The sequence below is a fragment of the Juglans regia genome, chromosome 2, assembly GCF_001411555.2.
Source record: "Juglans regia cultivar Chandler chromosome 2, Walnut 2.0, whole genome shotgun sequence".
NCBI lineage: Eukaryota > Viridiplantae > Streptophyta > Magnoliopsida > Fagales > Juglandaceae > Juglans > Juglans regia.
The window spans coordinates 37,335,460-37,405,059 of NC_049902.1; the positions used below are offsets into that span (position 1 = coordinate 37,335,460).

The following is a 69,600-nucleotide window of genomic DNA, read 5'->3' on the forward strand; positions in this document are numbered from 1 at the left end:
ACAATAGCCATTCGTCACCGCCTTGTATTTCTCATTCCTTGTTTGGTTTCTTAGAAACTGCGAGAAGGATAAATGAACCGAAACTCCCAACTCTAAAATTCATTCTTCTTTTTATTTTCTTGTACTTTTCCATCGTTCCGAAGCCAAGTGGTTAAACCCAACTCCAAATTGCCGTATAGTCCGACTATTCTACGTTCTTGAGGTGAGTTCATTTTCAATCAATTTGATTCAATTCTACATAAAATCTCTCCTTTCTTTCTAGGTTTTTTTCGTCTACCAAAAGAGTTGTGAGGAAAAAATTCTGTTTTTACAGCTTTGGTTATCGTATTTGAACGTTTTGAGTTCAATAAAAGTTATATTTTTCACATCACAAGAAATTAGGGTAAACCGTCAAGTGGGTACCCCTTAGATCAGAAATCCACAGAGTCATACACATTTTTCTCTAATGAAAATATCTGTTCAGTTCAGGTGGTTGTTCCTCAAAAATCAAGCTGCCAATGTTGACCGCAAATATTGTTGCCACCTCGAATCAATTTCCACTAGGTATATATGATGACTACTTCCTGTAACTTAGCATAAAAATACATTGATTTGATATGTTTTCTTTGGATTCGAAACTGCGAAACACAGTTTTGTTTCACCATAGTTGAAGTGTTCAACAAATTGAGTGGGGAATATAGATATATTTATCTCCAGATAGATTGACGCCAAAAATGTGTTAACTACTTGCATGTATAACACTCCGACGGTGCAATTTGCTTTGGTCAGCTGTGAGTTCATGAGACTTTGGTGCGAAGGATATATATTTTCTTGAAATTGATTATTTTGATCGAGTAGAGGAATTTTTCACACACAAAAATATGGTCATTTTTTATAAGTCTTTCCATTGATCATATGATAGAGATTTTGATACAAAAATATGGTCATTTTTTATAACAAAACTGCTTGTGTTCCAGTTTCTGGACTCATTATTATGTTTTGCCAATGGTTTCTTCAATTTCTCTCTTATATAGGTGATATTATATCTAAGATTGTAAACTGAACTACTTCAATGCAAACCATTTAACATTTTTTTAATTGGGCCAAGTTGTTGTCAAGGGTGCAAATATGACCAGGCAACTTGGTGCTGCACCAATCTTGGTCATCCTTTAGCTTTACTCCACGGATTGAATCAGATGTGTATATTTGAGTGAAACCAACCCAAAGCATTTGCTGGAGCCAAGTCTCAAGTGGACTGAATTAAGCTGCAACAATTTTCAGGAATTTCATGCTTTTGATTTACCCCTTCTTTTTCATGTTAATGGTGAAGATGACATAAAAGAAGAGAGAATATATTGTCCCACCCTTGGTGTATGTTTCATTTATGCCATCATTCCTTTTGCGGTCAGTATTCTAAGATTAACCTCATTTGTTTTCTCAAACCATCTCATCTCATCTAATCTAATCTAATCATTACAACTTTTCCAAACTCCCACACAAATTACAATAAACAATTCAATCTTTTCAAATCCCAAAACAAAAATTATATTAAAAAATTATATTCTAACAATATTTTATTCAACTTTCATCTCATCTCATCTGTGTAAACAAACGAGACCAGATTGACTGTCCTTTTGTTTTTTAGACAGTTCCTCCTCTTCCTACTATTTTCACAAGTTTCCATTCTGTGGAAATATTGCGTATTTTTCAAGAGAACTCTTATGTATGAATTATTTAGAATGCCACTCAACTGTTATTTTTTGTGTAGTGAAAAGAAAGGGTCAATGCAGGGGGCATACTAAGCTTACTAAATCTAATCAAGTGAAGGCTTTTTTCATTCCATTTCAAGAGTTCAGCAGAAAAACGCGACCACTTGAAATTGCAAGAGCAGGACCACTGGGGCTTGGTGCACAAATTTTGCCTATTGATAAAAGAGGGCTTACTATTCATTCAACTCGAACACAGTCTGCTTCCATACTATGCCATTCCTCGTTGGTAGGTTTATTCTTATCTCCCATTTCCTGCCATATATGCCTTTCTTGTATCATACTATGATTGAACTTACTCCTTTGAAACCGTTTACCTATATTTAAAAAAAAAAAAAAAAAACCTTACTCCTTTGATATCAATTATATGTTCAAGCATAAACTCTGCAGATCACACATTTGTTTATTGTGAAAATAGCAAGAAGCAGAAATCATCAATTATTTGTTGTTACCTGTATACCAAGATTCACCACATTCTAACACTTGGTGAGGTTATTTGCATGCTGTTACATTAGGTGATAGCCCTTACAGCTGCTCTTTGGTGCAAAGCCTAAGTTTCAGGGCTTTTGAGGAAATTTTTATGTGTGATTATCTTACTTTATATGCAACTAAGAATTTCCCTGGTATCAGTTACTGCTCAGCTGGTGTAGGAATGCAAGTATGCAAGTATTTCTTGTTGCTTTTATTTTGACAGCAGCTTAGAACAATAGTACAAAATCAAGTTATGGATGAAGCTATCATGAAGCATATAGACCTTTTCTTTTATGTTACTTTATTCATACATGCTTGGAAATGAAAAGGACCAGGATTTTAAAGCTGGGTTTGGATGTTGAACTGAGTTCAGCTGAGTTGAGTTCTTTATGAATAGTAGTGAGTTGAGTAGTAAAGGGAGTTATGTGGGATCCATCTAAACTGAGTTTAAAGTGTGTTTGGATCTTAAGATGAGTTTAGTATTTTTTATGGAAAATTGAAAAAGGTTGTGGGTCTCACCTATAAAGATGTTTTGGGTTGAAAAAAGTTGTGGGTCCCATGTGTAAGAAGGTTTTGAGTTGGGATGAGTTTAGTAATTTGAGAGTTGAGTGTTTGGATGTTAGACTCAGTTTAAAATTAGACTGAACTTAGCTGAGCTCAGCTAAGTTCAATAACCAAACGGAGCCCAAAGCTTGGTGATTTGTTCTTCTGTCTCATTTTTTTTTTTTTTTTTTCTGAGTCCCACAACTGCTGACATAGCAAGATTTGGATTATAAAATAAAGTTTAAACGTAAATTTTCTTGCAAATCAAATCTGGCGATATCATGCAAATCAAATCTTGCAATATCATGCAAATATAATTTTTTTTTCCTTTTTCTTGAATTGTCATCTTGGTTCTTGTCCAGAATGCAAGATGTGGTGCAGAGCAAACTCAAACTGTGACACGGGAGGCGCCAACTATCACTCACATTCCTGGTAATACCCTGAATCATTGGCTGTATTCCTATATTCATTCAGTATCGCTTTTGAAGTTCTCTTTTTTCTGTTTAATATAATGGAACTTTGGTTGTCCTCACGGTTCAATTTCTCAGATCCTTTGAGTAAACTCAAGTGTTACCTTAAGGATCTCATTGCGGGATCTATCATATGGCTTATATTGGTCTGCTTAGTTTAATAAGTACTGGATTTATTTTTATCGAGTTATAAAATTTTTAGCTAAGAACAATATCTTGGAATGAACAATAAGATATGCTGAAAATGGGTGCTTCTATCATCGGGGACACCTAGTTTCCAATTTGGACAGTCCTCGGCAATCATTGTTGTTTTGCATTCTCTCTAGAGTTTGTTGGTAGAGGGCGTTGCTTAAATCAACATGTAAACGCACATTTTTTTAAAGGTTATATGATCTTTTGTTTTCTTGAATTTCTGTGATATGTTGTTTCAAATGGTTTTAAATAGTTAGCTGCAACTTCAGGCAAGGAACAGTCGCCTCAACTTGATGATGGTGGGTCTGGATTCCCACCTCGTGATGATGGTGATGGCGGTGGTGGAGGCGGTGGAGGTGGAGGCAACTGGTCTGGTGGATTTTTCTTTTTTGGCTTTCTTGCCTTTCTAGGTTTTTTAAAGGATAAGGAAGGTGAGGGGCCTTATCGTGATGAGAGAAGATGAGAGAACGATTAGAAATTAATATTAGTTTTGGCTAGTATTTTGGCGCTGCGTTCTTTCTGTATAACTATCATAGATGATTTTTGAGTCTAGACATGCCAACTTTGTCATAATTATAGAAAAATCAGCTCGAGTTTTATTGGCGTATTGGCTGTGTGCAGCTTTAAAATAGAGTGGTTTACTGGTTTGCATGGACATAACTCTCTGTCAACTTGGTGTTTTTTTCTTCATGCCTCTCTTGACGGAGAATTTTCAGGGGTGGTAATTGCTGCAATTTAGCCCTGTTAATTTTATTGAGTTCTCACGACCTACTATGACTGGAATTCTACCCAAGCGAATGTCTCAACCCGGCTAAATTTTGTCAAGCCTAGTGGATTCAGATTCCTATCAGCTTTGGTAGACTTCTGGATGGTCAAAAAATAAAAATAAAAACACCCTAACCAATGAGAAATTACCGGAAGAAACTGGGAACTGAATGAAATTCAGAACTACTACTCCAGTCTCTCGTCATATCCAATAAAAAGGACTCATTTTGTAGATGTGGTCCATGTTTTCTCCGACGTGTCAGAATTTCCATGATGAACCTGCTTCGGGGATTCGTCCCATTAAGCCTGGAAATACGGAAAGTGAAAGACCAAAAGAACAATATTAAAGACTGACTGAACTATAGGTATAGGGGATGGATAATCATACCTACTCTCTTATCATTTTTTTAATAATAAAAAAGTAATTATTAATAAAATTATATATTTTTTAATTTTTTCTTAATCATTAAAAATGTTAAAAAATACTTAAAAAATGATAAAAAATATACTATAAATAGTAAATGGATAGTAAGAGGGTGGTAATCTTATTATTATATGAAAGAAAAACGTTTTTTCTTTGGGTATATTTTTTTCATAATATATACAACAATGGAAAACCAAATATTAGTAACTCATGAAATCCATCCATTTCAACTAGTGCATTTGAATGTTGAATTGAGTTGAGTTGAGTTGAGTTGAATTTAGATGATAAAATATTGTTAGAATATTATTATTTATTATTATTATTATTTTAGAATTTGAAAAAATTGAATTGTTTATTATATTTTATGTTGAGATTTGAAAAAGTTATAATAATGAGTTGAGATGAATTGAGATGAATTTAACTATGCTATTGTGAAGGTCGTAAATGAGGAGTGTGAGGACTACCCTGCTTATGGAAGCATAGTTCAAGATGCGAAAGAGATGCTGCAATAGTATAAAAACTAGAAGGTGCAATTTGTCAATAGAAACTCGAATGAGGTGGCTCACATTTTAGCAAAAATAGCTATTAGTTTAGAGTCTGAGAAAGTTTGGATGGAAGATATACCAAGTTGTATTTCAGAAAGTATAGAAAATGATAAGGAATGTATGAACAATGTTGATTACATATAAATACAAATTGATTTTAATTCAAAAAAAAAGTTCTATAATATTTAATATTTATTATCATTTAATATATGTGAAAAGAACAACAATAAATATACAACGCTACTACAGGTACCCGCCGTGGGGTACCGTTTGCGGAATCGGCTGATGTATCGATATTATTAAAGAAAAAAAAATCGATTTCAGACAAATCAAACAATAAGCTCTCGACGATGTTATCAACATTTTCACTCTCTCCGTCTGCTACGATGGGTATCTCTCAGAGCCGCGACGGCTTCGACTTGGCTGACTCCGACTCGGACCAATACACTGAAGAGAAAGAGGAAGAAGATGAGCAGGAACAATACGACGATGCCGAGGACCAACAAAAGCCCCAAATCTAGCCGCCGACCCAAGCTAATTCCAAATCCCTAGCCGAGGTCAACACCAAGCTCAAATCCTTGAAGCTCAAGTACGGTGCCTCTTTCAGACCTTCCTCATCGCAAAACTTTTATTCGAAGAATTTCGTCGATCTTTACCTCCACATCGGCGGCAACAGCCCCAAAGCCAAGTGGATCGTCTCGGACAAGCACGCGTCTTATTCCTTTGTCAGAACCTCCAAAATCGACGGTGAGGATGATGAAGATGAACCGGACGGCGCTATGGGACAGTCTTGGTGGGTATTGAAAGTGGGGTCCAAGGTTCGCGCTAGGGTTTCGACGGAGATGCAATTGAAGTTGTTCGGCAATCAGCGCCGCGTCGATTTTGTATCCAACGGCTTGTGGGCCTTGAAGTTCCCCACCGACCATCGTCGTCAACTTCACCGTCATCTGGTTTCCGTATTCTGGTCGATGAAAACAAACGTCTCAAGAAAGCGAACGTGGACTTGAATTCTGAGCTTATAAGCATGAAAAAGAAGTGCAAGGAGCTTCTTGATTTGGTGGCAAAGTATACGCATTCGGAGAAGGATCAAGATGATGATCAGCTAGAAGCTGATGAGAGACCCAAGTTGTTTGGAGTGAGACTGGAAGTTCATGGATAGAGGGAGATCACGATGAAGAGAAAGAGGGAAGAGATTAGTGAAAGCGCAAGCATTTTACTTTCTCAACCATGCAAATAAATTTCGTATAGATAGTAGTAATTAAGGAAATTCGTCTCTGAATTCAGGATTATTTGTTTGAGTGGTTCTGGGTTTCGAGTTTCAGGAAGCAGCAATTAAAAGCTACAAAACGAGGATGATGTAATCCACACCGTTTCACTAATTCCACGTGGAATCACGGGTACGCGGAGGGTACCCCTACCGGGTGCATATAGCATTTTTCATAAACATAATAGTCTAATCCATAAGTTTTATCACTCTCCAACGTGAGATTTTCAAATTAGTTTGTTGCGAATAATGTTATACATTATACTCTCATCTTACTTCCATCCTATAATATAAGATGTGTCATATTTATCATTATTAAATTATAAATAATTATATAATAACATATCATTCAATAGTGATAAATGGATTACGTTTTATATAATGTGATGAATGTAAAATAATAGTATAATATATAGAATGTGGTGAGTAGGAGTGTAAATTCAAACCGGAAAACCGGTCCGGACCGGACCAATTTTACCGGTTTTGAACCGGTCCAGGTCCGGAACCGGTTTTTAAAATGTAAAAATCGGTCGGTTCCGGTTCCGGAATTTTTTGGCCCGGACCGGACCGGTTGATTAAAAAAAATAATATTTTTATATATAAGTTTTATACAAAATATTTCATATATATTAAATATTACTATATATAACTTTTATATATAATGTATAATTATAAATTTTTATGTGAAATTTTATATATAATATATATATATATATTCATATATGAAATAATTTCTTATTATAATTTATAAATTATTACACAAAATGTTAATATTAAATCACTAAAAGTTTATAACTAATACTAACATATAACTTATAACTATACCAATAGTCTAATATATTAATAAAAGTATAAAACAGTTTTTTTTAAATAAAAAAAAAAAATTTATAAACAAATTTGTAATGACAAATTGTGAAACTTACATTTTAAAAAAAAGGACCGGACCGAACCGGAAACCGGTAAAACCAGAAGTACCGATTTAGAAGGGTAACCGATGCGTAATCGGTTTTGAAAAATACAAAACCGGTACATACCGATTCGGTCCTAAATTTTATCCAAAACTAGACCAAACCGGACCGGTTACACCTCTAGTGATGAGTAATATTTGGTAATCATGAAAACGGCACCTGTCCAAATATAGATGTATCAAATCAACATTTGACCCTTCGTATATGTAAAATATAAAAATATTATATAATATATTAGTATTAATAAATAGAGTAATTTTACGTACAATTGTGAAGTGTGAAAACATCACGTAATCGGTTTGAAAAAACATGGAGTTCACTATTAAAAAATAAATTTTTTCATGTGGGTTTCATATTTTATTTACTTTTTTCAAAACGATTACGCGTCGATTGCACAAATCATAATTACAAATATATTTTTTTTATAAATAAATAAGACATATCCACCCCTCCATTCTCTCTCCTTCATCACCTTGCCTTCCTTTATAATTCAAGAAAAAATATATTTATAATAATGAATTGTACAACTACTATATAATTATTTTAAAAAAATAAATAAAATATGGACATACATAAAAAAAATTAAATTTTTAATAGTAAATCTCATTTTTTTTTAAATAATTACATAATGGAAAATGCTAGATGCCCCGCTGGGAGTTCTCGTTGGGCTCTAGCATTTTTTTATATGTGTTTTTTTTTTTATATAGATATTTTAAATAATTTTAAATATTTTAAAAAAATAAAATAAAAATTATAATATTATTAAAAAATACTTTCTTAATCACGAAATAGAATAAAAAATAATATTTATTTGACTTCGTGATTAAGGAAGTATTTTTTAATGATTTTTTGTTTTTACTTTTTAATTAAGGAAGTATTTTTTAATGATATTTTTAATTTATTTTATTTTTTAAAAGTGTTAAAAAAATCTATATAAAAAATAAATTAAAAAAATACACAGAAAAATACATACTAAGCCCAATGAGAGCCCCTAGCAGGAGTTGTAGCATGACATTTTAAATATTATTTAAAAAAAATCGTAATATTATTAAAAAATAATTTCTTAATCATGAAATAAAATACTTTTTTATAATTTTTTATTTTACTTCGTGATTAAGAAAGTATTTTTTAATATACTTTTTTTTACTTTCTGACTAAAAAAATATTTTCTTAATAATATTTTAAATTTATTTTATTTTTTAAAAATATTTTAAAAATATAAAAAATTTATATAAAAAATTATTTAAATAAAATACATATAAAATAATAGTACATCTCAGCGATAGCCCCCACGGGAGGCTGTATCATCACTCTTACATAATATTTACGCATTTTACGATTTAACGTAGAATTACTCATAATTTAATTAATTAATATTCGATACAACCACCGCGAGCTGCACGGGCAGTACATAAAACCCATCAACCTCCTTTCGCTTTTCTTTCCCCCTCCTCTCTTCCTTTCGGAACAGAAGGTGACTGCTTTCTGTTTCTGCTCCTCCCTTTGCTTCCGGATAAGCTGTGGGAAGACCCAAGGAATTTAGGTTTATTTCCTTTCTTTCTATTCTTATTGCCTCCTTACCTTCTATACCGATTTTCGAGTTTGTTTCGTATTATCTCGTTCACAGGATTCCTGATTTTCGAAGCTTTTTCTCTATACGCTACAACCAAAGCTTTCATTTAGGTTCAAATTTCTGATTTTTATTTTCTCTGTTGTTGCTTTTGGAATTCGATGGTCGGATCTTGCTATGAATGTCCTTCGTGGTATTTGGATCGGTGCGGATGAATTCTACAAGTTCGACAATAGTGTTTTTTTTAGCCTTTTTTCTGTTTAGATTCAGATCTTTATTTGATGAATGTTTCGCATATGTGCATGCAAATGTTTTTTCTTGGTCCTAGTATGATTCAATCCCGGGTTTTTCTGCAGAAATGAAAAAAATGGGGTTTGAGATAGAAATTAGAGAGGGCAGTTTTGCTCAACATTGTAGCATGGGAGCGGGTTTTCAGTTTAGAAAAGATTGCCGTGAAATGATTTTTTTATTTATTTTTAATCTTGTTAGTTGTCTATGACAATGCTACCATTTGGATTTGGAGGCATGGACAATGGTTCAAACTATCTAGGTTAGAGAGGAAGACCTGGTAATCATTCGAGGTCTGTGAAAGGATAAAGCATTTCTTTAGAGGGATTGTGTAATTTTAAGGCCGCTTGTAGTACAAGGATCTTTTAGATTGTAAAAGAGCAAAACCTGTCTCTGTGATAAAAATCCTAGAGCATCCTGTCTTTTGCAGTGTTTGTTTCCAAAGCACTTGAGTAGCTGTGGAGGATCAATACCCATCTTTAACTCAATTCTAAGGATAGACTTGTATCTCTTTCTAACTTCTAGAATGCTCTGACTCTGCTTAATTCACGAGAAATGTAATTACAACAAAATATAATTTTCATTCAGAGGATGTCCTTGTTAGGTTTGGATCATGTTATTTGAAGTTCAATGAAATACCTTACATTCTCAGCTACGCATGGTTTGTGTCCTATCATGTTCTGTTTGAAGCTGCTTGATTTGGGTCTAAACTTCACCAGCCTCTGTGAAGCCTTGCTCATGGGTTCAGAACATGGAACAACGTAGTTGCATCTATTTTATTTACTTGCATGAATTTTTACTAATTAGGTGTTTCTCTTGTATACATTATGTGTACTTGGGCTTCGCCTTTTGACTCCTCAATTAAATTTTTGATTACATAATTTAAAAAAAAAAAAAACTGCTTGCATGAATATAATCATTAGCTACCTTCACTACCCATAGGAACTCTATTTTTCCCTTTCAACTTCAATGTTTACGAGATCTCTATTTTCTTTTCCATGATTCTCTGTGGAAAAGTTAGAATGTTTCAGCTGAAAAAGATTGAAACGTAATCTATTCCTCATGAATAACTGGTTAATACTCTCAGTCATCTGAATCTCAAATATGGTTACGTGTAACAACCTTTGCACACTCATAGAGTCAGCATTTACAATGATTCATAACTTTGAATTCTGATCCAGTAGTCTGTTTTTTGTTAGGGCATTGCGTTGTACACTTTGTATCTAACTTGGTTGTGCCTCCTTACTTTTTGGCTTAGAAAATAAAACAGATTTCTAAACTTCTCATCATAAATATGTATCTAAATTGGCTAGTTGAGTTTTGACAATTGATGCTAATATCAGTAGGGTGAAAAATATATATGCCTCCACACACTAGAAAAGAAACAAGAAAAATGGAAAAGAAAGAACAAGTTTCCAATTTATAAACAGACGTTATACATCATAAGATACGTCCATGTCCTGACTGAAACATGAAGCATTTTTTCATGGCATTCTACAGCTATTAAAAAGCTGTCTCTTGTATGCTTGATGATATATTGCTTTATCAGGTCACAATGAACATTTTACTTTCGTTCCTGGAAACAGGTCTCGACTGCTCCAGTTTTTATACAACTTTTGGCAGCAACTGGAAATGGTTAAAAGGTCCATTCTTCTCTTTGACTGTATATGGAGCTTTTTCTTGTAGAGTGACTTGAATAAATTCATTTCCCTTTCCTCTGTTGAAACAGGTATGGAGTGTTTTGATTTGCAGAAAATATCATGTTGCAGTGCATAGAGGGATTTAAGCATTTAGGTGCTTCCCTACTACGGTGTTGTGATCTTGATTTATATAAACAATCAAGAGGCCTCGAAGATCCTGAACTTCTTGCAAGGGAGACAGTGTGTATGCCATCAACCTGCTGTTTGTTTGTCATGCCATTATTTATCTGTAATATGTATTGTAGCTAATGGGTTTAACAATAATAGATGAATACGTTTTTTCTGAGTTAATACCATATAGTTGTGAATGACCATATACCAATGATTTTGTATCTTCGTATAACTTTGTGCTTTCCAGTGTGTAGAACTAAATAAAAACCGATATAGAATTTAATGTGGTTATAATGTTTTTAATTATACAGTTCCTATCTTTTCCATAGAACTATAGAACCATTCACTGAAGATTGCTGATATTTCCCTTGCTTGGATGCAGTCAGTGTAAGTGAGATAGAGGCACTTTATGAGCTCTTTAAGAAGATCAGCAGCGCTGTTATTGATGATGGGCTGATTAACAAGGTTTGTTTGTGATTTGTACGGGCCATTGGACAAATTATGCTCTTGGCATATTTTTTTTTTACACAACTGGAGTCAATGTCTTTGTGGTGTTGCACTGCACATGAAATTGTTGATCCCCCTTTTCCATAATCAGTTCACAGTTTTTCTGATGTTGCATCTCATATTCCTCGTTGCAGGAAGAGTTTCAACTAGCGTTATTCAAGACAAACAAGAAAGAGAGCTTGTTTGCAGATCGGGTAACCTCTGTTCTATTTGTTTCCTTGATAAACCATTTTTGTCAATCCATCTGTTAACTATCTCACCTTCTACATACTAATTGAATGCAGGTGTTTGATTTGTTTGATACAAAGCACAATGGAATACTAGGTTTTGAAGAATTTGCTCGTGCTCTTTCTGTTTTCCATCCAAATGCCCCTATCGAGGATAAGATTGAGTGTATGTCGTTCTGGTGTTGCTAGAGTTTTTATTGTCATGATATTTTCCCATCTTCTGGGCAAAGATTTTGGTCATGTGAACTTATTTCATGATTTTTCAGTTATACAGTTGCCTGTTAATTTCTTTATGTTAACTCCCATAATGTCATCTTCTAGTTTCGTTTCAACTATATGATCTAAAGCAGCAAGGTTTCATCGAGCGACAGGAGGTAAATATTATTCTCACAGGAGTAATCTTTTTAATTCCTAGATTTGGTTTTTTTTTTTTCAGTTATAAAAAAAAAATCCTAGATTTGGTTTTTCAAATGTTCTGTCTTCCTTCTAGGTGAAGCAAATGGTAGTGGCTACACTTACTGAATCTGGGATGAATCTTTCAGATGATGTTATAGAAAGTATTATTGACAAGGTGCTCACTCAATCTCATGTTTTTTGTCATTGCCATGCTTCATTATTGTTCATGGCAAGAATGTGTACACATTGTTAAAGTGTTACTTTATAAACTATGGAGCTTTTTTTCAGACCTTTGAGGAAGCTGATACAAAACATGATGGAAAGATTGACAAAGAAGAGTGGAGAAGCCTTGTTTTGCGACATCCATCCCTCCTGAAGAATATGACCCTTCAATACCTGAAGTAAGTTTTGAATATGATGTATTTCCTTTGATTTCTCCACCGTTCAGGAAATATGTGAACAATTTGTTAGAAGCAACTTTTCATTTAACACCATGACGCAAGTTACTCATATTTGTTTGCATTTGCTGGTTTACATATGACAAAGATCTGTTTTGTGTCGTTTCTTTGAGCAGGGACATAACCACAACATTCCCAAGCTTTGTGTTCCATTCACAAGTCGATGATACCTGAACTAGAGATTTGCAATGAAATTCAGCTGGCTTTGTTGATCATGGTTTGTTTGATTTTGATTTTGATTTTGATTTTGATTCTAGTTGTTGGTTTGAGGATTCTTGGTGGTGTGTGGATATTCACTTCTTTCACGATACATCCGGGTGCTATTTACAGATGTCATGGTTTAAATTTTATCAAAAATTTCAATTGTTCTGTTAATTGTGGGTTCTCTCAGAAGTGAAGTTCCCGACTCTGGCGTTGACGTCCATCTTCGGCTTGTGTTAAGCAACATGAAAAATTGTTCCCGATGACAGGAACTAAGATATTGAAATTCAATACTTAAAAATTACAAAAGAAAAAAAAAGAAAAGACAGATGGTGGTAGGGGTATAATAACAGCAGTTTCCATCCAAGTCAGAATCTTTCTAATAAGCAGAAGTAATATATATACCAACACAGCAGGTGGAAAACTTGCCAGCCTGTGCCACGCTTTGACTGGCTCGGTAGTTCCATTTTATGAGTGTGAATTCAAATTTGTTTTTTGAGTTCAGAACGAAGTACATTTGGTTCAACTTGTGCCAATCATTTTAAGAATTTGAAGGTGCCAATGGTACACCTTTCAATTTGCACCATCATCTGTCACAACAAAACAAAGATAATACGACCCTTGGCATGGGTTCTGATACGCAATGAGTAAAAAAAAAAAAAGAAATCTAGAGCTTCTACTTTTATAACAAGAACATAACTAACAACAGCATTTTAAACACGCAGGATTTTACCAAGAACGTCAATTAATACCAAATTAACAAAACGCTGCGACTACTAAACAAAAACCCAGCAAAATCATAAAGGATAATTGTACCTCCTACCAAGTTAACAACATCAAAACTCTTAAGACTTCTGATCCTCAAAAGAGAAATATATATAAAATTTTGTTTTTGCAAAAAGGCTAAAATATTAAAATTCAAAATGATTAGTTTAATCAACTTCCTCCATCTTGCTGCCCTCAGCATCGGCTTCAGCTTCCTCCAGTGGGGGCATGTCAGCATCACCATCGCCTGCTTCCTCATCATCAATGCTCAAACCAAGTTTTAACATCCTGTGGATTCTGTTGCCAAAGGTGTTGGGCTCGTCAAGGCTGAAGCCAGAGGTGAGGAGTGCAGTCTCGAAGAGCAAGAGAACAAGGTCCTTCACAGATTTGTCATTCTTGTCCGCATCGGCCCTTTTCCTGAGCTCCTCCATGATGGGGTTCTCGGGGTTGATCTCCATGGTCTTCTTGCTAGACATGTATCCAGCCATACTGCTGTCCCTCAAAGCCTGGGCCTTCATGATTCTCTCCATGTTTGCAGTCCAGCCATACTCACCAGTTACCAGACAGCAGGGAGAGTCAACGACACGGTCAGACACCACCACTTTCTCAACTCTGTCACCTAGCACATCCTTCATCACCTTGCAGAGACCCTCAAACTTCTCCTTCAGCTCTTCCTGCTTCTTCTTCTCATCTTCACTCTCTTCAAGCTTCAACCCTTCCTTCGTAGCCGAGACAAGCTTCTTGCCCTCAAATTCCTTGAGCTGACCAACGGCATACTCATCAATGGCATCTACCATATAGAGAACCTCATAACCCTTCTTCTTCAGCTTCTCCAGGAATGGAGAGTTCTCCACAGCCTTCTTGCTCTCCCCAGTAATGTAATAAATGTCACTCTGGCCTTCCTTCATCCTGGTCACATAATCTTTCAAACTTGTCATCTCATCACCACTCTTGGTAGAGTGGTAGCGGAGCAGCTCGGCAAGCTTTGTTTTGTTTTGAGAATCCTCATGAATGCCGAGCTTAAGGTTCTTAGAGAATGCCTCATAGAACTTGTTATAGTCTTCCTTGTTCTCAGCAATCTCAAAGAACATGTCAACACACTTCTTGACCAAGTTCTTGCGGATAACCTTGAGGATTTTGTTCTGCTGTAGCATTTCTCTTGAAATATTCAAAGGGAGGTCCTCAGAATCCACAATACCCTTGACAAAGCTAAGGTATTCGGGAATCAGCTCCTCGCAGTTGTCCATGATAAAGACACGGCGGACATACAGCTTAATATTATTCGGCTTCTTCCTTGTGTCAAAAAGATCAAAAGGTGCCCTCTTGGGAACAAAGAGGATTGCCTTAAACTCGAGCTGGCCTTCAACTGAGAAGTGCTTCACAGCTAAATGTTCTTCCCAATCATTAGTAAGGCTCTTGTAGAATGCAGCATACTCTTCCTTTGTAATCTCCTCAGTCTTCCTCATCCAGATTGGCTTTTGCTTGTTAACCAAGGACCACTCATGGGACACCTCCTTGATCTTCTTCTTTTTCTTTTCTTCTTTCTCTTTTTCTTCATCAACATCCTCAACCTTACCTTCCTCATCCTTCTTATCTTCCTCATCCTCATCATCAGAAATTTCCTTCTCAGTGGTCTTCTCAATCCAGAGAGAAATTGGGTAGCTAATAAATTCAGAGTGCTTCTTAATTAAGTCCTTCAACCGCCGCTCCTCAAGGTACTCGAGCTGGTCCTCCTTGAGGAAGAGGGTAATTTTAGTGCCCCTACCAAGGTTTTCACCAGAGTTATCTCTAGTGACAGTGAATGACCCACCAGCTTGGGACTCCCAGACATATTGCTCATCGTCATTGTGTTTAGTGGTGACAATGACCTTCTCAGCGACAAGATATGCTGAGTAGAAACCAACACCAAATTGTCCAATCATACTCACATCGGCCCCAGCGGCAAGGGCTTCCATGAACTCCTTGGTTCCAGACCTAGCAATGGTACCCAGGTTGTTCACCAAATCTGTCAATGTACAAATTACCAGATTAAGTTACAACACCCAATGAAAGACTACTAGAGGGGAGCAACAACTAAATTCTTGTACTACTCACCAGCCTTAGTCATGCCAATACCACTGTCAATGATGGTCAGGCTGTTAGTGGTCTTGTCAGGGATTATGTGGATGAAGAGTTCAGGCTGTGCGTCTAGCTTGCTCTTATCAGTCAAGCTCTCAAAACGGATCTTGTCCAGAGCCTAAACGTGATCACATATAGAAGTTCAATAATCAAGCTACAGTGTGAAAGGCATTCAGGATTTACTTCATCTGAATACAGACACTAAAATAAAGTGTACACCAAGTGCAGAGTCAATCGAATTATATGTTTTAAAACTTGCATCAATAATCAAACTACGATTAAAAGTAGCATACTTAAATCAAGGTATGATAACCCCAAACTAAAGCTTGCGATCAAACATGCAACAATAAGCACACTGCAATTTCAAGCACCATCCCTAAATCAATGCGTGATATTATGTTTCCTTAAACCCTCAAGGAAAATCTCAAGTATGCTTACGTGCAAATACACACATGTATAATACGCATTCCCAATTATGTAGAAAGCCGCAAAATACCAAAAAAGAAAAATTTACATGACCAGCAACAAACACGAATATTAACGTGCATGAAACATAAGACACAACACAACCAATATGTTCATTTAAATTTAAAAACGAAAAGTCTATTATGATATGCAGTATCATACAAGGCTTCGTCACGGTAGACAAAATAAAACCCTATTATTTCTCTAATCCATCAGTACAATAAACAATTAGGTTGAGATGACCCAATTCTACACAATAGCATAGCATTTCTCATTGATATTAAAAAACAGAACACCTAGCAAACAAGCATTTCTTCATAGTTTTCTCATAATTCTCCGTATGTTAGCACATCACCTTTTTGTTTATAGGTACGTATATTAGCACATCACCACTGTAGTGATTTTTTCAAATAGGCGTCTCTTTATAGTTTTCTCATATTTCGCTGACAAATACACATAGCTACTGTTCTAGTTTTTCAAACGTAGAGATCAAGACTACTGTTTAGAAAAAAGGTCTGAAAAAAACTCCAAATTATATCCACAATATCACATAACATTGCACACGGCAATAGCACACACCCAATATTAAAAAAACCAAAAACGAAACTCACAGAACAAACAAAATATGAATTTCCGATGAAACGGAGAATTTAAAGCAATAAATCTAACGAAATATTCCCGAGTCAACGTCTAAAACAAGAGTCAACATTTATCGAAAATAACATACGAAAGGTTTCGAACGAGAAATGAAATCAAAGACACTTAGATAAAAAAAAAAAAAATTAAAAAATTAAAAAAAAAAATCTGAATCAAGGCACGAGAGAGAGAGAGAGAGAGAAGACGCACATCGGAGGAATTGCTGATGAGCTCCCGAAGGAAGATCTCCTTGTTGCTGTAGAATGTGTTGATGATCAGACTGAGCAACTGGTTGATCTCAGCCTGAAAGGCAAACGTCTCGGTATCCGCCATCTCTCTCTCTCCTCTGTGACAGGGAAAAACGCCAAAGTCGTCGGAGGTAGGACGGGGAATAAGAAAGAGTATCTGCGAAGCTCTGTGGTCAGTAGAGAAAGAGGCAATGTTCAGGTAATGAGCGGAAGCGACACTTTATAGTGGCTTGGCTAGGGTTTCTAGATCCTTCTATTTTGTAAGGGAAATTAATAATTATTATTTGTTTTTCAAAAAACAAAAGGTCGGACTCGGAGACACTTTGGGAGGTTAGTTTCGGAGTTTGCAAGGGGTTGGTATTTCCGTAACACGCGCGCAGAATGTCGTTGTAACTTGTATGGAACTCTCGTGGGCCAAGGAGGGGTATTCGGCTGTGTTTGGGTGAGTACATTATTCCACTTTTATTAGATTAATTAAAAGTTAAATTTATTGAGTATTTAATTATTAAAAAATAAAATATACTCACAATAGATTAGTTATAGTGACTTTTAAAAATTTTTTAAATTTAAAAGTTACTGTACATATATTAAATATATATTTTATTAATTATTTTTCTCTCTCTTTCTTTCTATCATATATTTTTATTACAATTGATATATTAATTTGAGTTAGTGATATATTAATTTAATAAGAATATGATTATTAATTAATATATAATTGGTAAAATAGTAAAATATGATAAAATAAAATAAATTTATAATTAAAAAAATTAAAAATTTTTGAAATTATTAGTTATTCATTACTATATAATGAATAAATGTATAATCTAATGTGGAGATTTGATGTAAATAATCAAAATCAAATTCATCTTATATTATTTTATTGTTAGATAATGAAAAAATAGCTATTCCAATATGAAGATTTATGTGAGTGAAATAGTCAAAAGTCAAATTTCTCTTACATTCATCAAAAATATCTTTTAACTTTGGCTAATTTAATGAGAGTGTTCTTAGGAGAGGTTTAGACAGTAAATTGAGATGACATGAGATGTAATGAAAGTTAAAAATTAAATAAAATATTTTTGAAATATTATTTTTATTTTAAATTTTTATTATATTTTATGTGAAAATTTAAAAAAATTATAATGATTAGATGAAATAAAATGAGTTAAAATCATCTATAAATCCAAATAAGGCTTTCAGCATAAATAAAGTAATTTAGCAGTGTGCAGGGTGCTCTCTCAATCCAAACTAGGGGTGCTACCCGCCCCCTACAGGGTGGGGCCACCCCTTCCCCACCCCTCGCTGAGCGGGGGTGGGGAAGTTTTTCCCGCACACCACCCCATCCGTGTGGGGCGGGGCACCCCGTCCGTTGCACGGGGTGTGGGGGTGGACTTCCATCCGTCCGCCCCCCGTCACTTGAACTGGGCGTTCAGTTATATGGGCTCAAAATGGTCCAGAAACACAATCAAACATGTTTTAAAGCCATTTTGAATCTACAATTTAACTATAAAAATAAATATATTTAAAAAATAAAAACAAAAAACAAATTATATGGATAGAATTATTAACTATATACTAAGTTTCAACTAATACTATTAAGTATTAATTAATAATCATCAGTAAGACACTAAGCTATTACAATTATACAAATTAAAAGAACTAATAAACTATTACAATATTACAAACTTATCTAAAAATAATAAATATTACAAATTGTACTATTAACTATTGTAACAACATTACAATTAATTGTAAATTAACAAAATCATAACATTTTAAATTTGATCAATTTGGGGTGGCGGTGAGTTCACTTAGTTGTGTCGACTGCTGTGAGACTGAGAATCAAGATTATAAAAATTATAAAACCTGAAATATTAGTAAGTTAACAATAAAACAAATTATAATTATAAAGTTATAAACATGAAACAAAAATTTAAAGTACAAAATATTAAAAATACTAATCAATATGAGATTGGGTCATTGGGATGAAGATGAGCATAGATAATTGATTCTTTAGAATTAGGACTCGACATATATATATTGAAAATATAAAAGTTAAAAAACATACAAGTAAAATAATTAGATACTAAAATATTATATAAAATTATAAATGCAAAAAACAATTAAGGGGCAAATTATTCAAACCATGGCAATGGTAGGTCTAATACACACAAAGTCATATTGCATCGGAGGTAGTTTTAGACGTCGTCTCATATATCATTATAAGAACTAAATTTGAAATTAATACCGATTAAATGAAAATAAATAAATAAAATGAAATTAAAGTCCCACGATTACCAAATCCAGGCTGATCACCACCCTCCTACTCGACGTCAGCCTTCTCATAGTTAAGAACATCCGGAACATGAATTGAAGTTTCCGTGATCCAATTTTGCATGCAAATAAAAGTCTCTACAGTGGTAGGAGTTAATGAACTCTGTAATTAATCCAATACGCGTCCTCCATTGCTAAAAGACCGACTTTGAGGCTATGGTGCTAACATGGATGACTAAAATACTGCGGGCTATCTCTCCAAGAATGGGATACTTCACGGTAGGGGTGAAAACCGACATCGTCGGTGCGGTTTTTGGGCAAAACCGACTCTGACCGACGTCTGGAAAAATGGGTGAGGAGCCGATCGTAACTGGTTGATGGCAAGGAGGACACCGATCGAGGCGGTTCTCTGCCGGTTCTCGGTCGGCGTCGATTATTTGGTGGTTCTACTGAGATAATTATGAGAGAGAATGAGAGAGGGAGAGATGCATGAGAGAGAGAGAGAGAGAGAGAGAGAGAGAGAGAGAGAGAGAGAGTTCAGGAAGAAGACGATCGGCGAAGAAGAATACTCTTAACGAGACGACGCCGTTTCACTTAAGTTTAAGTGGAATGGCGTCGTTTCAGACTTATTATTTTTTTCTTACATCCTTAATAAAACGACGACGTTTGGTTTAATGTCAAACGACGTCGTTTCCAGTATCTATTGTAGTACTTATTAACTAAAACAGCGCCGTTCCACTTAAACTTAAGTGGAACGGCACCGTTTTGAGAAGGGTATATTAAAAAAAAAGGATTTTATTATATCGATCGGTTCAGCTAGGGCTACAAACGGGCCGGTCCGGTCCGGTCCGGCGATGGACCGAAAATTTTCGGTCCATTATTTTTCCGGACCGGACCGGACCGAACACCCAAAGGCACCGGACCGGACCGATAGTTATCGGTCCGGTCCGGTCCAGTCGGTCCGCCCTCTTCTTTTTTTTTTTTTTAAATAATTAATAAAAAAATTTATTTAAAATACTAAATTAAATTAAGTGACTTATTAATGTGGATTATGTAACAAACTCAATAAAAAAATATTTTATATGGTCAATGATAATAAATTAGATAAAAATTATATTATTAATTTATATAATTACTATATAATTAACTAATTGATATTATATATTTATTAATTCATAGAATATTAACAAGTGTTAATAGTATATTTAAAATTTTATATTGTTAATAGTGATAGGTTAAATGAAGATATATATAAAATATTGTTAATTTATAGAATATTAACAAGTATTAATAATATATTTAAAAATTTATATTGTTAATTGTACAATTATTATATATAAAATATATATATAAATATATTTTTTTTTAATTTTTCATTCGGTCCGGTCCGGTCCGAAAAAACTGTGGACCGTGGACCGGACCGAATGATTTCGGTCCTCTAAAATATGGACCGGACCGGACCGGTCTAAGTCTCGGTCCGGAACGTTAATCACCCCTAGGTTCAGCGGTCCGGTCCAACTTCAAACCGAGACCGAACCGTTGAACGTCGGTTTCTTGAAATTTCCACTGCACGCCAACCGGTTCTTGACGCGACCGGTCGGTTCGCGTCGGTGGCGGCCGATGCTGTCGGTTTCTGTACAGCCCTACTTCACGGCATTCATTTTCCACCAACTTAACATATCAAAGTCTCGTGAAAATGGTTGAAGCTTCGTTGTCAAGTATCTGTCTATATCTGACTGAGCCTCTGTAAAACTTTAGACGAAATGAGTCTGCTCCAACCTCTCACCTCAGTCCAATCTATGTCTTTTTTCAACCTCGACTTCTGGAACTGGTGAGGGGTAGGTGTAGATGCCGCAATATTACCACCCCGCAAGACGGTAAACTCATCAAATAATCTACCAGGTTTCCATAACCCTTGCTACAATATGTTCCACCCATACTTGCCCGTACGCAATTCCCAACTCAAATATCATGCCATCCACTTTAAACCGAGGGTCAAAGACAACAGTTACATATAACAAAATATTAGTCATAGTGAAATTTCTCAAATACTTGTCGTACTTTATCCTCATAATCAATGTCATATCCCACATCATAATGCAACCACCCATGACCATGTCATCTAGTTATTCTTTTACCTTACATATTTGTTGACATAATTTATAGGGTGTAGAGTATAAAGTTCTAGACAGCGTCGTAGTGACCTCGTAGAAAAGCCTAAAAAAAATCCACAAAAATATATACAACTTCTCAATCATCATCCATAGGTTTTCCTAATCCCCCGTGACTATCAAAATATTTTACATATTGGATGTTTTTATCACCCAATAATACAAATGCCAACTTATATTCTTGGGCTGCCTCCAACATAAAAAATGTTGAGTTACATCGTGTAGTCATATCAGTACAAAGTCCATTCTTGAATGTTAAGCCCATAGACCTCGCATGAACCTTGAATTTCTCAAATATTGAAGGAGAAGATATCACCCATCTCACAACAGTTCTAACCCGAGCAATCGAGTTATGAAGATTTCTCAAATCATCAGTGACAATAAGATTCATAATATGTGTCGCACATCTCACATGCAGGCACTCACCACCCATAATTATCTTATCTTATTTGCCTCTCTAAGATATGTCTTAAGATGTCCCAATGCGACATCGTTAGACGAGACATTATTAGCTATAACTGTAACAACTCGTGTTAACCCCCACTCCTTTATTGCGACTTCAAAGACCTTCCCAATCGTCTCACCCTTGTAATTGGTGATTTGACAAAATTTTATAATTTTATTGTGCAATGTCCAATCACAATCAACAAAATACACAGTCAAAGACATATAATTAAAATTTTGAACTAATGTCCAAGTATCGATGGTGAAGCAAACAAATTGACACGCCAATTAACCCCTCAACTTCAAAAAGATCAATAATGCTTTTTTACATCATTTGCCACTGTGTGACGATAATGAAGATTAAACATTAGTTCTAAGTAGTGAGAATACGCTTGGAACCATTTTTCATCAACAACTTGAAAATGTAATTCGTTCATGATGACCATACGAACTAGGCGTCTCCTACACTCATCGAGATTATACTTAGTATACCCCTCAACGTTGCACCCCCATCACTCCCATCCACCCATTTTTTAAGTACAATCTCTTGCCTAAATTGGTTATTCTTTTGTAATGATCTTAATATTGAACTTTTTTTGCATTGTTATTCTATGTGTACATTTAATTGTGAGGTACCATGTTTCCTATAGTGGCATCCATAAATTTTTTCACAATGGTTATACTTGACTTGGAGGTTATTGGGGTCACCACTCTCTGATTGGGTGAAATGAAACCAAACTATAGAAGCAAGTTTCTTGCTGGGCTTTGGGGCGGGGCAATGTTCCCTAGACGTAGGGGTAGGTGTTGGGCCATGAGTAAGAGTAAGGGTAGGGTTAGGGGTATCCTGGGTAGGAGAGCTCGTATTAGAATTTGCTGGATTTTCCATGAATTTAAACAAGCAACAAATTTGAAATTATAGCAAACATGACAATATGTCAAACAATAAGCATCCAAGTATTAACATCAAAACATTAACATCCAAACAAAAAACTGATATGATACTCTCTATTTTAATAGAACCTTAAAGTAACCAAAAATTAAGAAACATACATTCTGTTAATTAAAATCAAATTTCAATTGGAAAGAACAAACTTTAAAATTAAAAGAAAAAACCACGTCGTGTGGAGCTTACTTGCCTCTGGACATGACTAATTTTGTATAAAGCAAAAGGTTCACAAAACTGTTCATTATTTGGAAAAGAAAACATAGGGGAAAAGTTAGCTTTTACAAGTCGATAAGCCTTGTAAAAATTGTAAACCTTAGCGTTTGTTAAGCAGTGTTTGATGGAGACAATTTTCATAGCCATTATATTCACAGAAATTTGTATCGCAACCACTACTCCCTTACGATTCTTATTCAAGCATATTGCAAAATGTAACATAATAAGGTCATTAAAATCACACATTCTCTATGCATTGAAATATAAAAACTATCCAGAAACATTGTCCAAGTGTATTAACATTCATTTAATGAATCTCTCTATTACAAAATTACGTAAATCAACACTACAAACTAATACAAACTAAAAATATTGCATAAACTGGACATGTTTATGGAAGTCAAGTGTTACTTCTATTTGGAAGCCATAAGAATATCAAGCTTATCTAAACAACCACCCAAAAAATCAGAACTCTACATTTAAAGGTTGTGTTTATAAAAATAAAAATAAAAAATAGGGTTTCAGATTGGAACCCTAAATTGATTTAGCTATAAGATTTCTATCACTATCACGTATTCAATCATCCAAACGCATCACAAACCCACAAAAATCACTATCACATAATTGATTCACACACATCAGTCATCAATCATCAAAACACATGCACAATCGAGTTTCCATGGCACACAATTCACAAATACAATCACATCCTCCATTTTCGATTAAACCTCATCCTTCATCCAATCTCTATTCCATAACTCAACAAAAAATCAAAACTGTAAAATCGGAGACTGAGAGCAAATTCTTGCCTTCAGATGCAGATGGACGGCAACGACATAGTGGGAATGACGACAATGATGGTTGGAATCTTGGACGATGACGCAGAGAGAGAGAGAGAGAGAGAGAGAGAGAGAGAGAGAGTCGCGGGAGAGGGGATTTCTTAATAGATGACCAAACGACACTAACAAAACGGCGCCATTTAATTATTTGTAATTAAGTAAAAAAAAAAAAAACCAGGCATGTCTTGCTTTTTTTTAAAAAATATATGAATATATATTTATATATATAATAAAAGCGAGGGCGGGGTGAGGGTGCACCCCATCCCTCCCCTGTCCTGCCCCTGCCCCTGCTTTGGGTGCCAGATGCAGGCGAGGCCACCTGCCCCCGCATCTGGCGGACGGGGGGATCCACCCTGCCACACGGGGCGGGGCCCAGTTGACCACCCATAATCTAAACACAATGGAGGAGTTAGAATTGGTGGTGTTTGTGTGCAGGGTACTGCTATCCGAAACTCGGTTTAAGCATAAATACATTTGAGCCATGAATAGAAATCAAAGCCTATGCACAATAAGAAATGCTAGTATACCGCTTGAATTTGCCTCCTCACTTTGACCACTCATGAATTTTATTTTATTTTTTAATTTTTTTACTTAATGATTAAGAAATTAACTTTTATGTATTGGTGTATTTTTTAAAAATATTTAAATATAAACAATATGAAAAGAAAAAGAAGGAAAAAATAAAAATAAAAATTTGTGGTGCAAGAAAAACTCCACCAAAACATGTTGATTATAATTTAAGCTAGATTTGGATGTTGAATTAAGTTGAGTTGAGTTGAGATGAGATGAGATGAAAGTTGAATAAAATATTATTAGAATATTATTTGTTAATATTATTATTATTTTAAGATTTGAAAAAGTTGAATTATTTATTATATTTTATATTAAAATTTAAAAAAATTATAATAATTAAATAATATAAATTGATATGAGTTGAGATGAATTTGAGATAAAAGCTAACCCTTATACTTCGTTACGAAAATTATCATGCTTTTTTTTATGGTTTTGTTTTATAGTCTAATGTGACGTGACAAAATAGTGACCGCCGAATTTAAAATAAAATATATATTATATATTTATCTCCCGAGTTCATGTAGTAGATATCCATTATCGACAAGTTCTGGCATTTCTTTCGAGAATGGTAGCTCTTCCGTTCCAGACCTTAACACAGTTCCCACCACCCGCTGCTTCCATGTCTCCGACTCCCACGTATGAACTCCATCTGCCCTTTTTTTTTTGTAGTTGATCATAAAAAAAACCTTTCAAACCAGCTATATGTAAGCTAGCTGTGGTATCCATACAAACCAGATAGAACGCAGGAATTGAAGTAATTATTTTATTAGAAATTGAGTTAATCAAATTGCTATTCATTGCTTGCTGTTATTAGAATTTTTTCTTTGTTTTTCTATTTAGAATAATTCGATTACGAAGTTGTATATGTATGGGGTTAAATTTGTGGTCTTTGGGCATCTGGCAGCAGGCTTCATATAGGCTCGCTCTGTTGGGTTAAAATGTCAATGCTCGAGCAAAGTGATATGAGTTTTGACGAGTCTTGTCTCTCATAAAAATCAACTTGAGTTCACTGACTCAGATTTTCTGGTAATGTTGGGGAGATGTACTTCTGGTGAGTCTAGAAGTGAGGGATTTACATAACATGTTAGCTCAAAATGTTATATAAATCCCTCGCTTCTAGACATCACCTTAACCCAGAAAAGCTTAAACTAATGTGTGTGGTCCGAAAAATCTTCTATAAACTTATGTTACTCAAATGTGGGATTGAATCATAGATGAAACTCCAGCGTGTAGTTGACACTAGGACAGTGCCCAATATATTCACAGGGTATTATGTTTCTTGTGTTGTAAACAATACAAAGATGATCAATGTATCTAGAACTCAATGATGCCTTAATGTTCAAGTTTAATTTGCGGAGTTATATTTATATTTCCATATGAGTCATTGTAAACAATAAAACATTTCTTCCACATCGCATAAATGTTTTTTTATACTTACCAGCTGTATGGAGAAGCATGCTATGCCTCAAAATTTGCATGGCAGATTTCCCTCACTAAAAGTAAGAAGATTGTCAAGACGGCTGCTTTTGCAGTTTTTGGGGTTCAACCCCATACTACTGTGTGTTTATCCCATTGTTGCTGCGCCGGTACCAGAGATGAAAGACCCTGAAGTTATTAGGTAAGATATTTTGTGTTCATTATTCTTCTCTCTCTCTCTCTCACACACACACACACACACACACACACACACAAACATGCATGCGCTTGCACATACATGCACACAACACTTTCACACACATCTAAATTTGACTTCTGTTCTCAAGGAAGCCAGAAGGTTATCATGAGCTTCACTTCTTTAAAGCTGTATCAGTTGTAATATTTGATTAAAATTTGGGATTTGAAGCATCCAGGACCTTCAAGCTAGCCAGTGGCGTGAGAATTCAAGGTATAAAATTAATATGATTACACATATTTTGGCTTAAGAATGATATTAAATGTTTATAATATGTTTATTTATAACATCTTAGATGATCTTGTGTTTACCATTTAGACACCAAGGATTCAGTTATGGGGGTTGTGCCTAAGAAGTTTAGTGAGATTCAGTTCTGGTTGCTATGCATAAGAAGTTTTGTTGCAGTCAGCTGACAACTCAGTGACAGTTGACTTACATGTGATAGCATCATTCATACTTCTTAGCATCATGCATAAGAGAAGTTTTGTTGCAGTCAGCTGACAACTCGGTGACAGTTGACTTACATGTGACAGCATCATTCATTCTTCTCAAATATGGATGGACCTTTTCAGAGGCGATATTTGTTTGAATTGTCATCAGTCATCTGATATTGATTTAGGAATTGTCACAACATTTGTATATGAAAGTGATTCGTGAACATCCCCATTTGATAGGAAGGTGTCATGCACTCAATGTGAAATGGATCCCAAACATAAGTAATTTATTCATTCCTGGATTCTACAATAAATTATGAGTTCCATTTCTAGATATTGTTGAAGGGGAAGGATCAGAAGCCCATGAAGGAGATCTTGTTGAAGTCAATTATGTATGCAGGCGCTCAAATGGATACTTTGTTCACAGGTAATTTAATACATTAAATGTGTAGTTATTAACGAAGTTACTTTAGAAGCTACTTTTGTTGTTTGTAAAGGTAATGATCACAAGTCAAATTTTTGTAGGACTTGCATGTATATTGCCATCAAATAAATCTCAAGTTTCTAGTTCTTTCTTGCACTCATGATAGTTGATCTGACCATTCTCTATGATATCTTTTTGAACTCGTGCCATGCTGCAGCACTGTCGATCAATTCAGTGGAGAAAGCAAACCAATTACACTTCCATTGGATGATAATCGGGTTAGTCCTTGCTTTAAGATGTAGTGGCTTGCAAATTCTGAGGTTACGGTCCTACCACATACCTTTTGTCTCATTCCCTAACCGCATTCCTTTACAAATGTCACACATGGGCTTATGATTGGATGGCACGTGTCAAGTTTGCCAAATGACACATTTTGCCATTAAAAACTTAACAGAAGATAGACAGAGGGACTAAATAAGAGAGCTTTTTGCAAAATGGTAAAAACTGGACTGATTCTACAATTTATCCAAAAAGGAAGGAAAACAGATTTACTTGGTAATCCTATACCCACCTCTATAGGAATATTGATGTCAAACACGTTAGTTAGAGTCTGAAGAAAGTTCCAAGTTTGTAGCATGCATTCATCTTAGATATTCATCAGAATTACTCCCAACTTCTGTCCTCATTGTTTACTTATCTACTTTTTCGAGCATGTAATTAGGTAATTCATGGTGCCTAAGTTGCTTCTCCTGACAGATCATAAAGGGCTTGAAGGAGGTTCTGATTGGCATGAGGGTTGGAGGTATTGCAATGTCCACTTATCTCTGGGTCTCTAAATGTTTTCTTGACCATGTTACCTCCTGAATCTCTTTGACCCTCCAATGCTGACTTACATCCTTGGCTAGGGCTTCTTTTCTAGTTTCACCAAATGCTCTACTTAAATCTCTTTTTATTTTTACTAAATTGCCTCTCTTACTTGTGGATTAGGCTGGTAGATTTCTTTCAATCACCCTTCTCTATCTCTCTGATCATGGTTCCACTTCCACATTTGCATATTTTTCCTCTGCGTCTTTAACACTGAACAAGAGCTTGAATGGTTTATAGTAAAAAAAAGCATTAATGCATGAATTTCTATTTGTTTCATATGTTAGCAAGTATGTGGTGTCGACTGTCAACCAACCATTTTTAACTGTCATAGATCAAAATCCCTGCCTTTTGCTATAAGTTTGGTAAGAATTGAAGAAATTGCTCACATTTCTATGGGTTTCATTTTCAGGAAAAAGGAGAGCATTGATACCTCCTTCGTTGGGATACATCAACGAAAATTTAAAGCCAATCCCCGAAGAGGTTACACCTTTACTTGTGATCTGTTTATTCTTCCTTTGATAATCCCTGAAACTTTGTTGTTAAATGGACTATTTTGCTTTTTCTATTGCTGGCGTCTCTTTTGAGGAAAGCTCCCTCTCTCTTTTGCATTTTCATTCCTAACATTACCAAGATAAAGAACTTTTTCTATTGCTGGCGTCTCTTTTGAGGAAAGCTCCCTCTCTATTTTGCATTTTCATTCCTAACATTACCAAGATAAAGAAAAAGGGTTCAATACGTTGTCGTCGAATCAATTTTATCTAGGTTAATAGTGTTACATTGTATGGTTGTTGATTGCAGTTTGGGCCTCGACGAAGCCTCTTTTCCCATACAAACGAGCCTTTGGTATTTGAGGTACAGCTCCTGAAAGTAATATGAAAGAGTTCCTGAATGCTGTACTCGATTTGATCTCTCATTTAGTGGGCAATAGTGATGTTTCTTAAAACCAGATTGTTTGATTTGGATGTTCCAGGCCTTGGAACCGATAAATGTGTAGAATGGACAACCATTGGTTGTTTCAAATGGGACTTTAATGGATTATTGTTGAAGATGTTAAGATCAGTATTTAGTGAGCGGCTAAATTGGTCTCCCTTCTCGTGGAAACAACTTTGGAATAAAAAAACTTTTATCTGTGTCTTTTTGCATCCTCAATCAACTGCCCATATCTACCAATTTGGATCATTTAAACCATTAACCACTTGCAAAGAGTCCTTCAAATGGCATTTTATCTAATCCTAGATCATGGCAGAAAAGCATAGCTTCCACTGAACCCAGAGCCTTTGCTGCCACTGGTTCTAAGCAAAATGGTAATGGTTTTTCAAAGGTTGCTTGAACATTCCCCTTGGAGTCACGTGCAATTTCTTCCTCTGTACTTGAATAAATAATTCATATGATTGTTGTGACTGAATGATAACTTCATTGGCATTAGTAAAATCCCCTTTAAAGATCACCACTAGATTGATCTTGAAACCAGTGCTAATAATCCAAACTCTTGTCGAGCTACCTTGTCTAATAGTTGAGTTAAAATTTTAAAAATTCTTCCACTATTATCACTCGACACCCCATAGCTTATGAATATTCTTACATCCTATGAAAAAGTTATAACAGTTAGATATGAGAGTAAATAATAGCTGATACATAGTAAATCCCGGATAATCAAAGAATATGAGCAAGTTAGCAATAACAGATTGTTCTTCCTTCTAAAAGATATTTGAACCTTGTGGGAAGCCCCTCATTACAAGCTTTCCACATTAAGTTTTTAATAGAATTTGATATTTCCATACCTTATGGTCGCTTCCAAGTCGTGTTACACCAAGCACCATTAGAATTATTTTTTTTGCAAGTGATGGGCGCTTTTAACCGTGAACTGAACACTACTACAACATTTTCATATCTGTGTGTCTTCATGCTGTAATAAACTAAGTGGCATTAGATAGATTAGTGTAGCTTCTTCAGTATAAAAAACATCATGTACAAGTGATTAATTCCACCAATGAGATTCCTATCAATTCTAAGCATAAGCGTCGAAAATTTATCCCACAAGAGAACTATGATACTGTAATAGTGACCAACATTGTTTTGTTAACAAAGTGTTCGTAATATTTGGGGAAAAAAAAATTCTATAATCCGCTTCCAGACGGCGTCGTTTGGTTACGCACACCACCCTCGACTAATTCCCTAGGCTTTTGCTTAATTCCTAAGCTCCCTGCAACGATTATTCTGATGGGGAGAACGCGACTCCATTAACATTTGCATTTTGCTTGCGGGGCAATCTGCCAATCACCATTTTCAAAAGTAGAAAAACGTTTTCTTTTCTTTGTTATTATTATTATTATTATTATTATTTATTATGTTTTTAATAAGATTTTCCTGGAAATCAGGAAGTTTGAAGGGTGCTTGGAGCCGAGAAAAATAAAGAAAGAAAAAGGCAATGCAGCAAATGGCGCAAGGATGGTTCTCGGGGAGCATTAACGGCGAGGACCAGCACAAACCGTCCTCGTCTCTGCTAGCCGATTGGAATTCTTATGCGGCCACGCAATCTTCAGAGGATAGCTCCGATTTGGGGTTGGGCTTCGATCTCGAAGCTGCGGTCAGGTCCGCAAACGACACCGTCACTGGCACTTTCAATGTGTAAGCCTCTGTTTTCTTAATTAAGCCATTTTTTAATCTAATTTTGTGGTTACTAAAATTTGTTCTTTATACTTTTAGAGAAATATCTAATCTTGGGTTATAGATATGTCTGCTGGTGGTTTTGATTATGGATGTATTTCTAAGTCTGAGTGAGAGAGAGTGTATGTATTTGGATCTGATTGTGTGTACTTGATATCGTCCACAGTGAGGTAGAGAGTGCTTTCTAAATTATGAGGTTCGGCAAAATAGGCTATTAACTAGTGTGTCACTATTATAATTGATGGATCAACTGAATCCTGTGTTTTGGATAGCGTGGCTGCAAAATTGGTGAAAGAACAATCAGGCATGATCTCGAATTATAGCCTCATACATATTAGGTTGTTTTTAGTGGAAACTTGGGAAACTGTTGAATTCCTTTCTTTTCCCGTCATGTAATCTCTGTTTGATTGTTCAGGGTTTCTAAAGGAGTGAGAGATCTACCTGGGAACCTGCAGTCTGCCACTAGTAGTGTCCCTTCAGGGAAAGCACTTATGTATTTTGGTTTGCTTCTGGCAAGTGGGGTTTTCTTCGTTTTTATCGCATTTACCATGTTCCTTCCAGTCATGGTGCTGATGCCCCAGAAATTTGCTATATGCTTTACCCTTGGGTGTGGCTTTATCATTGGGTCGTTCTTTGCGCTCAGAGGTCCAAAGAATCAGCTTGCCCACATGTCATCAAAGGAGGTATTTCTCTGCTTAATTTAGACTCCTTTTATTGTATGTTTTGCAGCATGGATGTCTGATATTATGAAAAACGTAATATGAGTATACTTGTCTAATGCTTTTACTTATCCAGAGACTTCCTCTTACATTGGGATTCATCGGCAGTATGGTGGCTACCATATATGTTTCCATGGTGCTTCACAGCTACATACTCTCTGTGCTCTTCTCTGTGATACAGGTATCAAATTGCATTCTTCACTTTTACTTGTGTGTGCATGTGTGCAGTTTCATTGACTAATGAAATCAATCTTCTGGGCCTTTGGACCTTGGATGGATGGAGTTCTTTGCATCCCTATAATTTTTGGTTTTCACCATTGCTTTATTGGAGAAGATACGCACAAATGTTATGGGCGTTCTTGATTTATTCTACTTGAGAAGTACTATATGTAAACTCAATTCTCGGAATCAACAATTAGCTTTAAAAGCGAAGTTAACATGTTATCCAACTGAACAATGAAATTGATGTTTCCATGGAACTTGCAGGTTCTTGCACTCCTGTACTATGCCATTTCATACTTCCCTGGTGGATCTGCTGGGATGAAATTTCTCTCATCTGCCCTTACCTCTTCAGTAATGAAATGTTTTGGGAGGTGACCTTGATTTTCTGTTTTTATGGTTCTTGACTTGTATATTTGTTGCGTACTTTAGAGACCCCCGTAAGTGTTGGTGGAAACTTTGGAATTTTAGGCGACGTTAGCTGATTCCATATTGATCCTATCCATATTAAGTTTTGCCTGCAATAGCCATTTTGCCAAGTGTTCAGGATAATTGTTGAAGGCAAAAGAACATTGCTGAACTTTGTTTATGCAAAGCTTCAATCGATAGTAAGCAGAGTGAGATCTGGTGTACTTCGTTTTAGTTAGCCTGAACTAAACAAACTGTCATCTGAGAGGTAGCATGTTTTTATTTATTCATTTGGGCCACACTAAAAAGATAACATCAAGAAATATAACACTGCACTCGTTAGGTATGCTTATTTGTGGATTGTTTAGAAATTATAGGGGAAAGTTTCAATGGCATGCAAAGGCCCAATAAAATTGAAGTTCGAATACCTGCAGTTCCGGATGTCTTCTCAAGTGACTACTAGGCTTTTTAGGTACTCGATGATTGGATGGCAAGAAGGCCTGGACCTTTTAGCTGGTGGTGAAACCAGTCCGTCCCTGCTATTTTGCTATCACTACTCAAACTCAAAGCACTCTGTCCATTGCCTTGGAAGTACCTACAGACATTTTAATTTTCATATCGAACGACTGGGAGGAAATTGGGTCTGGTTGATATATGAGGTAATGATACTTCATGGCTTCACCCAAGAAGATGGATCGTTTAGGTTTAGCATTACTTTTATTAGGTACTATCATATATTTTCAGAAAGGCTGTCCTTAACACTGAACTTGCTTCATGTGACCTGACACGATCCCATTAATCCTCTGCCTACTTTTTTTTTTTTTTTACCTTCCTCACTCTTCCTTGCGTAAGGAAATGAGTGTAGGGTCATGACCGAATAACACTCATGAGTCTACAAAGAAAGATTCGAAATTCTAAATCAAACTGTACCCTTCAATTCGCAGTCACTACGTTAGTGGTGTTGCGTGAGTATTGTGATCGTGATGTTACGATTAAGATTACCCTTTTAAGATTATGGTTGGACTTTTGAATTTCTAGCATGATTGTCGTGTTAATAATAATAGTGTTATGCGGATGTTATATCCATAATTTTGAGATGAGCAATGCGATACTCCATATTCTTATCTTATTTTCATTCTATTATGTAAGATGTGGTATATTTATCATCATTAGATAATAAAGAATTATCCAATAAAAGATAATTTAGTAATGATAAATGAGTCATATCTTATAAGCATAATATGAGGAGAGTGAGAGGGTAATGTGGTGTATAGAATTTTTCTTTTAAAATAGTTTAGTGGTGTTACACAAAGTTGCATGGGATTATAAAAACTTGATATTTAAACCAATTTTCACAACAGATCAAGGGTGGTGGGTTGTTTCCTTTTCTTCTTTTTCTTACGGCTGAAAGAAAAATATCGATAAATTCTCAAAAAAAAAGAAAAAGAAAAAAGGTTCTGAAGTCTCGTACACGAATTTTGACTGAATATAATTATTAAAAGTTTTGTGCTTTAGGTAAAGAAATATTTATTTTCTTAAGCTGGGTCTGAAGAAGACCTTTCTCCCACCGTACATCCATTATCTATCTTTCTTTATATTTTATAGGATTCCAAAGACACCATTTGGGAACAAAAATCCTGAAATTAAGGAAATTAGAGAACTCTTATTTGACCGCTATAATTAGATGAAGCTTTGTCTTCATCGAGCCCTGTTTTTTATAACGAAATTATTGAAAGCGAAAGTTCATCTTCTGCACTAAGAAAAACAATGACTTCTTGAAAATAAAAATATATATATATATATATATATATATATATATATATTCTAAAATCCTGTGTGTAAGACATACTTAATAACATGTTTATATGATATAATTTAACTTGAAAAATAGGTTTTAAAATTTGAATCTTATAAATTAAATTTTACTATTTAAATGATGTGAATAGTATACTTTACAGTTAAAGATTAAGAAAAGAAAATGAATAAAGAATGGTCTACCACCATAACCCTCTCTATTAACCTAGTCTTATCTAAAACGGCCAATTATTATGTGCACAAATCAAATGGTGGATCCAATTATAAGAAAAAAAGAAATGAATGAACATAGAGTGGTCTAGCTAGCATAAGTCTGAAACCAAGTATTCCGCTTACAAAGATTAGGGGATTGATTTGAATGAAGATATAGATGTTTCCTTTAGTCGTGTTGCTTCGACATTTATCCAATAAGAAGCAAGTATTAGAGGGTGGAATCAAATCAAAACAGTGATGTTTGGATGTTCCTTTTAGTCTTATTGCTTCCATTTGACAATCCATCCAATTAGAAGCAAATAATGGTCTATCATAAGTCTATTACCAACTAGTACGCACTTAATTATATATGAGATAGAGACCGTCCATGGTTCTCAATTAAACTTAAAATGACTTAATTAATCTTTTCGTATTTCTTTCGATTATTTTAAATATAAATAACTTCTATTTAAAAACCTTTATACTATATTATTCATGCGACATAATTTAATTTAAAAATAAATTTTAAATTTTAAATTATTCTATGTGAATAGTATGTGGTGTAAAATCTTTGCAATAGCACTACTCGTAACTCATATAATGCAAATTGCCATTCAATTATATATATATGGATTAGTAATTTTGACCATTAAAAGTTGATAGAGAGAGGTTTTGTTCCAGCAGAGTGTACCTTGATTATCAGCAAAGTAGGCTTGTCATCAATGTTACATCGAAGCTAACAATTTTCTACACGAGGCCCCGTTGAAATGGTTCCCAACTTTGCCTGATTTATTTTCTTTTTTGAAAATTTGGGGAGAATTATCGAGAATTGGGCAAATGATTGGATGGGAATTCCTTTCGGAAATGGAAGGTCATGGACCCAAAGGAGTCAATTTGATAGGATTGCACTTTAGGCAATGACATCTTAATTTGGATCCCATCATGGTGCATTATTATGGGATTAAGTAGAAAAAGAAGAAGTCTAAGGAGCATATCCAATTTGCCAACTCCATTGCACGTGTGTCAAGTACCGATTGCAAAAAAAGTTCCTTCGAGTGTCTGTCCTTCAAAAGATGAAAAATATTCTTACCAGTTTTTTTATGTGAAAAATTTTATGCATCAGTCACTATTTATTATCTTACACTCTACACCTTATGAAAAACACTCTTACACTCTATGAAAAAAAAAAAAATTATAGGTGTAGAGTATGAAAATGAATAGTGTCTGATGCATAGAATTCCTCTTTTTATGCACATCTTTCTTACATCTGTACCATTCATTTTCAATTAAAGTTTAGGATTAACGGTGCAGATCAGAGATGTGCACAAAAGTGTGTAAACAATACTACTCACAGTAAACCACATTCATATTCATAGGGTCCACCTCTTTTACAAGTCCAATCTCTCTTCTTTCTCCCCCACTTTGGAACATTTTGGTGTTTCATTTTTCTCTAGGCCGGCGATGATCAACTTTTCCTCTCCATGTGAAACAACTAATTCATTAATAAAATAATAAGCAACTCACCCTTCTATCTCTCCATTACATCTACATGATTCTCTCTCTTTCTTTCATGTGCAACTCTCAATGCCAAATTAAAACGAGAACTGACAAATAAAAAAACCATTAAAAATTGCAGGACAAGGAATGGCTGTAACATGGCGTCTATGTGAAAACATAATGTCAATAAACAAAGCTGAAAACATGATCTTGAATTACTCTTTACACCATGCAATGAACTCGATTCTGGCTGGTGTTTCTCAATTGATTTGTATGAATACATGTCAGGTCATGTCATGTGCTAGCTCCTTCTATTAAACCATTATAAGTGTGATCAGATTCCCATCAATCATGTGACTTGATCTACCACTACCACCATATATATTGTGGTTTACATTCAAATCCCAATTCCTACACAATGTCATAAACCATAATATATATTGGTGCAGTTACCAGATGGTTGGTGAAAGCTTCGCTGTAATCACGCATACACAGAGACAGAAGTCCCCTCAGATATAAACGATGGTTAAAAAAAAAAAAAACGATTTTTTTTTTTTTTCCAAATTACCTATGTCCTTGATCATTGTAAAGTTTTAATGCAAAGGGTTTTCTTGTTTTCTGCATGTGGGAATTTAACCAGCCATTATTGCTGGGTGGCAAATGACATCACCCCAATCGTGTATTGCAAGTTCATATTTTGCTGCAAATTCTTTATTAATTTCTAGGATAGGTGAGCCTTTTTGAGTAGGCTTTCACCAAGAATTTAAACTTAACAATAAAAGATGGGGTTGGAGGAGGGACCATTCCAGATTATGTACTTTTTTTTTTTTCTTTCTCATCTATATTAGCTGGAGCCTTTGTCCTTTCTTTTAATGTTGTTTGTGTCCCTTTACTGCTCCTACTTCGGCTCATAGATCTTCTCTCCTTTTTTTTTTTTCACCATGAATTACTTGGGGGCCACTTTTTTTCTATTAGCAAATTAATTTCAGTTCGTGCATCGTGATATAATTAGTTTGTTGGCAAATGCATCTCAGCTAGTACCAATCAACTTTTGAAGTTGAAATTTTGAGAAATTGAAGCATGGTGGTGGAGAGAGATTGAGAGTCTCCAATCTTCCTACACTACGTAGCTACTGGGTTCCATCAATCAATGATTTTGATCATATATAGAGGATGTGTGCTACCAACAAGATAATCCATTTGAAATCTATGGTCAGATTATGCTTAAGGATCTTTAATCAAATCAAGGGTTCTTATCATTAGGATTCATTGGATCGAGCAGGGAAAACGAAACTTCAAGTTGTCCACCCTTTTGTGGTCTGTATCAGTGAGTTTTTGTGCGGCCATGGTTGGGTTGCTACGTAGCAATTTCTGTTTACCATATATTTTTCTTATCCTCAATCTCTCCCAGTTCAGTGGAAATCTTAATAATCCACTCATAATAATGGAAGTTCTTCCTTTCTATTCCTCTTAAGGCCTTGTTTGGTTGCTATGAAATTTGTTCTGCAGTTCGCTATACCAAAGGAAGTGGAGCACTTCTGTTCCAATTGTAAATCTTTTCACTGTGACATTTGAGAGCCACAATCATAAAGTAAAACTTGTCTTGATCATCTTTTCTTATCATGGAGACAAAGGATGAATATTTCCATTATATTATTACACATGTATAGATGCAAATGATCACTATTTTCTAATGGAGCCTGTTCGCTCATAATGCCAATTGCTGTGGCACGAGGGCTGACCCATGACCTAATATTGTTTTTTTAAGGTAAATGGCCCGATCTATTTTCTTTTTTTGTTCTGTTTTGTGTTTGTCATCTGTTGTTTGATTTGTTCAAATAATAGTATTAAGAACTCTTGTCCCTTCCACTCAAGGCCAAGAAGCCTTTCTTTTGCTTCTTTTAATCCTTTACAGCAAAGACCGCCCGACAGCATGACCTTATATGCAGATTATAGAATTTACACATCTCAACATATTCCTTGCTTCCATGTGCTCCTTCATTGCTCCATCAGATTCCACAAACTGCTTCATTTTATAAAATAAACCCCCAATAGATCTCCCTAAATGCTTTTCATACGCCCATTTCTCCTTCAACAGAAGAGCCACTCCAGCCAGATCCATGAAATTCAAGTAAGTTCATACTGAAGTTACACATGCCTGGTTCTTAACCAAAACCTGATCGTCCTTTCTTAACATGATTTGATAATAGTCCTCAAATTTATATATACGCATGTAAATGTGTCTGTGCTTGGATTTAGATCCTCAAAACATTGTGAATGTACAGAAACACAACTAGTAACTACCACATGGCCGGCTCATCAACAATTGCCACATAAAACTGATGGACCACCTCTGGACCTGACCTTACATATTAAAGAAGACATGACCATCTTGATTAACGAGTCTGACGCTAAAACATTCAATGGGTCACTGTGTATAGTTGGCTTTATCATTTAGCCTATCACTGTCTGCAAGTTAATCTCATAATCGAACAGCTCAGTTGGATAAGAGTTGGGGAAACTATTAATCTTCATTTTATCTGTCCATGCACGACTTAACCATATTAGTATTCTCCTCCAACTATAACTATATGAGGATACAAAGCAAAAATGATCCAAGAAAGAGGAATCAGGATAACATAACCATCAAAGTTGGCAATAAAAAGGGATCACTTTCTTTACATGGCATTCAGCACCAACGCTTTCATTTCTGACAGTTAGTCACAGTAAAAAGTATGCAACCTACAGAAACAGTAACAAACAGAAATCCACTTGGCCTCGTTTATTTTCGAAGATGAGATGAGATAAATTGAAATTAAAATTAAATAAAATATTATTAGAATATATTTTTTTAATATTATTTTTATTTTAGAATTTAAAAAAATTGAATTATTTATTTTATTTTGTGTAGAAATTTGAAAAAGTTGTAATGATTAGATGAGATGAGAGGATATGAGTTGAGATGTGCTGTGAAAACAAACGACGCTGAAACTTTGAGCTAATTAAATGAGTGGCTAAACAAATATTCCATTAAAAAAAACCATTAACATTAATAAATCCAGAAAGCCAACTCCATCACCATCTCTATTGACTAAACAAAATTACCAATTACACTAATAAAATAGAATAAAGAAGGCGCTCTTGGATCCAGATCTTCTGCTTTTCTTCTATAAACAAAACATGGGGTTCCCCCCTCTACAATCCCAAAACAGATCACCTGTTCTCTTCTCGCAGCAATGCCTGCAAGCCTAAGGCATCTCCTGCTTTCCCGCACTATCTTCTCCTTCACCTTACTTCTTTCGATAAACACTCTTTTCTTCTCTTGTTGTTACTCTATTAATGAGCAAGGACTAGCTCTTTTAACATGGAAGAACAATTTAAACAACTCCACAGATGCACTGAACTCTTGGAATCCTGCAGACCCAAGTCCATGCAACTGGTTTGGGGTTCACTGCAACTCAAATGGCGACGTGAACGAGATAAGCTTGAAAACAGCAGATTTGCAAGGTCCAGTGCCTTCAAATTTACAATCTCTCAGGTCCTTGGAGATCATTAACCTATCGTCAACAAATCTAACAGGCACAATTCCGAAAGAGCTAGGAGAATATAAGGAGCTCCGTGTGATTGATATCAGCAGTAATTCTCTCACAGGCGAAATCCCAGTGGAAATTTGCAGGCTCAGCAAGCTGCGGAGTTTATTTCTCAATTCAAATTTCCTTGAAGGTGTTATTCCTTCCAATATTGGAAACCTCTCAAGCCTTGTGCATATGACTCTCTATGACAATCAACTCGGCGGTGAAATTCCAAAGAGTATCGGAGCATTAAGCAAGCTTGAAATCTTCCGAGCAGGCGGGAATAAAGATATCAAGGGTGAGCTGCCTTGGGAGATTGGAAACTGCACTAACTTGGTTATGTTAGGCCTGGCCGAAACCAGCATTTCTGGAAGACTTCCTTCATCAATCGGTATGCTGAAAAGAATTCATACCATTGCCATTTATACGTCTCTACTGTCTGGTTCCATTCCAGAAGAGATTGGGAACAGCAGCGAGTTGCAGAACCTGTACTTGTACCAGAATTCTCTCTCTGGTTCAATCCCAAAGACAATCGGGGAGCTCAGCAAACTCCAGAGTCTATTGTTGTGGCAGAACAGCTTAGTGGGTACAATACCGGTAGAGATAGGAAGCTGCAGAGAGCTCACAGTAATGGACTTATCAGCAAATCTTCTGACTGGCAGCATTCCGAAAAGTTTTGGAGAGCTTTCCAAGCTTCAAGAACTTCATCTAAGTGTTAATCACTTATCGGGTACCATACCTTCTGAGATCTCAAATTGCACGGCTCTGACTCAACTGGAAATCGACAACAACAGTATTGAGGGCGAGATTCCTGTTCTTATTGGCAATCTAAAGAGCTTAACTATATTTTTTGCCTGGGAGAACAGCCTAACAGGAAATATTCCAGAGAGTCTCTCCAAGTGCCAAGATCTTCAGGCTCTTGATTTCTCTTATAACAACTTATTTGGTCCAATACCGAAGCAGATATTTGCTCTGAAGAATCTCACAAAGCTGTTGCTGCTTTCCAATGACCTCTCTGGCTTTATAACTCCTGATATAGGAAACTGCACGAATTTGTACAGGTTACGACTAAATGGCAATAGACTTGCGGGAACTATTCCATCGGAGATTGGAAACTTGAGGAGTTTGAATTTCTTTGACCTGAGCAACAACCGTCTTGTTGGAGGAATTCCTCCATCGATATCTGGATGCAAAAACCTCGAGTTTCTTGATCTTCATTCAAATGGGCTCGCTGGTTTTGTGCCAGATACTCTGCCCAGAAGCCTGCAGTTCATGGACATCTCGGACAATAGGCTTACAGGGCCACTGACTCATAGCATTGGATCATTAACGGAATTAGCCAAACTCAACGTGGGAAAGAATAAACTTTCTGGAAGAATTCCAGCTGAGATCCTGTCCTGCAGTAAGCTACAGCTCTTAGACCTTGGGAGCAATAGTTTCTATGGTGAGATTCCAAAGGAACTCGGTCAAATTCCAGCACTCGCAATCTCTCTCAATCTGAGCTGTAACCAATTCTCTGGTGAGATCCCATCTGAATTCTCGGGTCTTACCAAGCTAGGAGTCCTAGACATCTCCCACAACAAGCTCAGTGGGAATCTGAACAATCTTGCAGATCTTCAAAACCTTGTCTCCCTCAATCTATCCTTCAATGACTTCTCTGGTGAATTGCCCAACACTCCGTTCTTTCAGAAACTCCCTCTGAGTGACTTAGCTGCAAACAAAGGTCTCTACATCTCCAACGGGGTTATTACTCCGGCTGGCGGCATGGGACCGGATGGAAACACCAGATCAGCGATGAGGCTAGTGATGTCCATCCTCATTAGCACTAGTGCGGTACTAGTGCTACTAGCAATTTACATATTAGTACGTGCCCGTATGGCCAGCAGCAAGCTCGCGGAAGATGACTTTTGGGAAATGACTCTGTATCAAAAGCTCGAGTTCTCCACTGCTGACATCGTCCAGAATCTAACATCAGCTAATGTGATTGGCACCGGGAGCTCTGGAGTTGTTTACCGGGTGACAATTCCGAATGGAGAAACTCTAGCAGTAAAGAAGATGTGGTCATCAGAAGAGTCGGGAGCATTCAACTCTGAAATCCAGACGCTGGGTTCAATCCGACACAAGAATATCATCCGGCTTTTGGGTTGGGCATCAAATCGGAATCTAAAGCTTCTGTTCTACGATTACCTCCCAAATGGAAGCTTAAGTTCACTCCTGCATGGTGCCGGGAAGGGAGGAGCAGAGTGGGAGGCTAGATATGATGTTGTTTTGGGCGTGGCGCATGCGCTTGCATACTTGCACCATGACTGTGTGCCTGCTATTTTGCATGGGGATGTGAAAGCTATGAATGTGTTGTTGGGTTCTAACTATGAACCTTACCTCGCTGACTTTGGGTTGGCTAGGATTGTTGATAGCAATGGTGATCACGATGATACCAAACTAAGTCAAAGACCTCTTCTTGCCGGTTCTTATGGATACATGGCTCCTGGTATATTTTTCTAGCTAATTTTTTGTTCTATCTAAATTCAATTCGCATAATATCTTCATTTTTTCTTCACTAATTTCATTTAAGTAAACCGCTATTCATTTCTTTTTCCACTGTGTTTTCAGAGCATGCATCGATGCAGCGTATCACTGAAAAAAGTGATGTTTACAGTTTTGGTGTGGTTCTTCTTGAGGTGTTGACGGGCAGACACCCGTTAGACCCAACTTTGCCAGGTGGTGCGCACTTGGTTCAGTGGGTTCGTGACCACCTAGCGACTAAGCGAGACCCAGGTGACATTCTTGATTCAAAACTCAGGGGGAGGGCTGACCCTACAATGCACGAAATGCTCCAAACACTAGCAGTTTCGTTTCTCTGCATCAGTACCCGCCCGGACGATCGTCCCATGATGAAGGATGTCGTTGCAATGCTCAAAGAAATTCGACATGTGGAGGCCATAAGGCCAGAACTTGACATGTCAAAGGGAGGCTTGCCAGCTATTCGTTCCTCACCTCCTGCTAGGAAATTAGTTCCACAAGGAGGGTCGTCTAGTTGCTCCTTTGCTTTCTCCGATGATTCCGTTTAAGAATTAATTATATATTTCAGGAGGTGCTTGATGTGTTGTGTATAATCTATCAAAGAATTCATTAGAGAAGGCAGTAGATTGCAGGAGGAATTGTAGTTTCTGCTGTATGCGGTTGCTGTAAATTAAAAATAATTGATCTACTAGTATAACTCTCAATTCAAATACTCGGTCAGCGTTAGCATAACATATGTAACATAATTCTGATCCCTCGATAGCTCCGCCACAGGGAGGGGAGGGGGGGGATTATCTTGGGAATAGTGATGGCTTTTCTGTCTCTTGAAGGTGAGATGGGGAATGCAGGGTCCATTAAAGCTAATACAATGATTGGTATTTTTATACAGTTAGAATTTATTGTATGAGACGAGATTCCCCACCTGTGTGTGTGCGTGTCTGTAAGTCCGTCTTTCCAGCAGAAGCTCACATGGTCCCACGATCCACACATCACATGTTCATGTGCAGTCTGAGAGGGACATTCCAGCAAGGAAAAAACTACTCTTCTGTCTTCTGTAAGGGTGTACTAATCTTAGTCTATAACACCCTTCGTCCTAATCAGAGGTACACCTGCCAGCAGGACCACTACCATATATAATTATATACCATAACAAAAGAACAGCTCAGTAACATGGGTGATGGGCTGTGATAACGTGAGCAGAAGGCCTAATGAGATTGTTGAGGTAAATAACTTCATGAGAATGAGAGGATAGGAGTCACATGGGATAGGTGATGAATGGCGTATAATGGTTTGTAAGCACCCCCTAGAATCAAAGTAAGGCTGGAGAGTTCGCTCAGGGGCTTCATCTTCTTTCTCGTTTTAATTTACGCACCCAATATTTATATATGTGTATAAGTGGGTGGGCGTACATACACACAAAGGATAGAGATTGTCGAGGTTAGCTTGATCCAAAAGAATCGTTAATACCTCGTGTATAGGCGTGTACCCAAGCTGCAATTACAAAAGTTAAACTGATCCAATGTGTATCTATTATACACACCCATACATGCATATGAAAAGAATCTACATTCGGATACACTGTAAGCTCTATTGTAGGCAATATTGTTCAACAAACTACAATCAACGAGTAATACACAGAACAAACAACTAGATTTCCGATAGATTGTTAACTGTGTACATGTGAATTTCTACTCTCAGAAATAAAAAAAGTTGATCCCACCAACAGCATCTCTGTACCGTCACTTGGGTAATTCTACCTATAGATTGAATGTCTCTATGGTATGCAGGCTGATACTATGGTTTGGAGTGTAAAGCCCAACGGGACTATATTTCTGCCCAGAGCAGTGTGTTCCAAATGATAGTGTAACCCTGCCCATGTTACACTACATCTGGGGCGATGAATATGGCATAGCATCCCACTTCTTACAAGCCATGAATATAAGCGATCCTACAGGTGGCCTAGGGAGGACACTCTGATTCTAACTTCTTTAAAATGATACTGACAATACCCCAGTTGAAACCACGGTACTGAAGCCACCTAACTATCCTCGATTTCCTTGTCTCTTTCGGCAAATCCCGACCTCGGAGCCATTGCTTTGAGGCCTGAATATATAACTGATCCATGGAAAGCTTTGACAAGCCAAGATTTGACTCTTGATCACTAGATTCACCATCCTCAAACACTAGTTTTACTGCATTCTCCGCATCAACTTCACTTACTCCTTTCTTCAATAGTGCCTATTCCAACAGCAATGCTACGTCATGTTAAAAAATATCAACAATAAAAACATTTCCTAAATAATAACAGAGAAAATTAATGCAATAGTCTTATTATTTCTCTTCTAATACATCTTATTTTATTTTTCCATTTGTATTTTTTTTTTAACATAAAAATCAAATAAGCAAGCCAAAGCCAACACCAACTACAACAAAATGCGCTAGTAAAAGTAATGTATCAAATTATCAATAAGCATATCAACAATCAGTCTCATTTTTTGTCTTCCATGAGCTGAAAAGAGCCAAAAACTGTAGTCATCATAGTCTACTTGTTTATTAACTAATTTATTGGTACAAGAGACAGAGACAAGATCAGATGGATAGTTTCGAGAACAATTTCTTTAACAGTGTGCATTGTGATTCAGATATACCCGGGATATATCACCACAGACAAATGCTCAAACTTATATTAAAAGATCAATGAAATTTAAGATACTGATCACCTGTTCTTTTTTCTTTTAGAATAAGTGATCACATGTTCCTTTCAAAGATGTAATATATGTTTCTGGTATTTATTGGAAACAATAAAGAAAGAAGAGAAGAAGAAAGACTTCCTAAATTGACTAGACCATTTGTTCTCAAAGTCATCTGCAGTAACTGGCTCTTCTACCTTTTTCACTTATCTATCCCCGACGCACACAGAGGAAAAGGGGCTACATGCCATGTTTGGATAATGAGCTCATCTCATCTCATTTCATTATTACAACTTTCTCAAACTTTTAAACAAAATATAATAAACAATTCAACTTTTCCAAATCCCAAAACAAAAATAATATTAAAAAACTATATTCTGATAAAATTTTATGAAAAAATCTATTCATCATCTCTTTTTTCATCATCCTCTCATTATCTTATGATGTCACATTAGATGATAGGTTCACAAATGAAATATAATAAATAATCTCCAATCATTTAATGCCACACCATAAGATGATGAGAATTGGGATTATGAGTAGCATTACTCATATTTAATTCAACTTTCATCTTATCTCATCTCATCTCAACTCAACTCACTATCCAAACCTCCCCTAAGGCTATCACCAAATCTGAGAGGTTGCCAAACAGACTACGTAATTTTTTTTTATAAGCAATAACACACTACGTAATCTTCAAACAATCTTTTCTTGGAGGTTATTTTTTCTAGATACCATGCCAAATATCACATAATTACAGAACATTTTTTTTATCGGTAATTACAGAACCTAATAATAACAAGGCCAATGGATATAAAGACAACACAGCTCTCAGAGATGCATATTAATAGGATGTAGCAATATCATTTGGCAGGACACCGAAGGGCTAAAACAGAACAGCTTACCAGCTTGATGCGCCTTGGTCCCCAACTTGACATAGACCATCTAGACCGAGAAAATGTTTCCGCGTACAAGCTATCATTGATAAACCCTCTACAATAAACTAAAAGGGTCAAACTTGCACAAGCCATAAAATGAAATCTCTTTGGAACAAGTGTACATATTAGGATTGCTAAAAGTTGTAATATGCACTTGGAAAAATGAGAAACAGATAGATTAGCCATGAAAACACTGCAATTGCTAGAAGTGTAACATGCAGTTGAAAATGAAATTTGCATTTTGCACCTGCTCTGAAAACTGTTTATTACTGCCTCCACAGTATCGGCTGAAAACCTCTTACCCTGCAATTTCTTTCTCAATTCAACAGCTGTGAATGATCTGAAAGGGAAGAAAACATGCTCAAAAAACAGTCTGCTTGCAGACACAGATACACATGAATGATACCGCCTAAAGCCATGAAGTAACTGATAATAATATTCTAACCTCGTTGCAAGTAATTCAATTGCCAACTTTTCTGCTTCTTGCTTAGTTTTAGCATCACATGATGCATCCTGTTTGCAATCCTTCCCTTGATGAAAAATGAACTCTTCAACAACCTCCTTAGGCTCTTCTATGAATTCATAGTCTACACATGCTACAACGTGAAGAATTTAATCTTTCCATCCACATGCATGATACAAAATTTGTGCACATATACAGCCCAGTTAATTACATGAAAGCAATATGCAAACCACTAGATTGCATGGCATCTATAAAATAATCTATTTGCATATAGAGTGAAATAAATTTGTATCAAAGCAAGGTTATAAGGCATTCCTACTTTTATGTCCACCAAATCTATAAAACTACTACCTTAAGAGGCAAATAAGCAATGCCTTCTACTCTTCATGCTTGTACAATTATTGTTCTATGGCTATTGTATTTAAAACCTGAATCGTATCATATAAAGTCTCCTCACAACAGGAATAAGATAATTTGAGAGCTTCTACCTCATGCTTAAAGCCCATGAATTATGTGAACATGAACATTCAAGATCGCCCTAGATGCACCAAAACGTTACTCGTAATTTACAATAATCCAAACTATAAACTAATTTCAGTTCTAAGTACTTGAACAAATAAAAAGATACTAAATACCTTGTTCAAAATCACCAAAAGACTCGTTGTTCACCAACAGTTGATTCTGGTTCTGAGACTTCTCGTCGTCAAAAACAAAACTTTTCTGTATTCCATCCGAACAGTTACGGAATTCATTTTTCTTGGAACCCTTTATAGGCAGAGGTCTTTCGGATTTTTTAATCTTAGAGGATGTCTTAGGAATGTACCTAACCGGAACTGATGAACCACAGTCCCTTCTCTGCAAACATGTGATGGCAGTGGCATTGTTCTTCATCACCCTAAAAACGAAAAGAATGTTATTACTTTCCTTCATTTTCCTAGGGGGCAAACAGAAGCTAGACGGTTATGATACTAATCCAGAGAAATCTCTCACCAGGGAATGAAGAAGACTCGAAATTGAAGATGAGATGAGATTCTTGATATGATATTTCCCGGAAAAATCGCCATTTTGAATTCGATTTTGAGTTTTCAGAGACGAAGCGTGAACCCTAATGTCCTGTGGGACACTGGGGTTAGGGTTTAGTTCCAGCGGCAAGGGCGGTTCTGTTCAGCAATTGCGGACTGGGATAAGTTGAGGTGGGCCACGAAGGTATGGAAGCCCAAGAATTGTGTGCCTAAAGGCCCAAAGTGATCACTTTGTAAACCCAATGATCGAAGTTTTTATGCAAGTGTTTGTTATATTCGGGAAGTTACGTTCATGAATAGCAACTCTTAGGCCTCGTACTGAAATGAATATTAGATGGTTTTAGATAAAAATTAAAAGTTTAATAAAATATTATTATTATTTTAAAAGTTAAAAATTTTGAATTATTTATTATATTTTGTGTAAAAATTTGAAAAAATTATAATAATGAGATAAGCTGAGATGAAACTATTTATATATCCAAACGAGACTTAGAAAACGTTGGTTTGGATTGACTGTTTAGTTTTTTTATTTTATTTTATATTTTTTTCGGCAGATATTTAGTTTTGACTTGTTCAAATATGGAGAACATAATCTCCACTCTACCACCCAAATTTAAATTTTTTTGGCCTAATTATGGAAAGAGAAGTAATTTACAGTTTAATTCTCTTTTTAGGCATATAGATGTAATTCTCATGTGAATCAATCTCCATATTGGATTCGCATCAAATGTTAAAATCTTGAAAATATAAACCAAATGGAAAATTGAAAAAAAATAATAAATGAACCGATATTAAGATACAAATATTATTTGCTTTTACGTAAAGAACACTGAATTGATATATTAATCATGTAACATGTAAGATTGGAATGCAGCTAGTCTTTGTCTGTCCCTCTTACTCACTTCTCCAAGCATATAAGAAATGGCAAAACTCTTTGGTGGATTGGTTTTCTTGAACAAAGGAGGACTCATATTGGCAACCATCCTCATTCCTTTGATGGCTGCAATTTTTAACATCAGCAACACTATCTAATACACATTTCAGTGCGCCTGGCTTGAAGATGAACAAACCAGGACCTGATCCAGAGTTACTATGCAACCAATCGTGCACATCCCATAAAATTTGTACAGGCAAATTGTTCACCATCACAGTCTCATTCCCCCTGAATCTCCAATTCAAGTTTGTAACACGACTCACCATTGCATTCCCAATGCTAATCCACATTTCAGGATCACCAGGCCCAGATAGAGATGTCTCAATGACAATGTCATGTTCTTTTGCACCCTCAGCCAACATGGCTCTAGTATAAAACAATCTTTTTCCATGCACATTCTCTTTCTTGCACAACAAGGTGGCATCATCTAAAGATGGCCTTGATCTGGTTCTTTTGTATGCATCTTTCTTCATGTCTCCTAGCAATAAAACCACCTCTTCCTCACAAACCATGGCAACATAATAATCAGAGCAGGGATCCGGAGGGCTGGAGAATTTTGCCTGTCTAAAATCCCAGAAAATCCCTACTTGTTTTCCTTCGAGTTCAAAGGATTTGAGACCTTTTCTACCCCAAAACTGCCAGGTCCGTATATCTACCTTGCAAGTGAGATGCTTTTCAATACAAGGGTTTTCCACCTTGATGGTAAGGGAATGGTTACTGAGGTTCTTGCACCATGTCGCTGTTACATTGCAACGCAATCCAGCTACTTTGGCTTGATAGATAAAAACGACTGAGGTCTGAGGGACTGCTTTATTTGTTGCCTGATCCTGATCAGATACTTTCTCCCCGGATGGTGGTTTTGCATTGGAAATAGGTACAGCTCCCTGTAAATAATTAGACATTATTAAAAGCCTTTTACCAGAACGAGTTTGGATTGAGCCCGAAAATAGGATGCTGAGATAGGACTGTCATTTCAAGCTCTTTGATCACCACAAGCTGGTTTTCACGGCTAATCATTAGCAAAATCCTTGTAAACTTTGATGCTACCTAGAACAGAAGAACCGCCTGCTCCAATAGGTCTTATTGTTAACATTTACTTCATTGGAATCAAACCGGCAACATAAGATCTCATCTTTCCCGGTGGAGTTATTGGGCCACAGACATGAGATGAACAGAAACTTTCATGTTACCTGGGAATTGAAGAACTGTTCCCATATGAATTAAATTGCCAAGCAAATTCTTGAAGAAGACTGAATCCGAGAAGTATGTTCATAGAAGGGACGTCTGTAGGAAACCACCCAACCAAATTGGCGGGCATCAAACCGATTCGGATAGAAAGCCAAATTTATAACCGACTGAAAACTGCAGAAATGAATTGTCGGGAAACGTTCAAACAGAGGGAGGTATTGTAAAAACTGACAAGAAAAAAGTTGGTTTGAGGAACAACATCTACGCTGAGCCTGTGAATGAGGGGTCCAGAGGAAAAATATTCCATCTTTTCCTAATATTTCCCCCTATAAATAGAATAATGCCTCCCAGCTTTAAACTTAAAGCCATGCACGTTGGGTGGCTAACGTTGGTGCTCCCGGAATCAGTTTGTGCATTTTCTTAGAGCTAATTTTAGTAAGTGCAACACTTTTTCAAAATCCAGGTAAAAAGAACTGTTCGATAAAATCTATCAAAAGTGAATTCTTTTTGGTTAATAGGGTTTTCCCTTTTTTTTTTTTTTTTTTTATAACTTTTTCTTGCATTCTAGACCTGCTGTGAAATCATGATTTTCAGGCTAGAATATCTAGCACAATATATATATATATATGAAGTAGATGAGAGATCTAATCCATTCCCTATGTTTCCATGAAAGAAACTGAATAAAGGAACCTATATAAAAAGTTTTGTTTGCACTGTAAAATTCTTGACATCAATAGGATGACCAATACGGAAGTAATAATGACTGCACATTAGCAAAAAACTGCTTCAGGTATGGACACTCAACACACAAGTATCATAAGTACCAGAAATTAACACAAAGATAATTTATATTTGAATCACAGATAAATATGTCCAAAACGTCTCAGTAAAAACGAAGGGTTCCACCATAATGCTCTCCAAAACATCATCGTAATCCTCGTAGAAGAAGTATGCAGTTTGGAAGTCCACGATACTAATAGTAGTCACTGTACAGAAAATTCATAGGGGGAAAAAAAATAAAAATAAAAATTAGTGGCCATAAAATTCAGTGCTTTATATATTGAGATCCTCAAGGCAAAATCATAAATTTCCCGCGCGGTGTAGAGCGACTCCTTCTAAATTCAGGCATTGACGTGTTGGTGCCTTCCTTTGGAAGGCGAATCATACCATTTGGAACCTTGCTGTCAAGTTTCTCAGCCAATAAAGGTTCCACTGGTCCCCTGCATGTAGTAGAAAATGTCATGTTTATTAACACTGACCTTGTGAAGTTACCAATCTCCATATAATTAGAGAAAGGGAAAAACAAACGAGGCCTTAATCACTCAATACTGAAGTCCCTCAGAGAAGTTATAAACCTTGGTTCAAGATTTTGGGAGATCCGCGAGAAGTTCTGCCGCAGCTTTTTCACCTTGAGAGCAGCATGCGTTGGTGAATGGCCATGCTCATTTTCTGGCTCAGAGAAGTCACTCTTTCTAGGTGCTTCCTCCGTCTTCTCACCAGCAAAGTCCACGTCAGAGAGCAACAGTGTTCCCACCTCAGACTTCTGAATCCTTGCTGGAAGTTGATTATGCTTTGCCTTGGCTTTACTTTCAATCTTGTTTTTCCTAATGCCACCTTGCCTTACATAAAGAGCTTGCTTAAACTGCTCTTCTTCGTGTTCTGGGTAAACTTTCTTCGCGCTGGCTTTCGGGAGGCTGTAAATTGCATCAGAAATGTAATCATGCTTTGGTGGTTCTTGTGAACCAATATGTACCCTCGAATTGCTATCTGTTGAAGGGATCATTGGCATGGCAGCAATAGATCTATTTACAGGAACTCTGGCTGGAAATGGTACTTTTGCAATTAGTTGGTTTTCAGTTGCGTCGACTCTGACCCTGCTCTTTATGACAGACCCTCTATCAGTGGAGATCGATCTCCTGACAGGAGGAGATGGTGACCTTGGTTTTCCAGAGTTCACCGATCTTTCTTCACTCACGAAAGGTATCTTTGGTGTGATCTCCTTGTCTGCGAAGGCAGAGGGAAATCTTGACCTCCTCTGTTTACCGGAGGAACAACTTCTGGCCTGAAAATCAAATTTCATCACAACAGATATTATCCAGTTCTTTTCATTCTTAAGAACTCAAAAGCATCTGTTAGAATGCATAATATCAGAAGCATTTCTTCTGTCTAGCCACATCATCTCTCCCATTATATAATTGAATGAAAATTAAATAATACAATAAAGTTAGCAGAGTCTTTTAGTTTTCCTCAGACATATTCTGTTGGTTTTCTCAAATTACTGACTCTTGATGGTCGGGGTTATTTTGACACACTATTATAAAGAGCTCTCGAACCCTCTGTCTACCCAAGCAAAATTTGCGAAAAAAATGAGTTTAAGGGAAGAGAAGATCGAGGAGCAATGGGAACTTGGTGCTAACTCTTTTAAAGGTTCTATTTAGTGTATAAGGTATGTGAACTTGGTGAAATATGATATTTTTAATTTAATAAATTTAGCTATTCCTAAGCATGTGCAAGTCTGAGCCTTTTTTCTTTTTTATAATAATTTGAATTATTGAAATGAACAACTTCATAATTGCTATGGCTTACCTCAAAGCTTTTAGTATCATCAATGCGTCTCTGATAACTTTCAGGCTTTGGGCTGTTACCGATACCAAATTTTGGCATTTGAAAAGGTGAAACAGCTCTTGGTTTTTGGGATTCTGTCGTGCTTCTGGTATTCACAGCTTTAAATTGCTCCGGTTCAGTTTCCTTCCTCTCCAATGCCAGTTTAAGGTTTGATATCTACATAAAGAGAACGAATTTGAAAGTATTCATGTAAAAAGTCAAAAAGTAGAATTGCAGAGGAGAATAATGGAAAACAAACCTCCTCTTTAAGTTCTCGGATTTCGCCAGTTTCTTTGTTAGATCGGGCTGCGCCAAGTTCAATAGAGGCAACCCTCTCAGCAAATTTGAGTGTGCTTATTGTCTCCCCGAGGGCATTAAGTTCAGGATTTATATGTACAAACATCAATGTTTTTGCCTGCCCACCTATTTAAGATTGGAAACGATGAGAAAAATAGAAAGAAACGCACACACACACATATATTAAGAGGGCATTGTGATTAACATGTTACCTAAAGAATCCTGCAATACTTGAGTAAGCTTGCTATTCCTGTAAGGAATATGTGTACTCTTCTGTGCAAGAGCGGAGATGACATCTCCAAGTGCAGAAAGTGATCTATTTATATGTTGCGCCTCCTTCAGTCTCTCACCAACTGCTTCAGATTTATCCACTCTCTCACTTCCAGCCAAATCAACTAGGTGAAGGCAACCCCTAAGAATGGCATTAGAAACTAACTCCTTTCCAAGAACATGAACAGTTAAAACGCTGCAACAGGATGACCAGACCGAAAAACCATTAGTAAAATAATCAGTAGTGATATGGAATAACACTGAAAAGAATAAAAAACTTTAAGAAAAGAGTCCTTACCTATGTGACCGGCTGCTCCTTTCATTTAGAGCTGTAGCACCCACAGCACGATTCTTTTGGCCAATCCTCATCAAGTCAAGAACATCCTGAGTACATGTAACTGGAACCCAGCTTGCATCGGGTACATTAAGGCCATTTAATTGAGAGTTGTTTCGTATATCTAATGTTCATGTAGTTAAGGTACTAAAGTAACAACACAGTCTCTAATTCTATCAAATCCTTAACATCAAGTATATATTGTAAAGGATATCTTCTGTTTGAGCCATCACTGACTAATAGATCTCTCACTTTTTCATTGTATATTTCAATCATCTGTACTCCAACTTCGTATTTTACGATATCAGCCCTTGCTTTTGATAGTTGAAACAAGTCACGAAGAGCTCGATAGTTTACACCCCATGTCTCTTCAGATGTCAAGTCCGGGCCGCTCTATACATAGGATTTACAAACATTGTTAGTAAGGAAAATAAATAAATGCCAAGATAAAAGCTACTGATGTATTCTTCCATCTATTTCTATCAAATTCATATTATGGATAGGTTATCATTGATGGCTAGAGGAGGTTTCAAGTTCATGAAAGCGGGATTGTTTTCCCATGTGCAACAAGAGTTAAAATGAACCATAATGAACACCTAATGCAATTCGATATTCAAAATGTTGTAAATCCAAGAAGGATCCCATTATTATTCCAGGGAATCTCCGCTAGCCTGATTGAATAGGTTGAGTAAATGACTGGATCTCCAGGACCAAATCAAACCATGTCCAAGTTGGTTATATGATGCACTATGATATTGAATTAGCCTTTGTACCCAAACTGGTAGGAACTAACCTGAAACTTCTGATAAAGAAAATGTATGGCATACTACTTGTATTTGAATTATGAAATCTACTTATTGCAGGCACAATATGTGGTATGTTACCATTGTATAGGTCTTCCCAGAGCCAGTCTGCCCGTATGCAAAGATGCAACCGTTAAAACCATCTAAAACAGACCTGATCAATGGTTGAGTATCAGCATATATTTGCTCTGCACACAATGATAATAATCAGCCTTCATGAGTAAAATTAAGAGTAACAAGCACTGCAACCGGTCCAATATCAAGGAAAGATTAAACCAACAACATATCACACAAAGTATATCATAAACTTCATACCTTGAGTGACATTTGTTCCATATACTTTGTTGAATGAAAATACCCTTCTTGCATCTTTTCCCCGCTTAAGGGGATTGAAAATCATGATATTTCCATTTTCTCCTATGTAGTCTACAGTAGACTGCCCGTTTGGTTGCCCAGGTAAGAAGGGCCTCACTCTACAATAAACCCTAATAGCTCCTGTAAGAAATCAATTTTATTATTAAATCTCATTTCTTATAAACAAATAAATGATCAATTCGAAGACTAAAAAAGCTTCAGATGGACACCTTTGAGGTCTTGGACTTGATTGTAAAGTACGCGGTTTTCCTCTAAAATCTTGTGATAGGAAGAGGAGGTCACTTCAAGCCCCTTTATATAATTCTCTGAGGCATCCAAAAAATGTAAACTTTACCCAAATTTGTATAGATAAATATAAAAAACCTTTCTATTCAATCACAGGAGTATTTTCAAAGTCTTAGATCAAATCTCTAGGTTCTCTCACCAAGCCTACTAAGTTCTTGCTGCCAGTCTGAGTGGGCCCGCTTCACCTCCGACTTTGTTTTTCCGAAAGATGATTTCAACTCCTAAAACATCCGAGACATTTTGGTTTTAATAAAAAATTGCTCACATAATATGGAAATATCACAAAAGGACTATTAAGTTTGGTGGCCGAATATTCATACAAGTTGTTTCTGTTGAATGTCAAGCAGTTCTGCATGGCCAGCAGAAAGCTTGGCATCATGCCGAGATTCATTAAGTTTCCCACCGCAGACACAGAACTTGGAGATGTCACTTGACGCCAAACTAGATCTTTGATTAAGGTATTGTGAAATGGCTGCTATAAATTCATACTTTGATAAGGAACCAGTATCGCCTTTCAATATTTTCTTCAAAAACAATCCAAGCTGTAGAATAGTGTAAAATAGATTATATAATGCTTGGGATCGTGAGGAAAATTGTAAGAACAATACTTATGATGGAAAATCAATTGTATGGAAGTACCTCTACATAGAAGTACTAACAACGCACACAATGACACTCAAAAGTCTTACCTGAGTGCCTTGGGAAACAAGCAGTGCTGAGAAATCTTTGACTACTTTACTGAGCAAAGTATCAATGATCTACAAATTTCACCCATGTAATAAATTCAGATTCCCCATAAAACAAAGAGTAATCATAAGAAACTAAATGAAAAAGAAAATGGAACTCTATAATCACAACCTCATGTGAATGCATTATGAGAAAACTAGCACATATTTATATGCAGAGGGGCCAACATAGAGATTTTTTTGCTCTTAGAAAATTATATTTGTACATGCCATATGCATAAAAGTTATAGCATTTCATCTTGTTTCTCCTTTATGCGTTTGTCTCCAAGTACAGGAAACTAATGAATGGACTTGAGAGAACCAAATAATGACCGGAAAGAGTCTTACCTACCATTGCATTCAAAGGCAAGTCTTCAATCCCATTACTCTCTTTAAGGTACGCCTGTAGAAGTCCAAGTCCAAAACGATCAAAGAGGAAAGCTAGAGCATTAGCAGTTCTGGATTCTTCAATTGAAACCTCACTAGAAAGATGTAGGAATTCTAACAGCTGTTCATATTGTGATGAGTCGGATTCATCCACTGATTCATCAGCACTTTCACTGCTAAGTATGGAGGATGGAGACCCCTTTGGGAAAGATATGATCTTCACAGTACCTCCGTACCTCCAAACCCCAATTCCACCACTTAGCTTCCACTCATGGTATCCTTTCAGGCATAGAATGCAGTCCACAACTTTATTTGATGAGCCCCCCTGTACATACAAGTTACTCTGAATTCAATACTAGCAAAGCGTACTCTCTCAAAATCAAATTCCAAGCTGATGCAAATTTGCACTTAATGATGTAATGCGTATTGAAATGCCAAGTTTTTGTACTTCATATCGTAAAAGGTTGGAACATGAATGTTATAGGAAATGCAGGACTCCAACACCTTTTCCAGATCGGATGCTTCAAATGTCAAGAGCTTCATTTCTTTGACAGCCTCCAGGAAATTCCTCATGTTCTCAAAATACTGAATTGCAGACTGCGCTGCTCCCTCTGCGGACTGAACCGCGAGTATTGGATTTTCCACCACCTATATGAATTTCGCAGAAGTAAAAAAAGCCCTCTCAAAATCAGAAGACACCTTCAAGTTTAATATAGAACCAAGCGTATAATTTAAGCTTAAAATGGCTGGAGCACGTATTAAGCTTAAATAAGAGTTACGTGCGTAGGGAAAATGTTAAGCACTCTCTCTTGTCATGCAACATTCTGAAATTCATGTAGTTATATATATAGAAACGGGAATGAAATAGATAGAAAGACAAGAAGATAAAGAAAAAGAAATGAAACATCTAAATTCATAAGGATAGGTCTAGCTCTGACTAGTATGATATGCGTGTAGCATTGTATTGCTTGCCATGAAACATGGATTTGAAGCACAGTAATTGAACCTTGAGAACAGCGCCAGGATTGACTTTGTTGAGGACGTTGCAGAGAATGAGGCCATTGCGAAGTGCAAGGCAGAACTCTTCCTCGGAGGCTTCTTTGGGCAGCGTTGCTGATGCGCCATGGTCCATCTGACGCAGCCATTCTGCGGCTTGGTACCTTCTTGAAGCTGAAACGCCCACGCACACACACGTACACTTAGCTTGCTCTCGAGCACATGTATAGTTAAGGTTATGTGTTTGACGATTAAAATGAGATTACGCAGGTTAGACAAAATAAAATGAGATTACACAATTTCAATAAGATATTTTGTTAAAAATGAATAAAATATTATTATAAAATATTTTTTTAATATTATTTTTATTTTAAGATTTGATTATATTTTGTGTGAGGTTTTAAAAAAATTATAATAATTATATGAAATAAAATGAGATAGTTTAATTTTATGTAATTAAATTAGTCCAAACATAACATTTTCATCCCATGGGTAGCAGTACTGTAGACTACTGTACGTACGTCGAATCACCTCCATCAGTAAATTACGTTAACTCCTAATCATACATATGTACTAAAAGATGATCAGTAGACTATCTAATTTTTTCTTTCTTAATTGGGACGTTGGACACATGATCGATCCATCCATTCCGGCTGCCCACAACATAATTAATGCATCTAGCTATAAGGTGAGTCCATATATATGATCTAATAAATTAATTAATTATATGGACTCACCTTATAGCTAGCTAGATAGGCTTATATTATATATATATATATATATAATATATATATAATGACCTACCTCGCTATAACAAATTTTTTGAAATAACAAATTGAGACCCTACCTCGCGCGCATTAGATACAATGTTTTATTCACTACTGCACGGGCGGACCAAAATTCTGGTGCCAGTAAATCCACGTGCTCAAGGATTGTTGTACGAATAAATACTGCCACTTGACCACCTTCTTAATTCGTCTCCTGCCCTACATATATTATATATACATATAAAAAGGGGCAGCTAATTTGGACCCACATTTTCTAGCTTAATTAAACCCAATTTACAACCAATTGTGGGGCACAGGCCAGTACCTTTTTTATTTATTTATTATTAAAAAAAAAAGTACCCAGCTTAATTGGATGATCACCCGCATTTTGCGCAAGATTAATATATATATATATATGATGAATCGCATAATCTTTAATTTTACCTTTTTTAAAGTTATAATGGAGTGACCACCCAACGCATATTATTATACCCACATTGGTGGGGGCAGACGTTTGATGTTCAATAAATTCTCAGAAAAAAGAAGGATATGTAAATTAATTAATTTATAAATAAATGTGCCAATTATATCTCGCACTAGCTGGTACTGGATCAAGAGTCTTATACCCATGAATATATTATTCATCCTTTTTTTGTTCATTTTTCCATGAGTTTTTTTCTATAATTATATATATATATATATATATTAAACAGTGAAGTAGCTAGCTAGGAAGATTCTTGTATATATATTGCATATATATATATATATATTATAGTACTTATATATAGCTAGATAGTAATTAGCATGCAGTAGAAATTAAGATGAGTACGTACCTGCTTCTCCAGCTTTCCTCTGAGCTAATTCATGGTCGTTGATAATCTCCTCCGTGTAGGAAGCTTCATTGTTACTGATCAAAGCCTTTAATCCTCTTAAGTTCTTGCATGGAGTGTTTAGAATTGAATTATGGTCGCTTTCTTGTGGCATCTCGATCGATCTGCTACCTCCTCGATCTGATCCCTCACTTATAACTTGGGTATATAATTATAGATACTATATATATACTGTTTGGCGGTGTGGATTAATGTATTATTATACAATGCAATATTATTATTAATATATATTGTTCACTGCAAAACAAACTCAGAATTAGAAAATATTATTATAGGTTCAGTCAACTTCACAGTACTATCCGAAGCAGAGAATATCTCAGCTAAAAGCTAGTTGGTAAGAAAACTAGTACAACTTAAAATGTACTTCAAATTCAAACTCAGATACAATTGAATTGAGAGGGAGGGAAAAAATAAACTGAGAGAGAGAGAGAGAGAGAAATCAGAGAGGCAAATGATGGATATATATATGAACAACAAACTACTGATCCATCATCGACACCGTTAATAAAACCTCTTTAGACCTCTTAAAAAACAAGAACATGAGCAGGGTAGCGATCGAGTTGATGAAAAAAATAAAAAAAAAACAATATGTTCTTGCAAATATGCACAGATCAAGAAACAAGAGTACTGGCAAATTCAAGAAAGAACTCATGAGTGGGATTGAAAATAGTGAGGCCATCATGTATATATATAAAAATGATATAAAATGTTTACGTGAAGTGAGTTTTGGTGTTTCTTACCTGTAAAGGAATTGAAGCTGGGTCTTGTGTTGATCCGGTTCTGGAATAAACCCAGAAAAGTGAGCAAGAAATTAAAGTGAGTTGCAGAGCTTGAGCTTACAGCAGAAGTAGCCAGCTAGATCGCATGATCTGCGGCCCCAAGAAATGGAAGGTGAAGATAACAAGGTTCTCGTGTGTAGTGAATTATGAGCATTCAAATTCACAAGAGGCTCTTAATAAATGCTCCAATGTGAGTGCATGGAATCGAAGAAAGAGAGAGATAAGAGAGACAATATATATATATATATTGAATATAAATTATAATACAGAGAGAGTAACATACAAATTAAAGATCCTCGGAATTGAAATGTTGGTGTCAAATTTGGCATGGGCTAATTCGATCCCCGACCGAAACCAATAATAAAACATTACAAAAGAAAGCCATGCCATATTTGCCACTGTGGATTAACCGAGTCACGAGGGTCTTATTTGCCCTCCTATTCCTATATTGGATGGACTGAGGTCAACTATCCAAAGTGACAAATCAGGGGATGACAAGTGTGGTCTCCTGTGGGACCCTTGGATCGTTGGACTGGACGGCAGCATCTGGCCGGCCAAAATGATATCGTACCATTAGCATTATGGACGTTGGTGCTTTATAAAGCTAATTTAGACTATTAACGTTTGTAATTGTATGTATGGCCCTTTAATTTTTATGCAAAACTCCGTTTACCAAATAGTATTGACTATATTGGCCATATCCTCCTCTACATATGCTGGCTGGCATGCATGCATCCATGCTAGCTGCATTTTCATGTATCTGTGATCTGATCTCTACAAGACGTTCTCCTATTTTTCTCCCTGCTATAGATCGAGTCTGATCATGTGTCGACCTAGTGCTTGGTGATCAAGAAGAAAAGGCCCGGTAGGTGAGAAATTAAAAGCCGTACCATGCTTTCACTCTTTTGTTTTAATTTCCCCCGCCCGTCACTTTTTTCAACTTTTTGTTGGCTTGGCAGATACATCACTCTGAGTAAATACAGTACCCATGCATTTCCTTGGGCCACGAATAATTAAGCACTGTTTTCACTCATGATCACTCACCTATTTGACCCGGCCGAATTAGTCCGAGTTAATGTCAATCATTCAGAGCGAGTTTGATGCTTTTGCTAGTGGTGTGGCCGGGTCAGGGTCAAATCCTTGAATATGCTTAGATAGAATAAAGGCAAAAACGAAAGTATACGTTCTCCCTCTTTTGAAATGAACAAGAGCGAAAGTCCAATGAAATCCAATTTCGAACGTTGGATCCCCAACATTTAAATCATTGCAGAGGTAAGCTTTTTCATGGCTTTTTTTTTTTTTTTTTTCTTTCTTTCTTTTTTACATGCATTATGTACCCCATTAAATGGACCACTTAATAGAAGCTTCTGTCTTTCTCTTTCTCTTTCTCCATCAAATTATAGTCTCTAATTGCTTTATTTTGCTTTTGCTTGGATTAGTTAAAGGCGTGTTAATTGGAGGAGACAGCGTCCATTACAAGCATGGTATGCGGTCCAAAGTGTTACATGAGTTTGATATATATAGAAATTAATACGACCTGGTCAAAGACAGCATTCGGCCTTTTTCTCTTGTGATGTTGTACATATATACGTTTTTGTATGATTTTTCGCATGCGATTCTGATCAGCTTATTTCAGATTAAAACACTTACAAGAATTTATAATGATGAAAAAGCTTAGTCATGAATATATATGATCGAGTATTTGTATCTTTTATATATATATATTTGCAAGATATATAAAAGAGGCAGTAGTACTCATGGGTTGGATCATGCTCTTTTTGTAAAATGATAATGTGTGTATATAAAATATAAATGGTCCGACTTAAGTATAAGTTAAGGCAACGGATATTAATGGGTATAATTAATTAAACACTACTGATCGATCTTAAGATCAGTAGTGATCATGTCTGAGCCATGGATGACATAACTAAATATGTGTAGATATATATATATATATATATATATATTATACTTTGTTGACGGAAAGATTATTATATGTTGAGCATGAGAGGACATGATTAGTTAGGGGGCCCCAGCAATATCATTCGCGCATGGCTAATTCCGATCCTTAGGACCTTATAAGTATATATTTACATGATATATATGTGTGTGTTTGTGTGTGTGTGTGTATATATATATATATATATATATATATATATATATATATATATATATATATAGTGAGGTAGGTTTGGGGGAGGGCCTAGTCTAAAAGACATGTTTGGGCTTTTCTCGGAGCTTATACGTATGATGATCATTTTGGTCACCCTTTAATGATATGGGTTATATTTATATACATATATTGGTCCAGCTAGCTGATCAGCATGCATAAGTATTTGCGTCCGGTCTTGAGTCCAAGTTCAATGGATCGTCAGTAGATATTTGTTTGGGCCTTGACACATTTTGACTTAATATTAAGGCCTGTTTGAATTTAAAATTCATATCAATTTATCTCATCTTATCGTTATAATTTTTTTAAATTTTTATATAAAATATAATAAATAATTTAATTTTTTCAAATCTTAAAATAATAATAATATTAAAAATAATAATATAATAATATTTTATTTTATTTATTTAAAATCATTTCAATTCATCTCTAAATCCAAATGGGGGGAGAGGCAGTGCTTCAAACTAGATTTCCACAAATATTTTTTTTACAAGGGTTATTGATTGTCTTTTGGCCATCATCACTGTATCATTGTTTCCCGACGTGAAATTAATTAATTGTTTTTTATTTATTTATTGATTATTTAATATCATCTCAGATGAATCATAATGTATAGTTAAAATTATATGAGTGTGTGATTAACTGATAAATTATTTTATTTTTTTTAACAGAAGAAAAAATATTGAGTTGATTAAAAAATATTTGGCGAGTAACAAGTAACTGTAAGTGCCTTCGTGTGTATATATATATATATATATATATATATACACACACACACACACCAAATAAGAGTACTGACATTACACTAACCAAATGTCAATGAAATTCAAAATGTAGCTTAGTTTTGTATAAATGACATCCATTGGACTAGTTAAAAACATTTAGCTTAGACTTTGAGTTACAAAAATTCTAAAGGAATTTTCAAAGTTAGAGAGTCACTATTCACACATTAAACTCATATTTTATTCATAGATAATAAGGCTTTATTAAATTCTTTTTAAAACTTTCACTAGTAAACAAGGCTATATTATGTCTAGATTTTTTAAGAAATATTTTTTTGTAAACAAGACTATATTATGTTGGATAATTAGGTTGATATAAAAAATAGTTGAGAAATAATAATTTTAGATAAATATTAAATTATTAATTAGTATATGGAATGTATTTGTAAAATATAAAAAAAAATATTTTAAAAAATATTATTAAAATATATAATATAATATTATTATTTTAACTTTAAAATGGACAGTCTGATGTGGATTAATATATTCAATACCTCTGACTTTAACAAAAACTTTTAACTTTTAATAGCCAAATTTTAAATTTTATGGATAGAACATTTTAAATCTTATTTGTTTTTATAAAAATTTTTAATTTATATTATCTCATTTTATTTAATTATTATAATTTTTTTAAATTTGTATATAAAATAAAATAAATAATTTAATATTTTTAAATCTAAAAATAATAATAATATTAAAAAATATAATTTTTAATTTTGATGTGAATTCGTTTCCTCAAATCTCAATCTCGTTGCTTGTTTTTGAAGCGGGAGAGATAGCCGTACCAAATTCCAATCAAGGGTCCCCATCGTGTTGTGATGATGATGCATCTGGTGGATCTCACTGACAATGTCGTGGCACCGTGGCCCACCCACACTGACCAGTGACCAATCATGTAATTTTTATTCTTATTTTCTATTCCCTAATGCTTTTCACGTGGCCCCCTGCCCCCACCCGACACTAGAAGGCACCGCATCTGCATGCCATCTCGACTTGACGTAATTTGACCCTCTCTCTCTCTCTCTCTCTCTCTCTCTCTTCATTCTCTTTCCTTTCGTGCGTTTGATTTTCGTTTGAGCCGTCACAACAGTGGCTATTAGATTACATTAAGGAGTAATTTGAATTAAGAGATGAATTAATATGAATTATAAATAGTAAAATAAAAATTAAATTATTTATTATATTTTATGTAGAAATTTATAAAAGTTATTTTGAAATTTGAAAAAATTAAATTGTTTATTATATTTTACATAAAAATTTAAAAAAATTATAATAATGAGATGATATGAGTTGAGTTGAGTTGAGGTGTATTATTAACAGCTCACTTGCCAATAATCAAGCAAATATTCTCTCCACATTTATACCTCCAAGATTTTAAGAATTACTCTTTATGTTTTGTAACTGTAAATACATACCATATTGTAATAGTTACCTTAGATAGATTATACCATATTGTAATAGTTACCTTAGATAGATTTTTCCTGTATCTATTTATTCTAATCACCTTTCACTGTAAAAGCAAGAGTTTCAGAAATACAAAGTTTTATTTCTTGACATGGTATCAGCCTAATCGATCTTTTCCCATGGCTTCCCCCTCCCCATACCTCCTTCACCCATCCGACTCCCCTAACCTCATCCTTGTCTCTGGTCTTCTCACCGGTGACAATTTTCCCAAATGGCAAAAAGCCATGACCCGTGCTCTCAACGCCAAAAACAAATTAATTTTTGTTGATGGCACTCTCCCCCCACCCGACCCTACTTCTACAGATTACAAACAATGGAATCAAACTAAAGATATGGTTCTCACCTGGCTTCTCAACTCCATCAGTCCCTCCTTAGCTAACTCCCTTGAATTTCACACTGACCCTCGAGAAGTGTGGCTTGATCTTCAGTCCCGTTTTTGCCATGGCAATAATGCCAGGATTTATCACCTCAAGTGTGAGTTATCATCTCTGCAGCAACACACCCAGTCTATTCATGACTATTATAATCAAATCAGGAAAATTTGGGATGAACTCAGCCATTTACAAAAAATCAAATATCTGAAAGAATTACAGCAACAATCTGAAGATGAGAGAGTTTACCAATTTTTACTCGGCCTAAATGATTCTTTTTCCCAACTCCGAACCCAAATCCTTGCCATGGAAACCCTTCCCCCCATCACCAAAATTTTTTCTATTCTTTTTCAGGAAGAGCAGCAGCGTCTCCTTCATGTCCGACCAACAATGGCGTCGGAAGCAACCCATGTCTTCGCCGCTCACTCTGGTGGTCCTCCAAAGAAACCCTTGCTCTGCACCGAATGCGGCAAGCACGGCCACACCCGTGATCGATGTTGGCAGATCATTGGGTATCCCACAAGTCGTGAGTCCCGCGGCAAACAGCCGTCTTCCATCCTCGGCAAACCCCCTTCCTCCTCGCCCATGGTCCACCAAGTTTCTTCCTCATCTCCGATTCCCGGTTTAACGCCCGATCTGTACCAGAGGTTACTCGATTTGCTCAAGCCGCCCACTCCCACAGCAAACTTCGTCGGTAACGTCTCCTCCTCTTTCTCTTTTGATAGCTACCGTGACTGGGTGGTCGATAGTGGCGCCACCGACCATCTCTGCCATGACCGAACCCTGTTCTCCTCCATGATCTCTCCATCCTCTGACCGAATGGTCACTTTACCAAATGAAAGCCTAATTAAAATTGAGGGAGTCGGCACTTGTGTCTTAGCCGAACACCTCATTTTACGAAATGTCCTTTTTGTTCCTCAATTTCTTTTTAATCTCCTTTCTGTCCCTCAACTCACCACAACTAATTCTTGTACTGTTTCTTTTTCTTCTTCAAATGTTCATTTTCAGGACCTGCACTCGACGAGGCTGATTGGAGCGGGTGAACTTTGCAATGGACTTTATGTGTACCGGTCACCTCCCACCATGGTTCTTTCTACTCAAATTACTGCGAATAAAATTTTGTGGCACCAACGCCTAGGTCACCATTCCTGCTTAATTATTCATAGTCTTTTCAATAATTCTTGCATCATTTCTGATTGTGATATTTGTGCTCGTTCTAAGCACACTAGACTACCTTTTTCTATCCATGCTAATAAAAGTGATACGGTTTTTAATAGAATTTTTTGTGATATATGGGGTGGCTATCATACCTCCTCTCTTTGTGGTGCTCATTATTTTCTTACTATTGTTGACGATTTCTCTCGCACCACCTGGATTTATCTCATGCGCTATAAATCCGAACCATACACTCATCTCATGCATTTTTTCGCTCTCATCCAAAATCAATTCAATACTACCATTAAAATCATTCGCACTGACAATGGCCAAGAATTTCTTTCTCATAAATTTCAAAATTATCTTCATGAACACGGCATCATTCATGAACGCACCTGTGTCGAAACTCCTCAACAAAATGGTGTTGCGGAACGTAAACATCGGCACCTCTTGAATGTCGCTTGTAGTCTACGTTTTCAAGCTCACTTACCTCTAAAATTTTGGGGTGATTGTGTCCTCACCGCTGCTTACCTCATCAACCGCACGCCCAACCGCATTCTTCAAAATAAATCTCCTTTTCAACTTCTCTTTAATACCCCACCAAAATATGACCATCTCCGAGTGTTTGGTTGTCTTTGTTATGCCCAAACTCTCCAAGCTTCCCGTGACAAATTTTCTCCTCGTGCCTCTAAGTGTCTTTTTCTCGGATATCCTAGCACTCATAAAGCATACAAACTCTACAATCTTGACACTCAAGCTATTTTTTATTCTCGTGATGTCACCTTTCATGAACATCAGTTCCCTTTCTAGGATCTTCCTCCTTCTTCCCCTACATCTCTCCCTATCATCCCTCTCCCTGTTCCTGAACCCATTTTACCAACTCCTCCCCCTTCTCCTCTCACTTCCGAACCCCCTTCCCCTCCTCCTCCTTCTCCTCCTCCCCCTCCTTCTCCTTCTCCTTCTTGTCCTCGTCGCACTATTACTAGACCCACACATCTTCAGGACTATCTCTGCCCGACCACACACACTGAGCCCACTGCATCTTCATCCGCTGCATCGACCTCAGGTACTGCTCATCATTTATCTGCTTTTCTTTCTTATTCTCGTTTCTCACCCTCTCATCTCATTTTTTTAAATGCTCTCACTGTTTCTGTTGATCCTTCCTATTATTCCATTGCTATTCGTCACGCCCATTGGCGTGACGCCATGACTGCTGAACTTCATGCTCTAGAAGCTAATTCTACTTGGACCCTTGAGTCTCTTCCTCCTGGGAAGAAACCCATTGGCTGCAAATGGGTGTTCAAAACTAAACTCAAAGCAGATGGCTCAGTCGAAAGAAACAAAGCTCGGTTAGTCGCCAAAGGCTATACTCAAGTTGAAGGTCTCGACTATCATGAGACCTTTGCTCCGGTTGCCAAGATGACTACTGTTCGGTGTTTGTTGGCTGTCGCTGCCTCCCGCCAATGGATTATCCACCAACTTGATGTCAATAACGCCTTCTTACATGGCGACCTTGATGAGGAAGTCTACATGATCCATCCTCCTGGATATTGTTCGAAAGAGGACTCTCGTGTTTGTCGCCTCCGCAAATCTCTCTACGGCCTCAAACAAGCCTCCCGCAACTGGTTTTTTAAACTAACTACTGTGCTTCTTGATGCAGGTTTTTCTCAATCTCAGGCGGATCATTCTTTATTCACTCTGGTTACTTCTACCAACATCACTCTTGTTCTTGTTTATGTTGACGATATTCTAGTTGCTGGTAATGATCGATCACAAATCGAAGTCTTCAAAAGTGTTCTCTCTACACACTTCAAAACAAAAGATCTCGGCCCTCTCAAATATTTTCTTGGTCTCGAAGTTGCTCGATCATCTCAAGGCATCATTCTCAACCAACGCAAATATGCCCTTGACATTTTATCTGATAGTGGTCAACTCGGTGCTCGAACAACTTCTTTTCCCATGGAACAAAATTTAAAGCTCACCAACCAAGATGGCTCTCTTCTTTCAGATCCTTCTCCTTATCGTAGACTTGTTGGTCGTCTCATTTACCTGACTATCACTCGCCCTGATATTGTATTTGCAGTAAACATTCTCAGTCAGTTCATGCACGCTCCTCGTGCCCCTCACATGCAAGCTGCCACTCGCGTCCTTCGGTACATCAAAGGCGGTCCAGGACAAGGCATTTTCTTTCCTTCAGCCAACACTCTTCATGTTACTGCCTACACTGATTCTGATTGGGCCAGTTGTCCCACCACTCGTCGATCCACCACAGGTTATTTTGTTCAGATCGGCACCAGTCCTATTTCCTGGCGCACAAAAAAACATACCACCGTGGTTCGTTCCTCTGCTAAAGCTGAATACCGCGCCATGGCCGTTACCACTTGCGAACTCACCTGGTTGAAACAACTTCTCACTGATCTTGGTGTCTCTCACCCTGAGCCTATCCGTCTCCATTGTGACAACCAATCTGCTCTACACATTGCTCACAATCCTGTGTTCCATGAGCGCACTAAACATATTGAGATTGATTGTCACATTGTTCGAGATAAAATTCGCTCCGGCCTTTTCAATGCTATTCACACCTCCTCCCATGAGCAAGTTGCTGACATCTTCACCAAACCATTGGGCCGGGATCTCTTCCATCATTTTTTACCCAAGTTGGGCATTACGGACCTCCATGCACCAACTTGAGGGGGCGTATTAACAGCTCACTTGCCAATAATCAAACAAATATTCTCTCCACATTTATACCTCCAAGATTTTAGGAATTACTCTTTATGTTTTGTAACTGTAAATACATACCATATTGTAATAGTTACCTTAGATAGATTTTTCCTGTATCTATTTATTCTAATCACCTTTCACTGTAAAAGCAAGAGTTTCAGAAATACAAAGTTTTATTTCTTGACATGGATTGAGATGGGTTACGAATACAAAAAAGGCATTGTTATTTCACTTTTACAGATTTAATTCATTTGCAACTTTTTTTTATTTTTACTTATAAAGTTTAATTTTATTTAATATATAGGCACTTAGGGGTGAAAACTGATCCCATCGGCGCGGTTTTGGAATAAAACTGATGTTAACCGATACTTTATTTTTGGGGGAGGAAACCGGCCGAAACTGATCGATGGGGAGAAGAAACATCGACCGCCTCGACACCGACAGTTCTCTGACGGTTCACGATCGGTTCACGGCGAGTTTCGTTTGAGAGAGTAGAGAGAGTGTGTGTCACATAGGAGAGAGAGAGAGAGAGAGAGAGAGAGGGGATGAGAAATGAGATCGCGTCGCTGGGAAGAAGACGACCTAATTTCAAAACGACCCGTTTGGTTTGTCGTTCTACTTAATTTTTTTTTAATATGTTATGAATAAAACGACGCCGTTTGGTTTAATACCAAACAAACCAAACGGTGTCGTTTCAGTTGTGTTAAAACATAACTACAGACTTAAAACAACGATGTTCCACTTAAGTTTAAGTGAAACGTCGTCGTTTTGAATACAAAATATATAAAAAAATATATATATATTTTTTTAATCGGCCGGTTCGGCAGTTCGAACCAACGCTGAACCGGCCGATATCGGTTTATACTATTTTTTGCCGCAAGCCAACCGGTTCTGAGCTCTGGCGGTCGATATGAATCGGTCTAGGTCGATTTTTTAGTTTCTTGTATAGCCCTATAGGCATTATAAAACTAAATACATCACTTTTGGTTTTTTTTTTTTAATACAAACACATCACTATTTTTACAATCTATCCATAACGTCAATTATTCATATTTTCTTATCTGGGGAATCAGAAAATCACCCTATAAACTCATCCATTTATTCAAGCTTGTAATAATAAAAAAAATTAAATACATTATTTGTTCACGAGTTTTGTATCCTTTTCAAGTCCTTGTACTTTTAGATAAACTCAATTTTACCATTTTCCATTAGATTCATCAAATTAATTAAATGGTTCTTTTTTTCTTCTGTGCCTAGCTAGCTGCGTAACCATACCGGTACACCACGACACTATTAATAGAAGAATAATATTATATACAGTTGTAAAGTACGTAAATATCATACAATCGCTTTAAAAAAAAGTTAAATCTACTAAAAAAATTAATTTATTTTTATATAGATTCTGTATTTATTCATTTTTTAAAAAATTACTGTACAAAACTTACACACTTATAACTATAAATATCATTTCTCATCAATAAAAGTACAATACCATTCATCCGCCATGTCATTCCATCTCCACATGTCCAATGCTGCCACATTAAATAATAGAAAAAATTAGAAAGGATTGAAAATAAAATGCAGTGGAACCACTACCCTATTACGATAAAAATAAATAAATAATTACCTTTGAAGGAGTAAGTTACGAGAAATTTTTTTATTTGTTGTCAATTGTTTTTTATCAAAATAAATTTATTTTTCTTATAAATAGTTATTTTTATTATAAATAATTTTTTATGATTATATATATATATATATATATATTTTTTTTTTTTTGTAGTGCGTGCCAAGCGATGAGCTCCATTTTAGGGCCACCTTGCCACCTTGCGTAGGTAAAGACTCCATTTGCATGAGAATCCATTCCATGACAAGGTGGCCCCTCCAACTCCCCGAGTGAATGGGGAGGACTTGCTTCCTTTGACTGGAAATCCACCCATCTCAAAGTGGATTTCCTTGAGTGATAGCCGATAGGGCAAGTGCCTCCCACCCACATTTTAGTTTTTTAGTGAGTATTTTTGGTTTTCCTTTGATGCGAGAATACCGAATGTGTAATAAGCTAAGCTAAGATGATTGAGGACATATCAAGTTGCCAAGATACTAGTACTTATAATGTGATACATTGTTACATTATGAATAATTCTATCTGAAAGTTTTTACATTACACATCATTTACGTTATATAATTTAAATTAAAAGATAAATTCTAAAATTTGAGTATTACAAATCAAATTATGTGAATGATATTGCATGTGTAAAAGATTTCAAATATCACTACTCATCTAAATTATTCACTATAAACAGACCAAATGATCATTTTTCATTCAAAATGAAAAGTCAAAACATCAAGTTGAATGCTTCTTGAAATTCAGAGGCTTACGTTTTTAAAAAATGCAAAATCCATGACTCAATTAACGATGCATTCAACCCAAAGTTGAAAGTATATCCAATCATTGAATCATTAGAAATAAACATAATTCTCATCATGAAACTAAAATAAACAGTTAGGAAAATATTGGAATATGTGTTTTGGAAAATAACATACGACTTATTTTATAATTATTTTTAAAACTTTGTTTGAAATATAGAGAATTTTTATAAAATAAGCTGTAGTTCTAAAATGTTAGCGCAACTGATTATTCTGCA

At 36.1% G+C, this 69,600-nt stretch overlaps 9 protein-coding genes across 11 annotated transcripts in view; 5 read left to right on the top strand and 4 right to left on the bottom strand.

The window, feature by feature from the left end:
* The window catches only part of LOC108985619, a 4,109-nt gene extending 31 nt beyond the window's left edge, over positions 1–4,078 (top strand). Inside the window, exons 1-5 of one of the 2 annotated variants that reach the window (XM_018957981.2) lie at positions 1–202; positions 464–543; positions 1,748–1,974; positions 3,122–3,191; positions 3,691–4,078. The exon at positions 1–202 is cut by the window's left edge and continues 31 nt beyond it. In XM_018957981.2, the coding sequence (XP_018813526.1) occupies positions 498–543; positions 1,748–1,974; positions 3,122–3,191; positions 3,691–3,884 (537 nt within the window). In that variant the 5' untranslated portion in view covers positions 1–202; positions 464–497 and the 3' untranslated portion in view covers positions 3,885–4,078. The remainder of the gene's footprint in view (positions 203–463; positions 544–1,747; positions 1,975–3,121; positions 3,192–3,690) is intronic. The other variant, XM_018957989.2, reaches the window with a different exon arrangement.
* A 4,713-nt stretch (positions 4,079–8,791) lies between these two features.
* On the top strand, positions 8,792–13,019 carry LOC108985638 (calcineurin B-like protein 3). Its single transcript, XM_018958011.2, has 10 exons — positions 8,792–8,930; positions 10,832–10,888; positions 10,975–11,129; positions 11,439–11,521; positions 11,698–11,757; positions 11,848–11,956; positions 12,112–12,164; positions 12,281–12,361; positions 12,475–12,587; positions 12,761–13,019. The coding sequence occupies exons 3-10, from the start codon at positions 11,006–11,008 to the stop codon at positions 12,816–12,818; spliced, it is 681 nt and encodes a 226-aa protein (XP_018813556.1). The 5' UTR covers positions 8,792–8,930; positions 10,832–10,888; positions 10,975–11,005; the 3' UTR covers positions 12,819–13,019.
* Positions 13,020–13,541: 522 nt separating this feature from the next.
* LOC108985631 (heat shock cognate protein 80) lies at positions 13,542–17,347 on the bottom strand. The gene is made up of 3 exons (XM_018957999.2): positions 17,040–17,347; positions 15,705–15,846; positions 13,542–15,615 (listed from the first exon to the last, which is right to left on the bottom strand). The coding sequence occupies exons 1-3, from the start codon at positions 17,160–17,162 to the stop codon at positions 13,778–13,780; spliced, it is 2,103 nt and encodes a 700-aa protein (XP_018813544.1). The 5' UTR covers positions 17,163–17,347; the 3' UTR covers positions 13,542–13,777.
* Positions 17,348–25,075: 7,728 nt separating this feature from the next.
* LOC108985647 (peptidyl-prolyl cis-trans isomerase FKBP16-1, chloroplastic) lies at positions 25,076–29,069 on the top strand. Its single transcript, XM_018958020.2, has 8 exons — positions 25,076–25,176; positions 25,982–26,158; positions 26,391–26,425; positions 26,980–27,073; positions 27,288–27,348; positions 27,827–27,872; positions 28,347–28,417; positions 28,736–29,069. The coding sequence occupies exons 1-8, from the start codon at positions 25,106–25,108 to the stop codon at positions 28,811–28,813; spliced, it is 633 nt and encodes a 210-aa protein (XP_018813565.1). The 5' UTR covers positions 25,076–25,105; the 3' UTR covers positions 28,814–29,069.
* Positions 29,070–30,093: 1,024 nt separating this feature from the next.
* LOC108985660 (protein transport protein SFT2-like) lies at positions 30,094–32,184 on the top strand. Its single transcript, XM_018958040.1, has 5 exons — positions 30,094–30,229; positions 30,316–30,565; positions 31,020–31,287; positions 31,400–31,504; positions 31,810–32,184. The coding sequence occupies exons 2-5, from the start codon at positions 30,366–30,368 to the stop codon at positions 31,918–31,920; spliced, it is 684 nt and encodes a 227-aa protein (XP_018813585.1). The 5' UTR covers positions 30,094–30,229; positions 30,316–30,365; the 3' UTR covers positions 31,921–32,184.
* Positions 32,185–38,510: 6,326 nt separating this feature from the next.
* On the top strand, positions 38,511–42,257 carry LOC108985669 (LRR receptor-like serine/threonine-protein kinase). Its single transcript, XM_018958048.2, has 2 exons — positions 38,511–41,513; positions 41,636–42,257. Exons 1-2 carry the CDS (start codon positions 38,690–38,692, stop codon positions 42,091–42,093), a joined length of 3,282 nt encoding a protein of 1,093 aa, XP_018813593.1. The 5' UTR covers positions 38,511–38,689; the 3' UTR covers positions 42,094–42,257.
* An 835-nt stretch (positions 42,258–43,092) lies between these two features.
* LOC108985683 lies at positions 43,093–46,776 on the bottom strand. Of its 2 annotated transcripts, none has more exons than XM_018958080.2 (6): positions 46,627–46,776; positions 46,272–46,531; positions 45,619–45,760; positions 45,421–45,513; positions 45,141–45,228; positions 43,093–43,783 (listed from the first exon to the last, which is right to left on the bottom strand). In XM_018958080.2, the coding sequence occupies exons 1-6, from the start codon at positions 46,698–46,700 to the stop codon at positions 43,505–43,507; spliced, it is 936 nt and encodes a 311-aa protein (XP_018813625.2). In that variant the 5' UTR covers positions 46,701–46,776; the 3' UTR covers positions 43,093–43,504. The 2 variants fall into 2 exon arrangements, with proteins under 2 accessions (XP_018813625.2, XP_018813618.2); XM_018958073.2 differs by having other exon boundaries at positions 45,619–45,769.
* A 664-nt stretch (positions 46,777–47,440) lies between these two features.
* LOC108985697 lies at positions 47,441–49,018 on the bottom strand. Its single transcript, XM_018958100.2, has one exon. The coding sequence runs from the start codon at positions 48,492–48,494 to the stop codon at positions 47,553–47,555; it is 942 nt and encodes a 313-aa protein (XP_018813645.1). The 5' UTR covers positions 48,495–49,018; the 3' UTR covers positions 47,441–47,552.
* Positions 49,019–49,501: 483 nt separating this feature from the next.
* LOC108985676 (kinesin-like protein KIN-14F) lies at positions 49,502–57,720 on the bottom strand. Its single transcript, XM_018958059.2, has 17 exons — positions 57,457–57,720; positions 55,867–56,030; positions 55,365–55,508; positions 54,826–55,185; positions 54,438–54,506; positions 54,069–54,290; positions 53,888–53,969; positions 53,673–53,768; positions 53,404–53,583; positions 53,170–53,276; positions 52,500–52,678; positions 52,250–52,414; positions 51,894–52,147; positions 51,644–51,807; positions 51,367–51,561; positions 50,136–50,842; positions 49,502–50,000 (listed from the first exon to the last, which is right to left on the bottom strand). Exons 1-17 carry the CDS (start codon positions 57,605–57,607, stop codon positions 49,850–49,852), a joined length of 3,390 nt encoding a protein of 1,129 aa, XP_018813604.1. The 5' UTR covers positions 57,608–57,720; the 3' UTR covers positions 49,502–49,849.
* Between the last annotated feature and the right edge of the window lie 11,880 nt (positions 57,721–69,600).

What these genes read in the sequence shown, in the direction of transcription:
- LOC108985638 (XM_018958011.2), top strand. Translation starts at nt 11,006, where the DNA reads ATGTTGCAGTGCATAGAGGGATTTAAGCATTTAGGTGCTTCCCTACTA. An exon ending in TCTTGCAAGGGAGACAGTGT is followed by an intron (nt 11,130 to 11,438) that starts GTATGCCATCAA and finishes GCTTGGATGCAG; the next exon opens with TCAGTGTAAGTGAGATAGAG. An exon ending in ATGATGGGCTGATTAACAAG is followed by an intron (nt 11,522 to 11,697) that starts GTTTGTTTGTGA and finishes TCCTCGTTGCAG; the next exon opens with GAAGAGTTTCAACTAGCGTT.
- LOC108985631 (XM_018957999.2), bottom strand. Translation starts at nt 17,162, where the DNA reads ATGGCGGATACCGAGACGTTTGCCTTTCAGGCTGAGATCAACCAGTTG. An exon ending in TCATCAGCAATTCCTCCGAT is followed by an intron (nt 15,847 to 17,039) that starts GTGCGTCTTCTC and finishes GATCACGTTTAG; the next exon opens with GCTCTGGACAAGATCCGTTT. An exon ending in TATTGGCATGACTAAGGCTG is followed by an intron (nt 15,616 to 15,704) that starts GTGAGTAGTACA and finishes GTACATTGACAG; the next exon opens with ATTTGGTGAACAACCTGGGT.
- LOC108985647 (XM_018958020.2), top strand. Translation starts at nt 25,106, where the DNA reads ATGGTAGCTCTTCCGTTCCAGACCTTAACACAGTTCCCACCACCCGCT. An exon ending in GATTGGCATGAGGGTTGGAG is followed by an intron (nt 27,873 to 28,346) that starts GTATTGCAATGT and finishes TTTCATTTTCAG; the next exon opens with GAAAAAGGAGAGCATTGATA. An exon ending in TAAAGCCAATCCCCGAAGAG is followed by an intron (nt 28,418 to 28,735) that starts GTTACACCTTTA and finishes TGTTGATTGCAG; the next exon opens with TTTGGGCCTCGACGAAGCCT.
- LOC108985660 (XM_018958040.1), top strand. Translation starts at nt 30,366, where the DNA reads ATGCAGCAAATGGCGCAAGGATGGTTCTCGGGGAGCATTAACGGCGAG. An exon ending in CCCACATGTCATCAAAGGAG is followed by an intron (nt 31,288 to 31,399) that starts GTATTTCTCTGC and finishes TTACTTATCCAG; the next exon opens with AGACTTCCTCTTACATTGGG. An exon ending in TGCTCTTCTCTGTGATACAG is followed by an intron (nt 31,505 to 31,809) that starts GTATCAAATTGC and finishes TGGAACTTGCAG; the next exon opens with GTTCTTGCACTCCTGTACTA.
- LOC108985669 (XM_018958048.2), top strand. Translation starts at nt 38,690, where the DNA reads ATGCCTGCAAGCCTAAGGCATCTCCTGCTTTCCCGCACTATCTTCTCC. An exon ending in TTATGGATACATGGCTCCTG is followed by an intron (nt 41,514 to 41,635) that starts GTATATTTTTCT and finishes CTGTGTTTTCAG; the next exon opens with AGCATGCATCGATGCAGCGT.
- LOC108985683 (XM_018958073.2), bottom strand. Translation starts at nt 46,700, where the DNA reads ATGGCGATTTTTCCGGGAAATATCATATCAAGAATCTCATCTCATCTT. An exon ending in CGAGTCTTCTTCATTCCCTG is followed by an intron (nt 46,532 to 46,626) that starts GTGAGAGATTTC and finishes TTTCGTTTTTAG; the next exon opens with GGTGATGAAGAACAATGCCA. An exon ending in ATTGAATTACTTGCAACGAG is followed by an intron (nt 45,514 to 45,618) that starts GTTAGAATATTA and finishes CTTCCCTTTCAG; the next exon opens with ATCATTCACAGCTGTTGAAT.
- LOC108985697 (XM_018958100.2), bottom strand. Translation starts at nt 48,494, where the DNA reads ATGTCTAATTATTTACAGGGAGCTGTACCTATTTCCAATGCAAAACCA.
- LOC108985676 (XM_018958059.2), bottom strand. Translation starts at nt 57,607, where the DNA reads ATGCCACAAGAAAGCGACCATAATTCAATTCTAAACACTCCATGCAAG. An exon ending in GAGGAAAGCTGGAGAAGCAG is followed by an intron (nt 56,031 to 57,456) that starts GTACGTACTCAT and finishes TGGGCGTTTCAG; the next exon opens with CTTCAAGAAGGTACCAAGCC. An exon ending in TCAAGTCCAAGACCTCAAAG is followed by an intron (nt 53,584 to 53,672) that starts GTGTCCATCTGA and finishes GATTTCTTACAG; the next exon opens with GAGCTATTAGGGTTTATTGT.